Below are 72,089 nucleotides of genomic sequence, written 5' to 3' on the forward strand. Positions count from 1 at the left end.
AACTTGGACACATGAAAGCTGGCCTTTTCACACTGCACTTACTCTGTCTTGGCTATGAAATCTAGGTGTGAGCACTGCCCGGGATCCCTTGAGGTCCTTAGGAAACTTTAACACACCCGGATATGAGAAAGGCTATGAAACAATTTTGGCATTTGAGGTTCTTGAAATCTGGGCCTGTTTTTAGGCTCTCTATAGTGTAACTTCTTATTTTTATTTTCTACTTATGTAATTCATTTCAATGTTGGTCTGTAATAATCTGTTGTAAACAAATATTGGGGTTGGCTAGTGAAAAGGGGAGGGTAATTATATATGTTATCAACATCAATAGGTAGAAACCATGCCTTAGGTTTACATTTCCTATATGTGCATTAGAATCCATGTGTAAGACCAACACATTCAAAGCATGTCATGCATTAGATACCATGTTCTTAGGTTTACTATTTCAGCATCTCATTTGGCATCATTTTACCACTTAGAAATCGTGTTTTAGGCTAAATAACAGCATCAACATAAAATTGTTACTCCTGCACATCTTGAAATCATGTTGTAACTCTTTGGGCATTTAGAAATCATGCTTAAGGAATTCTGCATGTCCTGAAATCATTCTGCATTTTCACATGTGCATGTTAAGTACCTTGTTTTAGGATCTCGTTCACACTCGCTCAATCACACCTAGTCAAACTAGTGATGCATGAAAAAGGACATAAAACAACCTCATGTTCTATTATACTGTTTAAGTGAAACTGGTCGCAATCCCTGCATGTCTTTGCAATATTTAGAACAACATGCTTTAGGTAAAATAACTTCCAAATTATTTTTAATAATTCTGGTAACTGCTGCATATTATTTTACGCCTAGGCAAACCTTAGACAATCGACTTTAAAATAAAACCGGAACCGTCTTTGTGATTAGTGTTTAACTGTCAGCATGTTAAAATCAGCAGGAAAGCCTGATTAGGACTTCTTCTCTGTATAATGTAATAAATCTGACTTTGTTGTTATCACTTAGATATCATGCTTAGGATCTGAATATAGACCTTAATTATGTATGAGTCATGCTGTTTACGTGTACTGTGTGCGGAGGTATATCTGAGCCTTTCATTTGTCTTCCATGCTCCCCTTTAATTGAAGTCCTTCTTGTTTATTATATGTCGTCTTAGTATTTTACCTTTAAACTTGAGGGTCTGCCTAGAACCACCTTGTTTTAGGATAGGAGTCCTAAATTTCTCCGGGACTGATATGAATGGACGGGTAACAACATGCAATAAGGGGTCGAGACCAACCCTCACTTTAATTACCTTCACGGGGCGGGAAAGGGTTAGATATGGATATGATGACCGGTGTGTTAATACCACGTGTTGACCCTCTTTGAGGAGTGTCATACCGGGTATTGCATTGATGTGATCCATATTATAAACAAACCTAGGATACCCCTTTACAAACATGCTTAGATCGTAATTCTTTTCAAAATCTTGCTTTTCATTAATTGTTTTTTTTCAAACGCCCGTGTATTTAAACTTAAATCCCTACTATTTGAGCCATACTTTTTTATTTGCTAATTGTACAAATTCTCAAAAACTGTTTAACCGGGAACCACACTAGTGGATCCTGAGGGGTGCATAACACCTTCCCCTTAGGATAATTTCAAGCCCTTACCCTGTCTCTAGTTACCAAACGTAGTTATAAATGAACCCTATAGGTGACCTAACGCACCTTAAATCGTTAGGTGGCGACTCTTCAAAAAATGCAAACTCCCTTTCTAAAAGGAAAGAGTTGTCCCAACCAAAATGTCATAAACCCGGACTCCACGAGGAAAAAGGGGGCGCGACAGTCACACCAACCTGGGACCCCATTTCATTCAAAAAAATCATCACATCACCCTAGCATCAAATCTACAGGCATCATCCGACCCATTAAAACTCATCTCTCTCAAACAAAATGGAAGTATAGTCAACATCACGTCAACTCTACCAACATAAAAGACGCAACACAACGTGAAATTATCCCTAAGTAAATCACCCAGCCCCATCTCGCATCTGCCGCCAATGGGCCGCTTCTACAGTGCCATACCTGAGGCCCAATTATCATAGGTGTAATTGTACCAGACTCAGCAGGCATCAAAATCCTTCAAGTCTCCAGATGAGTCTGAACTCAATCTGAATCACACCCGAGGCCCCGGGGACCCTGTCCGAACATACCATCAAGTCCCAACACACAAAACGAATCTATTCGAGGTCTTAAATCATATGAAACAACATCAAATCTATGAATCGCACCCCAATTCAAGCCTATTGAACCAATGAACATTTAACTTCTAAAACTAACACCGAATCATATCAAACCAACTCCGAATGAACGCAAATTTTCCATGCAAGTCCTAAATGAGACAAGGGACCTATACTAACTCCCTGAAATACAATCCGAGCTCGATATCAATAAATTCAACCTCGGTCAAAACTATAAACCTTCCAAACCTTTAATTTTTCAACTTTCGCCAAAAAGCACCAAATCAACCTGCGGACCTCCAAATCAACATCTGGACATACGCCTAACTCTAAAATCACTATATGAATCTATTGGAACCCTAAAAACTTCATTCCAGATCCGTCTATCTGTAAGTCAAACTCCGGTCAATTCTTCCAACTTAAGCTTTCAACCTTGGAACTAAGTGTCTCAATTCACCCCGAAACCTCCCCCAAACCAATCCAACCACCCGACAAGTCACATAACTAAAAATGAACATAAAAGCAATGATAAATAAGGGAACGGGGCCACAATACTTTAAAGGACCGGGGGGGTTGTTACAGTTTGACAAACAATCAAATTTTGACACATTCGTATTCGGAGCAAGTTTAATTTTCATTGATGGAATTTGGTGGTTAAAAGTGGGTTAAAAGGGCTTCACTACTGATAAAAATATTGGGGGGGGGGGTAGTTTCCAATGTCTACTATGTGGTTTTTCAAGGTTTATAAAGTGTCATGACCCAAAATCCCAACAAGTCGTGATGGCACCAACACACTTGCTAGGCAAGCCAAACTTAACAATAAAGAACCATAATAGAAGAATTAACATAAATAACATAAGTTTGAAACCTCAATATAACATAATGATGCCAATATATTATAAATCCCCCAGAACCGGTAAATGCAAAGTCATGAGCTCTAATACGGAAATACAAGTCTAAAATAACCAAATATAATACCGTCTAAAATAAAGACAATAGTATACAAGAAAAGAGACGCCAAAACTGCGGACGAGAATGCATCTCTACCTCGTCTCTCGATGATCAACTCACCAAGCAACTCTGTTACTGATGATTGGGCCCGACACCTTGATATGCACAATTAAGTGCAGAGTGTAGCATGAGTACAACCAACTCCATGTACTAAGTAAGTATCATAACTAACATCGACGAGTTAAAAGAAGCAAGAATTATAAATGATACTTTCTATACCTATACAATTCATAAATTCAACAAGAATAGAACAATAACATGATCAAGTCATAAAGCACAAAAAGAACCATTTGTGTGTGTGCACGATTACTCAAGTATTCTGCTCAGTCAATGATCCTGCACATTACGATGATATGCAAGTAATTATGGTAAATATCCAAGGAAATTGCAAGTAAAGATAAAATACAAAATCCAAAACAAACACTGGCTAGATTTTCCTCAATATTTCAATATTTGTACCAAACCACTGATCAGTTTTTCTCAAATCCGTGTGTACACAATCAAGAGACAAACATGAGAGGGTTACCCTAGGGGGATGGATCCATGTCCACACGGTGCACGGACAACTCACGTGTTGCACGGATAAATCACATGCTAATCATATCAACCGCACATACAACTTATGTGCTGCACAGACAACTCATGTGCCATAATATAAATATCTGAATCTGCACGGACAACTCACGTTCTAATAATCAAAAGTTTCCTAGTGTGGTCACATGCTCAATAACATAATCCGCCCAGCATGGTCACGAGCTATCAGTCCAGATCATATCACACAGAGAACAGATATACAAGCTTAGATGTACATGATTAATGAATATCAAGTTTGATACTCCTGGACTGATATAAATGACATGCTAAGGTGTATGCAGGTGCAAAGTGTGCTATCATAGCTCAAGCCAGCAATTCCATTACGAAAGCAACAATAATCAAGTTAAATTAAGATATTAATCTCTAGGTAACCTCAAATATGGCTCAATTAACTCACAACGGTATACAAATATGAGAAATGTCACAACATAAAGCTTAACAATCAATTCAAGGCATTTCATAGTCTACGCACTACCCCAAGCATGGATAAATACCCTGGCGCATGCACATGGGCTCTGCCAGGCACATGTGCACCACCCATAGCACATAGCTATCACAAATAACTTAGGCAACTAGTGCCTCAACCAAGTTTAGATAAGATACTTACCTCAATCAAGATAAATCAGTACTCTAAGAAGCCCTTCCCTCGTGATGAACCTCCAGATGATCCAAATCTAGGCAAAATAAATTAATACCATCAATAAAACCATAGGAAACAATCCCAAAAGAGAAATCTAAGATCTTGAATCAAATATGCAAAGTCAACCCCGAACTCGCACCTCGGAACCCGACAAAATTTACAAATTCCGAATAGCCATTCAGTTACGAGTCCAATCATACCAATTTCATCCAATTCTAACCACAATCAACCCTCAAATCACCAAATCTCACTCTCCAATGTCATAGCCTAAAATTCCCAAATTCCACTTTAAATTCACATAAACTAGGTGTTATAATCAATGGGTAATCAATATCTATCATTAAAATTGAATAATCTTTGCTTACCTCTTCAATTGTAGCAAAAAGCCTCTCAAAAATCGCCCTTAGTCGATTTCTAAAACTCCCAATGAAACCCTTCGAATATAAACTCTGCCAATGATTTCGCATTTGCGGTCCAAATTCTGCGGAATAGTGGCCGCATCTGCGGCTTTCCTCTAAGTGTCGAACTTCCACTTTTGCGAACAATACCACGCATCTGTGAGTCTGCTTTTGCATCATATCGAGTTTCACCTTGGGGTGCTCCAATTCTATTTGCGAAGCAAAAAGACGGTTCCATGAGAATGTGCATAGACTATAGGCAACTGAACAAGGTTACTATCAAGAACAAGTACCCACTACCATGTATTGATAATTTATTCGATTAGATATAGGGTGCTAGGGTATTCTCGAAGATTTACTTAAGGTCAGGGTACCATCAGTTAAAGATCAGGGCTTCAGATATTCCCAAGACGACTTTCGAGACCCGTTATGGCCAGTATGAGTTCTTGGTGAGGTCCTTTAGGCTCAACAATGCCCCAACAACTTTCATGCACTTGATGAACAACGTATTTTAGTTGTATCTGGATATCTTCGTCATTGTGTTTATTGATGATATACTGGTGTATTCTCGCAGTCGTGAGGAGCATGGGCAGCACTTGAGGATCCTGCTCCATATTTTGAAGGAGAAGAAGCTATATGCTAAATTATCCAAGTGTGAGCTTTGGTTAGACTCGGTAACGTTCTTAATGTGCGACCCGCCCGGTCGTTTTGTGTATTTGAGCCCCATTTTCACCTTTAAAGCTTTCCATATATGTATTTTTTGTTATTTTACTTACGGGGATGGTTGATTTGGTTTCAGTGAGGTTTTAGATTGATTTATAACACTTAGTTCCTAGTTCCTAGTTAACATCAAAATCATAAAAACCGAAGAGAACTTTTGGGGATTTTTTTACTATGTTTTGAAAATTGAAAACCTGAGGTTTGAGAGTGGACTCAGATTTGAAAACTAATCATATATTTTGACTTGTGGTTTTATAGGTAGTCGAGATCAACCTCTCGACTCAGGTTTTGACCAGGCGGGCCCGGGGTTGAATTTTGTTAACTTTTTGAAAAATTGGTAAAGATTGCAATTCTCCCTCTTGCATTGTTTGATGTTATCGAGTAGTTTTGTGTTAAATGTGAGCCGAGTGGAGGTGATTTCTAAGGGAAAGGCTATTTTTGAGTGTTGAAATTGGGCTACTTGAGTTAAGTATCTTCTCTAACCATGTGTAGGAGAATGCCCCTTGTGATTTGGCTTTAATTGCTTATCGTGATATGTGTAAAGCGATGTGTACACGATGCGACGAGGGTGTAGAGGAGCGTATGTGTGAATTATGATTAGCTTAGACCGAGGTTGCCTTTATTACCTTGTTTTGATTGAGAGACCTCTAAGATATGTGTATTCACTTTGGATAATTACTTGAGTTGATTTTTTCATGCTAGAGATTATGTTTTAGAAATTTATTTCCTAAAATGGACAAGTTGGGCATTTGTGAGATTGTTGCTAAATTGAATTAACTGAATTCATGCTTAATTATTGAACACCCAGATGCTTTTCTTTATTGATATGTCCTTGTGCCCTGTGTTGGAAGATTGTGAATCTATGTCTTGATAAAAATTGTTGTCGTGTTATGTTGTTATGATTTTGGCATATGTGGACGTGTTGGGCGGATTGTTTAGGAGTTGGCACGAGGTCTTGCTGTGCTATTATTATTGTTATTGTTGATATTGCAAATGTGGCGAGACAAAGGGTCCTATATCGGGTTTGCACATATGACGAGACAAGGTGAGATGATTTGTTAATATGCGGGTGGTGAGACAAGGTGGGTATTTATTTTATTTTAGCAAACGCGGTGAGATAAGGATGGTATTGTAATGTTGTTGTGCATGATGGTTTTGGGAGTTATTCTTGCTAAGATTATGTGATTTTTTATGGCATCTCTGATATTGTTACTGTGATGGGATAAAAGTAATATATTGATCCTGTACTCATTTTCATTAAAGCTTTGGGCTGAATTTTTATAAATTGAGGAATTCCGTTCATCGGGCTATTTCATATGTTTTATCTTCTAATTGATGACTTGTTGATATTACTGTTCATCTCATGTTGTATTGCCAGTTATTAATTTATTGAATATGTTATTTGATTATTGAGTATCATGACTTGAACCTTGTCATTACTCTACCGAGGTTAGTCTTGATACTTACTAGGTACCGACTGTGGTGCACTCATACTATGCTTCTTCACATTGTTTGTGCAGATTCAGGTACTTCAGCTCGAGCTTATCGTTAGGAGACGTGCTAGGGTTGGTTGAAGATTTCAAAGTATCCCTGTTGTTCCGTTCCCAGGCCTCGAAGTCACCCCCTTACTTCACTTTCTACTGTTTATGAATCCCAAAAATGATGTACTCTTGAGACTTGTTATGTATTTTGTGCAGAGCTTATGACTCCGTATTACCGGATTTTGAAAAGTTATTTATTGTACTCATGTCTAGCAATATTATCATATTTCACAGTGTTTTGTTAATTTTGAAGTTATTTTATGTTGATTGAGATCATAGGTGATAGGCTTACCTAGTCTTGGAGACTATGTGTCATCACGACCCTTATGATGAAATTTTGGGTCGTGACACCAGCCTGCCAAGCTTACGCAAATGCGAGCCTTGCTCTGCGACTACGAAGGTAATTCCTCTGCCTGACACTACACTATCACGAAGGCAGCCCCTTTCACCCGAACGTAATGCTCCTACGTCTGAATCCTATATGAAAGCGACACCAACCATACGAATACGAAGAGGAAATCTCTCCTGCCAGCTCCCCTTCTTCGTAATCACGAGATAAGTTACGCGATAGCGAAGCACTGCTCAATGCTAGAAAACTAGCAATTCCAAACCAAAAGGAAATGATCTAAAACCACCACGAAACACACCGAGCCCCCAAGACCCTGTTCTATTATACCAACAAGTCCCTAAACCTTATCCAAACTTATTCAAAACCTCAAAACACCACAACCAACTTTAAAACCAAGAATCGACGCTCAAAATCCATTTCTTAGCTTCCAACTTTCTAACTTCACCAACTCGTCTGAATCATGCCTAAACATTTCAGATTCCAACCAAACTTAGCACACAAGTTCCAATCAACTAAATGAACCTATCCAATGTCCTATAACACCAAGCGGATCCTGATAATATCAAAGTCAACTCCCCGTCAAACTTATGACCTCTCCAAATCTTAACTTTCGGCAAATAGACCAAAAACCTTCTAGGAATCTCTTAATCCAAATCCGAACATACACCCAAATCCAAAAATACCATACGAACTTATTGAGACCATCAAATGACCAATCCGAGGGTGTTTACTCAAAAGTCAAACCTTGGTCAACTCTTACAACTTAAACTTCCAAAAAGAGACTAAGTGTTCCAAATCACTCTCTAACCTTCACGAAGCCAAACTAACCTTCCTTGCAAGTCACAAAACAACAAACAAACATATGGAAAGCATAAAATAGGGGAACAAGCAAATACACAAAACGACTAGTTGGGTCATCATCCAATCGATAAGACATGTTGATATCACCCGTCAATAAATTAAAATAAAAAATATTTATATTGTACATAATTATTATATCAAAATTAAGAGTGTGTATATATATATATATATATATATATATATATATATATATATATATATATATTGAGTGAACTAGAAAATTTGATTTATGTAGTAAGTATAAAGATAATTATCTTTACTTGGTCATGTTCTACACATTTAAAATTTTTTGAATATTTTGCAAGTATCTAAGAGCCCGTTTGGCCATGAATTTTTTTTACTTTATTCTGAAATCAGGGTTTGGCCATAAATTTTTTAATTTTCACTTGAAAATGAATTTTGAAAATTTCGAAAATTGAAAAACTCCAAAAAACTGTTTTCAAAATTTTCACTCAGATCACTCACAAAAATTCAAAAACAATCCCAAACTATATTCATGCCCAAACACATCTCTAATTTTCAAATACCATTTTCACTTGAATTTTTTTTTCACTTTTTTCCGGAATTTTACAATTATTATGTCCAAACAACAAACAAAAATAACAAATCCAGTGTGATCCCAACAAGTGGGGTTTGGGGAGAGTAGTCTGTAGACAGATCTTACCCCCTACCTAATGTAGGTAGAGAGGCCGTTTCCAATAGACCAATTATTATGTCCAAAGTATATGTAAATAAGAAACCAAACACCTGTGTCGTATGCACGTACTATAATACCGTATTCATCCAATCAAACGAGGCCCGACATTATTTGCTATAAAAATGTATTTTTAAATAATTTTAAGAAATTAGCTTAAGAAAAAAATGGGCTGAAATGCCAATTTTTGAAATTGACGGTACTGTTGTCAAGAAAATTATAACCAACACAAGTTTTTGTTGGAAATCTTGGTTTAGTTTCCAAAACCAAACACAAATCGTACAGGTCTGAGTAGTCTATTGAAATGAAGTGAAGTGGTTAATCACATTTAACGAGTAAAGAAAAAACAAACATAAGAAAAACCTCCAATTGAAAATAATAAACAAGTCAAAGTAGGTAGCTTAGTGAAAATGAAGTCTATTATCTTTATTGCTGCTTCTCCATTTGGATCCTTAAACAAACTATGGAATCTGCAACGAGTTGGATCCATTCTTTGTTGTTCTTCAGCTTCATTATTGCTTCTTTACATCTACTAGACAGACTGATTATCTCAAGTAAACTAACCACCGACCAAAATATCCAGCTGATAAAGAAGCAGCCCCAGCTGCCTCTGCGTTTCAACTCTAACGGAACCTTCAAAATTCTGCAGGTTATAATAGAAACTTACTAGGAAAGCTGAATTGATCAGCTGTTTGTTACTTTGTTGTAATTTTGTTTGAGTTTGATGGTTTTAGGTGGCGGATATGCACTACGGGAATGGGATGGTGACTCGGTGTAGAGATGTATTGGAGAGTGAGTTCAATTACTGTTCCGACCTCAACACTACTCAGTTCTTGAGGAAAATGATTGAGATTGAAAAGCCAGACTTGATTGTATTTACTGGTAATAAGTTTAACTTTTCCCTTCTCTTAATAATCAGAGTTCAGAACTAAATCAAGTATGACTTGACATAATCTGAAGTAAGAAAAACACTTTCCTTTTCCGGGTGACAGTTGGGACATCCTGCTTCAGCAGAAGTTCTAATTTAAGATCAATTTTCAGTAACTGCTTCCTGCCTTTCCCCAAATGGTATAATTAGAGAGTCAGAATATGCTAAATCTAGCGACCTAAGTATATTACTGTCCTCTCACGTTATTGTTTGTCGGCAGATTTTCTTTGTAAATCCAACTCAGCCAAAGTAAAATTTAATTTCAATTATCTTTTATTAGTGAATTTACTTGTGTAAACCTTTCAAAGCCACTCCAGCTTAAGATGAAAATTATTTATGAAGATTTTTTAAAATTGTTGTTGGACCCCTATTGAATTGTGAAACTCTTTACCTTCAATGAGCTGAACTGCTGAAGCAATATTTAGACTTAGGGGAGGACCATTAGAATTTATATATAGCCATCGCATTTAAGAGGTATGGGGTATTTTGTTAAGTACAATGTTGATAGATATAAAGTTCACTCAGAAAAATAAAATACTTTCAGGAAGACCAATAAAGTTTCATTATTACAGGATACGAGGGTTTGTAGTTACGGATCTGATTATTATTGTTTTTCCAAGAGCAAGTTCCTCCTATTGTCTTCCAGTTGGATCTAATAATCAATACTTTTGGTTGTTAACAAACTTGGAGCAATTGATTAAGATTTGGGAAGATTGTCAATCACATTCAAAAACTAACTCGTGACTGACATTGGGAACTAACTAAGCGACTACTTCAGCTAATATTGGATATTAAAAACATGATTACAGATAAAGAAAAGAAAGTGCCTAGTTCTTAGCTAAATTATCAGAAACCTTCTTTAGATCTTGTATCATAATATATTATCAAGCTCTCTTTGCTTAAAATATTAGCTCGGTGTTGTTTCAATCTCTCATCCTCTTTGCAGAACTTGATACAGTTTAATCTTGCTTTCATATGTGTGATTGTGTGTTGGTTCGTATACAGGTTGCAGGGTTAATTGTGTGGCTTTTAAGTCCTCAAGTCTTGTACTGCCTTTTCCGTAGCCACTATATGAAATAATTAAGAAACTAAATGAATAATAGGGTGTGCCTGCTAAATATCATTAGGTGAAAAAAGGAGTATTATATTGCAGATAGCAAGTAGTTGGTGGCAGCGAGACGGGGCTGAAGTTTCTAAATGAGAAAAAAAAAATCTTGTAGAAAGTGAAAATAGGAAGGTATAACTTATGAGAGTAAGAGGAGGCAATGGTAGAAGGGTATAATTTACATAAGGGTACAAGCAGGGAATTGTAGGTTTAACGAGAAAATTGACACTGTGAAGGGGTGCATGATTACATGCTGCCCATACAGTACCATAGACATAAAGGTTACTAATTTATTGTTAAAGCAACACCAAAGGTTCAAGCAAGGGATGTGGATTGAGTCCGTTCTAGACAAAGAGGGGGGCTTTGTGTTTTCATCTTTCCTAAATCGATCGATCAAGATCCCGGTGGCGATGTCGAAAGCGTGATAGAGCGGGTCAAATTGAGGAGCTTGCGGTGGAAATAGGTTCCTGGCTCGTCAACCGATTGTCTCACCTAGAGACTCGTTGAGTCCCGAAACCGTAGTTATTCAACGGGATTCGAGAAATGCCAAGGCTCAAAGACCGCTAGGACATGGAACAGTACTTTAAGGCAATCAAGGTGAATTGTAAAAAATATCTAAGCCAAGCTATTGAATCCAAGCCTAGTGAAATCAATCCTCCAAGCCTAATCATACAGTGACAAACTTTTAAGGAACAACCGTTGAAAGGAAGTTAAACAAAGCTTATTTACAGCACTCACTATCGGTGATATATAAATTTCTTCGTCGTTTACAGATTGAATTATGAGCATTCACCTTTCCTTTCTTTGGCTAGCCCAACCAAAACAAAATGTATTTTTATTTTTAATTAATAAAAAGAAATTTAAGGTGTATTATGCTCGAGAAAAAGTTACATAAAATCCACCCACACATGGTGTTTACACCAATCCAATGAATTCAAGACAAGTGTGTTTCATACACACATTTATCACTTAACCACGGATGTGTATTCTAATTTTAATTTTTAGCTTCTAAGATTAAATTTCTTGGTTTAATGGAAATATCCTTAGTAAAAGTATTTAGCAAAGAGTTATATAGGTCATTTTTACGATTAAATAATCCACAACTCAACATTTGCGTTGATACTTGTGCAATCTCAGGAGAAAACTTTTCGTTTACAACTAACAAATGATAATTGAAAAAACAAGAAAACAGATGTCCACAACCTATTGAAAACTTCTTATAATTTCACTGTCATAAGAAAACAGAAAACAGGTGATGAAGTTCACTTTCCTATCATTTTGCTTGTTAACACTTGAGTATGCATCCTGATGTGCACAGGCACTTCCAATCTTTTGGATCAAATTTGGGCCAGTTTAACTTGATTAGGTCATTGGTCTATGGTCTTTGCTATTTCGCTCTAGTCTCACTCAGTTATTTGAATGGAGAGCTTGTCAAAATCTGTTTTAGCTACATGGTGCTTCTTCTGTAAAGAATCCTTTGAATGATGTAGGGATGTACCCATGGCTTTGGGATTAAGTACCTCAATTTGATAACTAGGTCTCTCTAATATCCCTGTGTTATATTTCATGCTTTGTTTAGGTTATCCTTGTGCAGGACATGGATGTTTTGGTTTAAATTACACTGTGGATTTGTTGAATAGGTTATTTCATTTAACTTTGAAATATTCTAATTAGTCAATAATGTATGAAACTCTCATTTCTAATCTTATGGTGGCTGAGATTATAGAAACTCTCATTTCTAATCTTAACTTTGTAAAGCTCACTTCACTTTGTTATACAGGAGATAACATATTCGGAGCAAGTGCCACTGATGCTGCAGAATCTTTGTTTGAAGCTTTTGCTCCTGCTATAGAATCCGGAATTCCATGGGCAGCAGTTTTGGGGAACCATGATCAAGAATCTACCATGAATCGTGAGGAACTTATGTATTTAATCTCCCTGATGGATTATTCTGTGTCACAAACCTTCCCATCAACCAAAGTTACCTCGGATCCAGTAAAACAGCAACCAATAACAAATATTGATGGATTTGGCAACTACAATCTTGAAGTGTGGGGTGCACCTGGCTCATACTTTAGTAACAGCAGCATTCTTAACCTATATTTTCTAGACAGTGGAGATAGAGCTGTTGTCGATGGAGTTCGGACTTATAACTGGATCAGGGAATCTCAACTAAGTTGGCTTCGTGATATTTCTAAAAGATATCAGGTATTGTAATGGCAGACATTAGAAGGAAGCATATATGAATTCTCTCTCTCTCTCTCTCTCTCTCTCTCTCTCTCTCTCTCTCTCTTTCACACGTGCACATACACACACACATGTACCTGTGTCCAGCATTAGCCTTCCATGTGCATGACTTAGTGATTCACTGTTCAGCATTCTATCCCAATTTTGCCATTTCTTAGAACTTTCTGTTCTGTGTTTTCATTAATTGTTTCTGCTCTGACGAGGTAGGTTTAGCCTATTCAGTATTTATTATTAACATTTTGCAGGTCAATACAATCACAGGGACAACGGAAGTATGCTGATCAATCAGTCGAGAGTTCTCTGCCAATGATGCATCCTGCACTAGCATTTTTCCATATCCCGATTCCAGAAATTCGTCAAGGTCCCATAAAAGATATCGTTGGCACGTACCGGGAATATGTGGCATGTTCATCAGTAAACTCCGGAGTTTTGAAGACCTTTGTCTCAATGGGGGATGTTAAGGCTGTTTTTATAGGTCATGATCATACTAATGATTTCTGTGGGAATCTAGAAGGTATATGGTTTTGCTACGGTGGAGGCTATGGATATCATGGTTATGGTGTAGCTGGATGGCCTAGAAGAGCAAGGGTTATACAGGCAGAACTTGGAAAGGGAAAAGTGATGTGGATGGGTGTGGAGAAGATCAGAACATGGAAACGACTTGATGATGGTGTACTGACCAAGTTTGATGAGCAAGTCTTGTGGGACAGACAATCATTAAGATGAAAGTATCAGCCTATCAGGTATAGACTGTTCTTTCTGTTGGTTTTCTTAATTGCTTTCTCAGCCTTTTTGCTAACATCTTCTCCCTCCGTCCTATGTGATGTGGCGGTGTTTGACTCGACAAGGAGTTTAAGAAAGAAATCAGTACATTTGAAACTTGTGGTCTAGAACAAACCATAGATATTTGTGTGGTCGTAAATCAATTCATTGAGGGTAAAGTAGGAATTCTAAAGATAAACTGTTTTTAAATAAGAAAAGGCGACATTCTTTTTGGGACCGACTAAAAAGGAAAGAGTGCCACATAAATTCGGACGGCAGGAGTAGTGTATCTGATTTGTATTTTTTGTCTTTTTTCTTTTCATCTTGCTGTAGGTAGGATATATTTCCATCCAGAATTGCAGTTACCTTACGTAAACATGCATGGATGATATGTTATATCTTATGAATAATTGAGATTGAACTGCTTTAATTAAGCTTTCAGAAAGTAGCACTAGGATTTTAAGGCTTTTGTGGGTCGCACTTGAGCTGTTCTAAAAGAGAGAAAACTAAATGTGCTGTGAATCCCTGGTCAATAGATACTTCATAATTTGTGGTCTAGAGAGGCTCCACTTAATAGGGTACCTAAAAGCATGGGGCCAGAACAAAGAAGGAAAAAGAACAAATTGTTGCAGTTATGATCTTTGTTATATAGAGTCATTTATGGGTGTGTACCCGATCCTACACAGATGTCAGATGTGCAAGTATGTACACCTTTTATTCTAGTTTTTAGTGTAATTGAGAAATATCGCAGAGTCAATACCTGTATGACACCCGTTTGACGTCATTACATCAAGACCTATGAAGGATCTAATTAACAACGGTCGTGGTAGTTAAGACTTAAGACATCCCTTTATAGCATTTTTGTGCCTGTTGATTAGGAACTTGTACATCGTTATGGATGATTTACCTTATTAAAAGTTCAGCCAGTTTATTGTTCTTTTTTAACTGTGCCCATATCGTTTAATCAGAAAACAATTAATGTATGTATACTTGGAAACATTTACATTGTTGTTTTGCATAGTTTTGTGTTAATGTCCTTTCTCTTATTCGTTGTTGTTATTTTCTTTCTGGCATCTCTTGTTGTTACATGCATTTTCTTTTGTTTCTTTTCTGATATTATTGTCTCTCCTGTTGAGCCAAGAGTCTCCCGGAAATAGGCTCTCTAACCTTTTCGGGGTAGGGGTAAGGTCTCTACTCTCCCCAGACCCCATTAGTGGGATTTTACTGGGTATGTTGTTTTTTGTACTTGGAAACATTTAAAGGAGTAGAAGGAAAAGCAGGGCACAAGTTAATATAGACAACATAATTCTGACTCTTAAATCTTGTCCGATTTATTCATTTATTTGTTAATTAATTTATGGGAAGCAAGCTAGAATTTGATACATAGGCAGTATTTCTTAACAAATCTTCTTTGTATAACAACAACTACTACTTCTGGGCCTCAATGCAAAACTAGTTGGATTAGCTACATGAATCCTCTTCAGTGATTATGCTTCATTTGGATCCTTTCCATTCTGCTACTCAATAATGTCTTTTTGAACAAATTAGAATTCTCTAGTTCTTCTACTTAATAGTTTGTCTATTTTAGGACAGACTACAATTCTGTAAAAACCTTAATTCACTGCATCTCACGCCTATGTCTACAGTTCCTACACTCTCAAACCAAATAGAGAAAAGTCATGTCAAACACCAACCAAAAACTCCTATCACGCACTGGATGCTAGTGCGAGTGTGCCAATGACAACTAACCCTAATCCCAACTGGTTGGTATGCCTATAAAGGTACTTTGCTTCGTAAGTCCGTAGGGACAAGTATTCTTTGCATTTGAAAAATTAAAAGTGATTCAATCCCATGAGTTAGTTTTTAGAAAGTTTCAACACTAATTACCTCTAATCTAACTTGATTACATCATAGCCTTTAGTATTCTTTTTTATTTTTTTCATTTTGGTATAAATTCACATCTTCAGTTTAAATTAGTAACACTGTATAAGCATGCAACTTTACATATTGTTTGGTACAGAAAGTCTTCCCATTCGGAACACTCGGTAAGAGTACTTTTCAACTAAGCATATCAGAATAGATCTCAAGGGTCTAAAGAACTATTAATCTCCTTCATCCTGCCAAACATTCCGTCTTGAGTCTGACTGACCTAACTATTAAGTTATCAGCCTCTTTGAATCTTCATTAACAGAATTTTTTGTGAATACCTCAAGTTAAAGTCACGAGAGAGCTCTTCTTTATCTTCGATCCACTTTATCAGATCTCACGTTTGATGGATACTCTCCAGGTACAGATTGGTACCATGGGTGATTGATTATTAAACTGATGCTTTCATCACTTGGAGGGGGTTAATTAGTGGCTGATTTTATATGATAGGGGTGGTACGGAAAGCGGGTGAGTGGATAGGGAGAAGCTGCTCAAGGGAGAATTGAAGATGATTGATAATCAGTATGAATGTATATGGACAAAGTAATCTAGGAGAAGCATTGGAGGGTGAAGTTGGAAAACAGAACAAGAGGAGATCACTCTTGGTAGAGGCGGATGGAGCTTATATACTATGAACCCATTAATTTTAAATCCTATATCTGCCTCTACTCTTGGTAATAGGAAAAGTTTGTCTATGAAAAGCCAAGAGTTGATCCACATTTGAAATATTAATATTAATTAAAAGAAAGAAAGAACCTTGACAAAGTTTGGTTCAAAAGCCGCCTGAGCCAGCTTATCCGTCTATGAACCTTGACGAAGTCATTTAAAGCTCGTGAATGTCTGCTACACTGTGATGAACAAGTGACATTGAGATGTTAAAGAAGTTGGGATCTATGGTCAGCGGAAAATTTCATTTCTCTGTCTCATATATAATTTGGCTTGCTAAACTATGGCTTCAGTCAAATTAAGATCTTTTCATGAGAAATAAATGTGAATTGAAGTCTAAGGCACCATATGTTCATCATTCTTGATGGAAACTGATTAATGATTATATTACAATTGTTTCTTTTCATGGCTATATCTCGAATAAAAAAGCAATTGAATTAGATTATTTCGCAATAATTCCCCTTTTTCTCCATTGCTTTTCTTCTTCTTTGGGGACTGGAAGTGGAAGGGTGTTCTCCTTTTTTCTTTTTCCTGAAGAGGATTTACAAGCACGTACCTCCCACTATTGTTTTCATTTGCAGGATTGGCTCGATATGGTGGACCTATATGGTCGATGTACGTTTTTGCAATTTTTTAGCTAGCTCTTGATTTTGTTGATATTTCCACGTAAAACCCTTTGCAGTTTGAGGGGAATATATTTCAATTATGTAACATAGTTTGAGTTGTAATGTCCAAGCCTTGCAATCTGCAAGAGTAGGCTAGAGAGTTGTAACTGTGTAGTTGTGAACAAAAGAATTAGTATAAAGTCTTCCACTTTTTACGGTGATTTGACAGCGCCAACTTCTTTCAACTAACTTGAGGTTTATGGCAGGTTGCTCTTTTACTATAAGTAATGTGTAAAACATTTGCCTACGTTTACAGCTTGTTTGGATAGTTGTTACCTATTGTATTGTATCTTATTATTACTTATGAAACGACATGTAACAACAATCCAAACAAGTTGTTAGTGTTTACACTAAATCAACAAATTTATGGGGTGTTTATGTTACATGAGTTTTATAACTTAACTGTATTGGTGGAAGAAAAAAATATGACACGTGGAGTAATGATATGTTGATAGGTGATATTTGAATAAAGCAATAAACAAGAATGATGAGGCGTGGTTAAAACACTTGCGGGATTGTTTGCAAAGATACCATATCTGACAATCTGGTAAGAAAAGATATGCACGAAATATATGAAGACTACAAAAAAGGAAGATTCATCGACGGTTACAAATATTGGAAAAGAATCAGCATAATCCCTAATCATATGCGATTGTCTATTATTACCATAACCTCTATGAATAATTTGAGTAATGGTCAATTAATGTAGTTAATGTTAGTAATGGGCAGGAATTAAGTGAGGAAAACCGTTACATATTGTATCTTTATATAAACTTCCCTTTCCATATTTTGTATAAGGATCAAGGAATATACAAATATATGCAATCAATCTTTTACTCTTATTTCCTTGCTTGATTGAAAATTCTTACTCTCAATTCTGGAAGAAAGCTGCGATAATCAATAAGATTTCCTTTCCTTTACTCATGGAATATATAGTTTCTATTATTTCTAATTCTCTTATATATAGAAAAGTGAAGTAAAATTGGTCATTAGAAACCCAATTTATTTCTATATTTGCTTTGACCACTAAAATTATTTTTTGGTTAAACAAATTGGTTCCGTTACAGGGAATCTAATAATCTTTTCACTTTTCGTATTTTATCTTTAGTAACAAAATATGTCTACGGCTAATGAAATTGTTCAGGTGGATGAAGAAGAACAAGTAAGACAACAAGGTGGAAATCCACCACACCATACACCCACAACTACTCCACAACGTTCACGGAAACAATCAACTGAAAGATCTGCTAATCGTAATGATGGCCAGCAAATATACGAACCAACAAATGAGCAAGATGATTTGAAACAGTTTATTGCTCAACAGATTGGTGAAGGCTTGCGTGCATTTGCAAGTGGATTACCAGGTATTGTACAGGCTCATCACCAGTGAATACAACTTTTGAAAACCCTCATTCGGGGTTGGAAAACTCTGGAAGTGGTGAAATGCAAAATAATTTTGGAGCCGGAGAGTCAGGTACACCAAATGATTCTAATTTACTAAATTTGGTACTAACTTTGCAGAAGCAGCTCAATGAACAAACAGAGCGGATAGAACAGATACCAGGAGTACCACCCATGATCAAAGGAGTGGATATTGATAAGTATTCACAACAGCCTTAGAAACCAATTACAATACCATTGCCAATTCCCAAGAAGTTCAATATGCCTGATATCCCTAAATACGATGGGACTCTTGACTCGCGAGATCATGTTACCGCATTTACTACAGGAGTCAAGGGAAATGATTTAACCAAGAAGAAAATCGAATATGTGTTGGTGAAACAATTTGGTGAAACCCTCACAAAAGGAGTATTAACTTGGTATTCACTCTTACCTGAAAATTCTATTGATTCTTTTGTTGAGCTTGCAGATTCATTTATAAAAGCACATTCAGGAGCTCAAAAAGTAGAAATTGGAGTTTAGTTCACACTCGATTATCTAGGTAACTTTTGTTCCTTGTGGATGTGTGATCCGCACTTTTGAAGTGAAGCCACAACTGTGCAGGCCTCGAATCTTATCATTCTCTGAAGTTGACATCTATAGCCGCAAAACGCTCCTCACTAATGACAAAAAAGTTCAGAGACTTTGCATTTGGGCACCTGATCTTCCCTCTATTTGTGTGCTCCACAATCTAAATCTATGGACGCAACTCCAATTTGCCGTCTGCAACCAAGGATTTGCGGGTGTACCAATTAAAGTGCGGCCCGCAATTTTCAGCCTTCTTCTTGCCATCTCACAGTACATAACACTTGTCAATGCTGCACACATAAAATCTTATCAAAACAAGAAAATAAACTTCTACACTAAGAAATATAGAAAAATAAAAAGGTAAAGAGCTTGGGTTGCCTCCTAAGAAGTGCCTTATTTAATGCCATGGTATGATGCAATGTCAAATCACTAGTTTTGAAGTAAAGAACCGCCACCATGTGGTTCTCACCAATTTTTTCCAAGTAATGCTTCACCCGATGACCATTGGCTCGAAAGATTTCATCCTTTTTATTCGTCAAGTCCAATGCACCATATGGAGTCACACTCACAACTTCCAAAGGGACTATTCTACTTTGATATAAGCTTACCAAGAAACATCCTCAATCTTGAATTGAATAACAACACTAGATCACCGGCTTTGAACTCCTTGTTCCAAATATACTTGTCATGAAAATATTTCATCTTTTTTGTACAATGACAAACTTTCAAACGCATGATACCAGAATTCATCCAAATCATTCAAATGTGCAACTCGTAAGTTAGCTGTCACGACCCAAACCTATGGGCCGCAACGAGCACCCGGTACCTTACTTAACCGAGTACTAACATAACATATCTTTCTTATTATACTTTCATTGGCAAATGGGCCAAACGGTCCGTCATGGGCTAACCAGAATAAACATAGGGGAATACTCAATATATGACGACCCAACCTGATATAAAAACTTATACACGTGATATACCAGCCTATAAGGCCAACATGATCATTTGTAAACTCAAAGCATAGGCCGGTAAGGCCATACAAGCATTCGTATACATAACATATATCTACAAGCCTCTAAGAGTACACACTTAACATAAAGGTCGGGGACAGGGCCCTGCCATACCAACTACGCGTCTAAATCATATTGACCAAACAAGCAACTCCAGAGCAAATGGAGCGCACCAACATCTTCTATTGAGCTGATAGCCTACTTGGAGGACTCTCGACCTTTCTATCGGGACCTGCGGGCATGAAACGCAGCATCCCCAGGCAAAAAGGATGTCAGTACGAATAATGTACCGAGTATGTAAGGCACATAAATAAGTATATAAAAGACATGGAAGAAATATAGAGTAAATGACTCAACCTGTAAGTCTGGATAACTCTGTAAATCATGAAATACTTATAGTGTCATGCATATACATATGAATGTCATGTCCTGCATAGGTACATGTATTCATAACATCATCAAGCCTCTGAGGGCATCCCATCATATCATCTCGGCCATTGTGGGCAAAATCATCAACGTATATCAGCTGATCAGGTGGTGGTGTGCATATAACGACGTAACTTTTTTCCATATCCCATATACATATATATACATATATATGTGTATATAACTCCATCTGGTCATGGGCCAATGTACATGTATAAATGAATACAATGCATGAGAAGTACGTCAATAAAATCTCTCGGAACTTCAAAAGACCATTATATCTCTGATTAATATCATGAAACAAACTTTATCAACTTACGTATTTTTTGAGACCCATGAATAGACGATAGAATAATAAGACATGGGAATTCAAGAACATAGACATCTCTAATACTTCTATGAATAGAGTCATTTATGGAATTTGTGCATTTTCTCATTTCGTTCGTGTCGTATAGATTATGCCAAAAAGAAAGAAGGGATAGCCTTAACATACCGGAATCGATTCTCTTGACAATCCCTTTAACACCGTTGATTGACACAATACGTAACAGTGGATCGAAGTATGAAACAATTCATATGATATTCTTGAGAAATATTATACCGTGCTCCCATAGAATCGCAAAATCCCGTTGCTACTACGCTAAGAAGTCTCACATGAATTATTGGAGTGATTCACGTTACCAGTGAAATGTATGATCTTTGTTGAAGCATTTCATAAAAGATTGGCATGAGACTTCCTAAAAAATGAATGAATGGCATTAGAAATGTCACTTTTTATAGTGGTGTGGGCCCCCCTTAATAATGCTTACCTTAGCTACCCATATCTCTTAAAATTCCATCTAATAATGTAAGTAAGAGTCACCAAATATTGATTGAGTTGCTGCCATGTTGGGTTTACCAAGTTTGTCCAATAATTTCTCTAACTTTGATCATTAACTTATTAAATCCCTCACTAATTCAATAATTAACCAATTACCCACATAATTAAGAGTTATATTGATTTACTTAAAATACTACTCACTTTTAACATACTTTACACATCTTGCTCTCTCAAATCCTCTCAAAAACTCTCTGAAACCCTAGCCTCCTCCTACCCCCTTTTCAACCTCCGGTCACCGGAATCCATGGCTTCTCAGGCCATGGATAGTTGGTACTCACCTATCTTCACCAGTAAGCCAGGGTTGTTCGAAGCTTCGAGGCCTGACCTCGACGATTCCCTCTCCGATCTTCTCAGACCTTTGATTTCATGGCTCCTCCGGCCATGCTCCGGCATATTCAAGACTCAGGAGCTTGATTCTTGACCTCTCCGACTCAAGATCGGACCTGTTTCCAAGTCTTTCTTATTTCTAGGGTTTCTCCGAAACCCTAATCTATTCAAGGTCCTTTCACCGTTATTTGCTTAGATCTATACTGTATCTATGCTTTTATTGCCATCTAAAGTGTTTTCCCCAAAAGTTTCTTTTCAAAATCGTTTCTCTTCGATTTTAGGGTTTCTGAAAGGATTTTTTGGGAAAACTCTTTCTGATTTTTCTTCTTCTTTACTTTATGTGTGTTTGTCCCTACCCTGCCGGTGTGATTACTCTTTATTACACATGTATTGTCTTCTACCTTTTCTTTTCTGCTATGCATGTTAATCCCTGCTTAGTTTTCTTTACTCTTTTACTATGTGTGTTTATCGTTAAGTTATTTGATCTTGTTTACTAGACTCTGTTCATGTTCTTACATGTTTCATCTACTTGTGTTCACGTTTGTATTATCTCCTTCTTCTGAACTTGTTTAGCCTTCGAGTTTTCTCAAATATGTTCTTCATGATTTTTCTTCCTTTGTCATTAAAACATGCTATCATATCTGTTTTGTTGAGACTCTAAAACAAATGACTTGCTTTCTCACTTCCATGTCTGATTCAATTTTGAAACCCTAGGATTTGGGGGTTTCCTTTGACGATTTTGATTTTTGTGTTCGAGTTAAGGCTCCACTTTGGGACCGTGAACTCTCAGACTCACTATGAGTCTGCAAATTGAACCTGTATCTTTTTGCTTATGATTCTGAACTTCTCTTCGATTAAACTCTCTTCTAAATAATTTGGCAGCCTCTTCTTGGTTCACATATTTGTGTGCTTTATATATGAGAACTCTTCTTTCAAAAGGTTTTGCCAACTACTAATTGATTCCGAATTCCTTTAATGGTGTTTACTTGATGGTTACTGATTTTCCCTAATTGAACCTTTCTTTACCTTTTTTCTGACTTGGTTCATTCGAACAAAGCTTGCAGCTTTGATTTTACTGGTTGTTTGATTGATTCCCTTTCCTTATTTTTCACAAACCATGTACCATTGGACTTTTGCCTTAAATAAACCTTGTGTATTTACCCTTATTATGTTACTTTGGAAAAGGTTTTAATCAAATTTTTTCCTTAATTGTCTTATGCCCGTTCGAAATCAGAATCCCTTAACCAAAGGGAGACTTTATGTGATTGATTGTAAAATATTTCCTTACCTTTTCTTACTTGTTTTCTGCACTATAAAAGGGGACTACCCTTCTGCACTTGAACACACTTTTTTTTGCATACCCTTACACACACACTCTCAATTACAATACTCTTTCAATTCTCTACTCTCTTCTGAGATCTTTTGTACTACTTGCTTGCAATTTGGCTTACAAGACTTCTGCTTTCACTTATTTGTTTCCCTGAAATTAGTATGTCCTAATTTTGATTCCATCATCATCACTATGTGTTTACTTTACAGTTGCTACACTCTTGGCTACTTTCCTGTTCATGTTCTGTATTGAATATGCTACTCTCTCTTTGCATCTGCTGTTTGTTGTGAATTCCCCATATCCCTGCTCCCTTCTATGTGTTTGAGTTAAGGTTTATGGCCTGGCAGTATCCAAATTGCTGCTCAGGTCTGAACTTGATCCTCAATGGATCTTAACTCCCAAAATGTGGCCTAGTAGACTGGTTAGGGTGTGCCAGCACTCCTTATTGTTGGGTCTGACCACCAGTTTACGCTAGACTTCCCCTAATTCCCCTCTATTGCACTTATTCCTAGCCTCTAAGTTCTGCCCCCCCCTCCTATGAGCCTTGCCTTGGGACTTTGAGTTCCCTCTGAGCTTGGACATTTGAGGGCTAGCCCTTCCACACTGCACTATAATCTGATTCTGCAATGATATTTGGGGGTGTAAGAATTGCCTGGAGTTCTTGAAACTCCTTGGAACTTTGACACATCCCAAATAAGAGAAAGACTTTGGAAATCTAATCTTTGGAAGTTGGTTTATTTCATATTTCAGACCTGGGGTCTGAATTAGGCTCTCCTTGGTTGGAATCTTTTATTTCTGATATATTTTTTCTCTTTTTCTTATTCATTCTGGTCGGTAATAATCTTGTAATAAACTGCTGGGGTGTTAGTGAAAAGGGGAGGGTCAGTCCTGCATGCAAAGGGGTAGATACCATGTTCATAGGGAATTACTATACTTCTGAAATTCTGTATCTCATGTAGATACCATGTTCATAGGGAATTCCTATACTTCTGAAATTCTGTATTTCATGTAGATACCATGTTCATAGGTTTTTCTGCACTTTATATAGATACCATGTCTATAAGTCATTTTTGAAATTCTACATATCATATAGATAATATGCCTATAGGACTTCCTTCATTTTGCATATGCATCTGTTACTAGGCAAACCTGTTTATAAGATTTAAATAACTAACTGCATATAGATGACATGCCTATAGGATTTCTACATGACAATAACAGCGCTTAAAATCAGTAACGCCTAGAAAGCATGCCTATAGGAGTTGTCAACCAAACCTGAATCGTCAACTCGCTTATAAGCCTAAAATCAGTAGCAATAATGTTTAACGCCTGCAGATCTTATGTCCCTATAATTGACAATTCTTTTTTCTGCAATCAGTTTACTTCTTTATTTCTGAAACCAATAGATATCATGCCTATAGGTTCCGTTTAACACCTAGGCAAGCTTTAGGGTAAAAACTATAATTGCATCAGTCTTTGATAATTACAACCAACAGGCAGGCCTAATTCGGACTTCTTATCTGAAAATATGTGATAAATCAGCCTACCTTAATGTTTAAGTTTAATTCAGACCTAATCAGTACGCGTAAGACATGCTAAACTATATGATTTTCTCTAATTTAAGGAGGTTTATTTGAGCCATATCTGCTTACTTGCTTTCCCAATACTTGTTGTATATGTTTTGAATGTCGCCTTAGAATTTTATCCTTTTAAAAAACTGCAAAAGCCCCAACTCCCTCCCCTTTAGGATTAGTAGTCCCATATGCCTCCGGGACTGATAGGATTGGGATGGGTAATAGCATGCAATAAGTAACGATACTATTCCGCGCTTTAATACCTTAACGAGGTGGGAAGGGTAGATATGGAGATGATGACCGATGCGCTAATATCACGTACGACCCCTCTTTTTTAGGTGTGATTGCCGGGTATTGCATTGCAGTGATCCATATTAATCGTAAACCTAGGACCCCCTCCCCATATTTGCTTTCATCTCTTCTCGTGAAACCATTCAAATCTTTTTTTTCATAAATTTCTGTCCTCTCTACTTACCTTCAAAGGTTTTCAACCTAATTGCAATGTTGTATGCAATTCCTTATTTGAGCCTTGATTGTTTACTTGTAAAGTCACAATTGTAACATGGTCGGGACCACACTAGTGGATCTTGAGGGGTGCCTAACACCTTCCACTCGAGATAATTTCTAGCCCTTACCCGAACTCTGGTTTTTTCCAACTCAAACCTTTCTTAAAGTGTCCTAATGCACTATAATCATTAGGTGGCGACTCTTCAAAATTCCAAAACCCAATTCTCGAAAGGGAATAGAGTTGTCCTCCCAATGTCGTATACCCAATTTCGACCCGTAGAAAAAGGGGGCGTCAACAGGGGTATCATCAGTTGAAGATCCGGGATTCAGATATTCAGAAGAAAGCTTTCAGGATTCGCTGTGGTCACTATGAGTTCTTGGTGATGTCTTTCGGCTGACCAATGCCCCAACATCATTTATGCACTTGATGAACAGTGTATACCAGCCTTATCTTAATTCATTCATCATATTCATTGATGACGTATTGGTATATTCTCGTAGCCGGGAGGATCATGAGCAGCACTTGAGGATTGTGTTATCTTTCCCTTTTTGATCTCCCTTTGGCCTGGATAATATGGTGGTACCATCTTTTCTTTCTAATTGGAACATTCATCCCCATTCTATTTTGCTCATAGTGCATAATTGATAGCCTTATTGTGCCCCGCACTTGTCTACCTCCCGTGAACTTGTAATATCATTGTGGATGGTTTAGTGAGTTTATCATACCACAATTTCACCTCCAGTAGCCTCACTTTCAATTGTATGTAGACATGAACTGTCTTTAGCTTCTTTAGTTACCATTCAGTGTCACCCAAGTCGGTAGCATTACGGTTAGTCCTTTATACCTTCTATTAACACATGTGCTCCAGGCGAGTCCACCACTCTGATATGAACTATTTTGCGATAACCATGGACATCTCAATTTATAGATTTTCTTCACATTTCTTCTCGCCTCATAATTCCTAGCCAGTGAATAGCCATGCACTCTTCCACATGTTACATGGTCTTTTCCCTTAGTTATTTCATCCCTGCTCACCTCTTAACTCTTGTTAGGATATCCGTGGGAAAGTGTGCTCATCTGCATATCACTTAACACTTCTTTGCTTGTAAGATTCCTTAGAGGCTCTCCATCAAGCCCAAATACCCTCTTGGGTTATTATAGCATCACATTTGTTTCTCCCACTAGTTCCACCTTTCATAACACCTTGGTACTTTGGTTAAATCACAGATCTATGATTAACCCATTCTAAACTCCCACAACCTTCCACATTTTACCTATAGTACTTCGTTAGGTTCCATTGTTCCTGACCCTCTAACAAGTATAAGATCCCGTTACAAACGTACTCTTAGTTTCTAGGATCGTTGACCTTATCACTCACATTTCCCTGTATGAAGAATTTACCTTTCTTAACCTTCCACCTTCTTGGGGGTACTAGCGGTCTAGTATTAGCATATCCTTTCAGATAATCACGTCATCCATTATCACTTTTCTAGACTATGCATGTCTTCAACAAAATATTCAAACATCATATCTACATGATCTTACTCTTGTTTCATTGTATTTAATTGGCCTTACTATGGCCTTTCCTCCCCCACTTTGGGCGAATGTCCCGGATTTTGACACAAGTCTTGAATTTAGCAACTTTAGAGACATATGTCTCATATCTCTATCCCTCATATATATGTTCGACTATTAGGGAAATTTAAGTCACCATGGTATTAACCTCATAAGTTTTCTACTCTTATTCGGCCACACGGGCTTGGGATTCCAATTCCCCATATCAATATCCTTTAGGAGTGTAACATCACTTTGTACACTTCTGGAGTTTTATGAAGTTCGTAGTATAGGGGTCTTCTCATCGTAGGTTTAATTGACTCTCATTTCATAACTTCTTGTCTCCTAGGAGAGACTTGCACTCTCATCATTAATCTCCTGGTCATGTCTCCCATATATCACGTGCTTATATAACCAATTTTCTTTCACACCTTAGGATTATTTACATACTTCTCACACTACCCACATGTGCTATTCAAGCTTACATATCACTTATCAATTCAATGTTTCTTTAGAGGTCACAATCATTTTTAACATTTTCTCCAATAAAGTATGTTTCTGGTACTATGTACGTACCTCATATATTCGTACAATTTGTTCAACATGATACATGTGCCATCTCCTTAATATTCAGGCCTTTGCCCATTGGTCATTCCATATGACAACATTACTTGAAATAGACGAAAGAGCGTTTAAACTTACCTTGAATCTCAACGCACGAGTTAGAAGACAATCTCATAGTCAAGCTTTATTGCACGATCTGGAGTGTTGAAGAAGGGTAACATTCCTAAATGCCCATGTAGCCTCCAACTTATAGATGAGGTCGACAACACACCGATAAGAAGGACTCTACAAGACACGGCTCCGAGACATCCTAGGATACTTTAAAACCTTAGGCTCTGATACCGAGTTTGTCACGCCCCAAAAAACCGAGGGGCGCGACCGGCGCTCGACCGGGTAGCCCCCAGCCAAGCGGACATGGGTGCCTTTCCTATAACAAGTCATACCCTACATTTCTATTACCCATTAACCAAGTGAAATAGCCATTTATAAATTTAAACACATTCCTACGAGATTTACATAACATACATAGTTACTTAGCATGGTTTACAAGTTATACTACCGAAAATACATAAGTACATAACCCACATTTCATGTCTACGGAGCCTCTAGAGATACAAAAGAGTGTTACAATACTTGCCGGTAACAAGGCTCCGGCTATACCTTACACAAATACCAAAATAAGACTCCGGGAAGAAAAGCGGCATGAGTCACACAGGGCCCCGAGAGGAAAGGGGCTCACCAATATAGCTGACAGAAAGTGGATAAGGTGCTACTATCGGTGGACTGGAGTACCTGCTATAGAACCACCTACAATCATAACACGAATGTAGCGCCCCCGGCAAAAGGGACGTCAGTACATTTGAATTGTACTGGTATGTATGAACAAACTTCACCCCAAGTAAAATCAAATAACACACAAGTAACAGACATCAATAGAATCAACGATCAAATGCACGTGAAAGAAACAATCAAAGCCAAACAAGTTTCACAATCTCTCCTTTTCCCCTTCAATATTATCACATCAATGATTTCACAATTTTCTCATATTTTCATTTCAATAGTGATTTCAATCACTTTCCACCCTTATTACCTCGGCCACCCTTATCACTACAACCCACACCTTATAACTTCGTGTTGCGGCGCGCAACCCGATCCCACCGGACAATTACATTTCATACAACAACAGTAGTTCACAGTTCAATCACATGGCTTCAGTCCATCCAGAATATCATTTCACAACAACAACAATTCACAAGAATTTTCATAAACATCAATACCAATTCCATCATATACAATAACCTGTATACAATTCAAGTCACAACGATAATTGCCCACAACAAGTCACAGATGATATGACCACCATTGTTTCAATTGCATCAATTACGATTTTTTTTCTATCATTTGTTACACAGCTCTTACCACAAAACCATATTCACACACACACACTTGGTTTGTTGCCATTTATTTACGCCACTATACGCATTCCCACGTTTGGACACATTAAGATTCTTTCATCCGTTAACACATACTTCCATGTCGACATCCTCAAGCATTTACAAACTTTGCACATAATAAGATAGGCACATCAAATCACTTCTCACAATCACATATAACTTGGTGATATGGAAATCAACTAAGTCAATCAATTCACATATTTTCATAAAAGGTACGCATACCGTATGCTCGTCATAACAAGGGGATTCTACAAGAGTTAAAGTTAGCCATCCATACCTCGTTTAATCTTTCCTTAAGTTACTACAACGTTCCGGAAATTCTAGCAATTCCAATCTAGTTTGAGACATAAAAAGATTGAACACAAATTAGAAAGGTATTCATGGTTTCAGCTCATTTGAGCATTTTATCAAATACTAATTGAGCATCTTAATCTCAAATCTCTTTTTCAAGGTTTTCCTTCATTCCCTAACCAAATCTTTACTTATTTATGTTAAACAATATTCCAATAAACCTAAGTTGTACATGCATGTATACACAATAGTAATACACCCAAGAATCATACCTCAATAACCCATCTTATACTCCAAACTCGAAATTAAAGTCTAGGGTATAGAACCTTACCTCTTAGATGAAGAACTTATGATTGGGTTCTTTGATTCTTGAGGATTGATGCAAGATTTGGATGATTTAAATGTTGGGTTCCTTCTTCTCTCTCTAAAATGCTCTCACCTCTCTCTAAAATCAGTAGAGAATGACCCCAAATGAATCCCCAAAGGCTATATATTAAAATGGGGTCGGGTTATAAAAATTAGAAAAGTAACCCTCTAATGTCAAGTAGGCAATCACAGAATCCACTGCAGAATGGGTATGCGGGCCGCAGATTCGTCGCAGAACTCGTTGCCCAAAACTGGGCTGTTCTGCTTCATTCTGTGACCATTCTGTGATCGCAAAATGGTTTTGCGGGCCGCAGAGTTAAATCTGCGATCGCAGATTTCACCGTTGAATCGCATTTTTCCAGCCTTTGGTAATTATATCATAACTTTGTGTAGGATTGTCCAAATGACAAACGGTTTGAAGCATTGGAAACTAGACTCGAAGAGCTTTCATATGATAGGTTGTTCATAACATAAAATCTTATATATACTTAGATAGGCTCGTTCAAGGTGGTGGCTTGTGCGAACTCATTTGAAATCTTAGCCTATTATGAACCTTTCCAATTTTCCTTAGACTTAGGCCTTTCCTTGGACCCCAAATTACTTACCATAAGACTTGTACATATATTTACCAAATCCAATTGATTCCCACCATATTAATAACACATAAAATAGTTTAATAAGCCTACATGGCACCACGAAATCCTAGGTTGCTTAGCGAAATTTTTCCGGGGCCTTACACCGTAGCTTTAGATGATCAGGCTTTGGACAACAGATTTGTGAGCTCAGATATTTTGGAGCGTAGCCAGGTTCTTTCTTGCGTGATTTCTTGGCATTCTTTATTTGAGTACATCAAGGTGCATCAGTATGATGATCCCATTTGTTTGTCCTTAAGGACACGGTGCAACGCAGTGATGTCAAGGATGTGACTATTTGTGATGATGGGGTGTTGAGGATGCATGGCCGGATCTGTGTTCCGAATGTGGATGGATTGCATGAGCTGACACTTGATGAGGACCATAGTTCGTGGTATTCCATTCATCCGGGTTCCATGAAGATGTACCAGGACTTGAGGCAACACTATTGGTGGAGAAGAATGAAGAAAAATATTCTAGAGTATGTCGCTCAGTGTTTGAACTGTCAGCAAGTGAAGTACGAGTATTAGGGAACGAGTGGTTTGCTTCAGAGACTTGATATTCTAGAGTGGAAGTGGGAACGTATCACCATGGATTTTGAATTTGGACTTCCAAGGACCTTGAAGAGGTTTGATGCTATGTGGTTATTATGGATAGACTGACCAAATCTTCACACTTTATTCCAGTCATGACTACATACTCTCCAGAGTAGCTGGCATGGATTTATATTCGGGAGATTGATCGCCTTCATGGTGTGCCGGTGTCTATTATCTTGGATCAACGTATACAGTTCATATTGTATTTTTGGAGATCCATGCAGTAAGATTTGGGCACACAGGTCGAGCTGAGTACGACATTTGATCCCCAGAAGGACGGATAGTCCGAGTGCACTATTCAGATATTAGAGTACCTGTTACGTGCATGTGTTATTGATTTCAGGGGTTCATGGGATTTGTTTCCATTACTAACAGAGTTCTCCTACAATAATAACTATCAGTCAAGCATCTAGATGGCTCCCTATGAGGCCTTATATGGGAGGCCATGTCGTGCTTCGATTGGATGGTATGAGCCTAGGGAGACTAGGCTGTTGGGAACTGATTTGGTTCGAGATGCTTCAGAGAAGGTGAAGTTGATTCAGGATCGGCTTCGTACAGTGCATTCCAGGCAGAATAGTTATGCTAATTGGAGGGCTCGTGATGTGGCATTCATGGTGGGTGAGAGGGTTCTGCTTAGAGTTTCACCCATAAAGGGTGTGATGAGGTTTGGGAAGAAGGGAAAGTTGAGTCATGGGTATATTGGTCCTTTTGAGATCCTTGAGAGAGTGGGTGGTGTGGCCTGCAGACTTGCATTGCCACCCAGCTTATCAGGAGTCCACCCGGTATTTCATATTTCCATTCTCCAGAAGTACTATGGTGATCCGTCTCATGTATTAGATTTCAACTCAATCCAGTTGGACAAGGATTTGACCTATGTTGAGGAGCTGGTGACTATATTAGACAGGTGGGTCTGGAAGTTGAGGTCGAAGAACATTTCTTCACTGAAGGTTCAATGGAGAGGTCAACCAGTCATCGAGGAGGTGACTTAGGAGACCGAGAATGATATGCGTAGCCATTATCCTTATCTTTTTTGCACTTCAGGTATGTCTATACTCATTCGAGGATGAATATTTGTTTAAGAGGGGGAGAATGTAATGACCCGACTAATCATTTTGCGTATTTGGGACTCGTTTACCCATTTGAATTTTCCCGAATATGTATTTATGGTTATATGACTTGCGTGGATGGTTGGTTTCATTTCGGGGAAGTTTAAGGATGATTTGAATCCTTTGGTTCTTGGTTTAGAAGTTTAAGTTGGAAATATTAGCCGAGGTTTGACTTTTATGAAAACGACCCTGGAATGGTGTTTTGATGGTTCCAATAGGTTTGTATAGTGATTTTGGACTTAGGTGTATACCCGTAATTGCATTCGGAGGTTCCTAGATTGATTTGGCTTATTTTGTCAAAAGTTGGCAATTTGAAGATTTAGAAATATCCTAGGTTTGTCTGTAGGTTGACATTATGGCTATTGGATTCGGATTTTGGTGTCAGGATTTGGAATAGGTCTGTTTTTGTCATTTGGAACTTGTCTGCAAATTTGGTGTCATTCCAAGTTGATTTGATAGGAATCAGATGCTTGGTTGTGTTTCTAGCGATTCTTGAGTTCGTTATAATTTTTCTCAATGTTTTGGTGTCCAATTTATGGTTTTCGGATGTTATTTTGGTATTTTGATCGCTCGAGCGAGTTTTTATGATATTTTTAGACTTGTGTAGCTGTTTGGTATGGAGTCTCGAGGGCTCGAATGAGCTTCAGATGTTTTTCAGATTGGTTTTTGGCTTGTTTCTCAGCAGTTGGTGTGTTGGTGCTGCAGTTATCCCAAATGAGGTCACTAGTTCTCATCTAGGTCACCACTTTCGCAAAAAATTTATTGCATTTGAGAAGGTGTTAGTGGGCTGGTCAGCCTCGCAAATGCGATGGGGACCTGGGCTAGGGCGTCTCGCATTTGCGATCATTTAGCTGCTTTTGCGAAGGGGTTGACTTTGCAAATGCGAAGTCAGTGTTTGCATTTGTGACTTCGGTGGGATCTGCATGTGTTTTCTATGGGTTTTCCATATTTGTGAACCCCAGATCATATTTGCGAGATCTGCAGCTAAACAAAATAATGGGATTTCGGGACATAGCTTCATTTATAACACATTAGAAACCCTAGACTTTGTGGGAGACGATTTGGAGGAGAGATTTGCATATACAAATATTGGATAAGTGATTTTGATCCAATTTCAATTCTATTACATGGTTATTTAAGAGATTTAACATCTAATCCATGGAATTTGAAGAGAATTTTTGGGAAATATTGAATATGTTTTGAAAAAAAAAAGAAATTGAGATTTGAGAGTTGAATTGGACTCGGATTTGAAAACAAAACACATATAAGGACTCGTGGGGTTATGGGTAGTCGAAATCTACCCTTGGACTTGGGTTTTTACCGAGCGGGCCTAGGTTGACTTTTGCGGACTTATGTAAACATCTTAACTTTAATTATCAGAAATGGTTTCTCTTGCATTGTTTGATGATATTTTTGGTTAGATCTGAACCGTGCGGAGGCAAATTTTATAGGAAAAGCTATTTTTTGGTGTTGATTTTTTCTTAATTGAAGTAAGTTTTTGCCTAATTTTGTGGGGGGGGGGAACTTCCCTGTAGGATTTGGTCTAATTGCATTATTTGAATTATGTGAAAGACATGCACATGAGGTGATGTCATGACCCAAAATCCACCTAGTTGTGATGGCACCTAAACCAACTCGCTAGGTAAGCCAAACAACAGTCAATACAATTCTAATTAATAAAATAAAAGGGGTCAATAAATGATATAACTGAATTTTCGTACAATATCTCAAAGACTGGTAGTATAGTTCATGAGCCACTAAGACTTAGATTTACAAAATTGATATGAAATAAATACAATATCTGTTTGGAATTTACATAAATAGAATTCAAATCTAAAGCCACCAGGGGCAAGTGGTAGTTATATCCAAAACGTAGTTCCGTCTCCAATGCCATCTCCCATCATTCACAATTTCTCAGCTCCCAAGATCTACACACAAGGTGCAAAAATATAGTATGAGTAGAACCGAGCTCATGTACTCAGCAAGTATCATAACTAACCTCGGCAATGTATTAGAAGCAAGAATTATAAATGATACGCTCTATCACATCAAACAAGTACAAAATAGTATATGACCAAATCATGAAATCACAGATAAGACCACCTTGGTGCACACAATTACTCAAATACTCTGATCAGTCAACAATCTAGCATATAAGGAAGATATGCAAATAAATCAGATAATCAACCAAGGGAATTGCAAGTAAAGATTAAATGCAATAACCAAATATCAATACCTTGGGGCGTGCACCTATCCAAATAGAAATAACATCACGGCTCTATGGCCCACATCAGAATCTCAGTAACCGAACCAAACTAATAACCAGCACTTTTAGAGCTCACATCAACCAGAAACCTGTTGGTCTCTCACAATCCGCATGTACACCATCTAGAGAGAAACATGAGAGGGTGGCCCTAGGGGGTGGATCTATATCCAAAAAGTCAACCCGGGCCCTCACCTCGGAACCCAACAAAACTCACAAATTTTAACAATCCATTCGAACACAAGTTCAACCATACTAATTTCACTCATATCCGACTCCGAATTGATGTTCAAAACCCAAGTATTCATTTTAAAAAAGTTTAGATAAAAACCCACAATTTCTCTTTTAGAATCATCAACCAAATGCCAAAATCGAAGATGGGATCATGGAATATAATCAAAGTCGAGTCAAAAACACTTATCCCAATCCATGTGGAGAAAATCCCCTCAAAATCGCCCAAATGCGAGCTCTATAACTCAAAATGTGATAAAATAAACTCAAGGTCGAAAATAGAGTACTTATATACACTGCCCAGCCAAACCCTTTGCGATCGCGAAGAACAAAGATAAACTCAGCCAAATATACGCTTCGCATTAGTGACACTACCCTCGTGAACGCAATGAACACAGGTACCACAACTACGCAAATGTGCCCACGACCTCACGAATGCAAAGGTAGAAGTCCCCGGCTCCCCGCTGAAATACGACCGTGAACCATCTCCTGCGAACACAACGAACAAAACTCTTAAACCTTTGTGAATGCGCTCTTAATCTCGCGAACGCGATAAATAAACAGCAAGCAACTCCCAAAACACTACGTGATCGCAACCTCCTCTGCACGATCGCGAAGAAGACCTGAAGCACTAGAACCAGCAGAAAACCAGCACGGCCAAAAAGAGACGAAGTTGTACGGAACCACCCCGAAACTCACCCGAGCCCCTGGGGACCCCGTCCGAACATACCAAAAAGTTCCAACACATAGAATGGACCTACTTGAGGCCTCAAATCATGCATAATAACATCAAAATGATGAATCGCCTTTTGAATTTTCAACTTCAAAAACTCGTGCTGAACCACATCAAATCAACTCGGAATAACCTCAACTATTTCACACAAGTTCCAAATGATATAACGAACCTATTCTAATTCATAGAACAACAATCTAAACCCAATAGCATCAAAGTCAACGTCTGGTCAAGCTTATGAACTTTCCAAACCTTAAAATTGCCAACTTTTGCTAATTGGTGCCAAACCCTTCTAGAAACATCCAAATGCAAATTCGGCCATAATCCCAAGTCCAAAATCACCATTCGAACCTAACAGAACCATCAAAACTCAGATCCGAGGACATATACACAAAAGTCTAACTCGGTCAACTTTTCAAGTTTAAAACCTTCTATTTAAGATTCATTCTTACAAATCAATCCCGAAACACCCGAAAACCAAAATCAACGATATATGCAAGTCATAATTTACCATATAGAGCTACTAATGATCTCAAACCACCAAAATGAATGCAAAAGCTCAAAATGACCACTCAGGTCGTTACAGGTGAAGAGTGTGTGTAGGGGCTTATTTGTAGTAATTGACCGGTTTAGACTCTTAGGTTAGTGATATGCATTGAATTGAAGTTGTCGTTTCATTTATATCATTAATTGTTAAGTTATTATTCCATTTAATTGTGTTATTATTGGAAATTCTTGTACATATTATTGTTAAGCCGTGGGCTATGTATCGTTGTTGTCACGACCCAAACTGATGGGCTGCGACGGGTGCCCGAGTCCTACCTGTCAAACACCCCTAAGCATGTGTCTTAGATATAAACCTGAATAACATCTACTGAATTATGATAATAATGTACATGAAGGAAATCTACCTAAAAAGGCATACATACATATACGTGCAACATACGTAAGGCGAGCCGACAAGACTGTTATAGACAACTATATAACTCAAAACTGGAAGTCGGCAAGTCCAGGTACTATCTAACTATACATACTGACTAAAGACCACTAATAGAAATATAACTGTACAAAGACGGTACTGAGCCAACATCATACCCATATATATATATATATACACACACAAATGTATCGTACCAAAATCAAAAGCAGCTCTGGATCAAGTGGAGCACACCAACTCTCGCTAATCAAGGATCCTAAGAAAGGGGATCGTCAACTTGCCTACCTGCACCTGCGGGCATGAAACGCAGGCCCCGTGAAATAGGGCGTCAGTCCAAAAAATGTACTGAGTATGTAAGGCATGAAAATCTGTACGTAAAAGGCATAGATGAAACATAGAATCAAGAAACACATCTTTAAATTTGAATAACTTTGTAAATTTTAAAACGTTTATAATGTCGTGCACGTGCGTATAAATGTCGTGTCATGCATAGGTATGGGTGTACTTAATATCATCAAGCCACTGAGAGCATCCCATTATATCGTCTCAGCCACTTTGAGCAACATCATCAACATATACTAACTAATCAGGTGATGGTGTGTATATAATGTCGTAACGTTTTCTCATATCTCATATACATATATTTACATATATACGCGTATATAATGTCATCTGGTCATGTGTCAATGCACATGTATAAATCGGTGATGCATGAAAAATACGTAATAATCTCAATATTCCTTCCAGATAAACTTTTTCAACTACATATTATTCTGAGACCCATGAACAGAAGATAATAATAATTCTCATGGGAAATTAAGAATATAGACGCCCCTAATATTTCTATGAATAGAGTAATTTGTGAAAACTGTGCGTTTGGTCGTTTCTTCTGTATAATTAGGACCATGCCAAAAGAAAGAAGGGATGTCCTTAACATACCTGGAGTAGGGAAAACTCCGTATAATATTCTTGGCGAAGATTGCACCGTACTCTTTTGTAATCGCAAAACTTTGATGGAATGACGCTGAAGTATTTTTAAAGAAAATAAGCTTCTGCTTCTTTGAATTTTTCAAGAACGAAGTAAGCTTCCGCTCCTTTGAATTTTGAAGAACGAAATGAGCTATCAACAATGACCCTTAAAATGTACTAGCTTTGGAGCCCATACTTCTGAACCATGAAACTTCAACAAATTTATTATGCTTTCACAGAATTTCAACCCTTTACTAGTGGAGAACTGAAAATATTGGTGGAAATGTTGGGGCTGGTGTAAAATGGATAGTTAATATTATACTCATCCAAATAATTAGTGATCCCCCCCCCCTCAAAATTCAATGACCCTTAAAACGTACTAATCCTAATGAGATAAGACTTATAATCAAGTCTTATTTTGGTTAAATTTTAATTTAACCTTAGGTAGCCACATGGCTTAAATGATTAAGAGTCATTCTTAGTCATAATGGCTTGTGCCACGTTTTTGGGGGATGTATTTTATATTTTCTTTTATCCACATATTAGTTAACTGGGTAATGTCCTGTTATCCGATAATTAATCAATTAACCACATAATTTAAAAATTTACCACAAATTACTTAAAATTCTACTTATTTTTAATATACTTTATACATTATACTAACGTGGTCATATGGTACCTTGCATGGTACTAGTCCATAATTATCGGGTATTATCGTTCGACCCGTATTTTATCCCAAATTGGCTACCTTCAACGAAATTTGTTTTCTTTAATTCATGTACCCTTTATCCTTCATGAAACTTTTTTATCGCTTGTTATAAATAGCATAAATACGTTAACGTCAAGATGGTCTCATCCCGGAGTCTATCAATTAATTGAAGACAAAACTTTTAACGTACAAAAACGCGAGATGTAACATCATTCCCCCCTTAGAAACATTCGTCCTCAAATGTTTAACTCTCCGGGATCTATATAACCTTGGCAGAGTCGCCCTTGGTAACAATACTACAACCAACTCTTCATGTAGAAACTTAATAATTCAACGCCACATAGGACCATGACCATCAATAACGACAATGGCCTCACATGCCCAATGACAATAACTAACACCAGAATCCATACATGTACCTTAAGGTTATGACGTCTCAGTTGGATCCTTTTCTTGAGGAGGAAATAAGTAGGGATATCTAGACTTCATGTCTTCCTCGGCCTCCCAAGTCACTTTTTCCACATTGTTGTTTCTCCAAAGTACTTTCACCGAAGCTGCGTCTTTAGTTCTCGATCTCCGAATTTGTTTGTCTAATATAACAATGGGAGTTTCTTCATATGATAGCTGCTCTGTGACTTGAATGTCATCAACTAACACAATTCTGGAAGGATCTTTGATACATTTACGGAGCATAGACACATGAAAGACTGGTTGTACAGACTCCAAGTCTGAAGGCAAGTCTAACTCATATACTACCTGGCTTACTTTGCGTATGATCCTCTATGGTCCCATGTACCGAGGGCTAAGTTTTCCTTTCTTTCCGAACCTTACGACACCTTTCATCGGTGATACCTTTTTAAATACCTAGTCGTCCACCTGAAATTCCAAGTCTCGCCGTCGATTATCTGTATAAGATTTGCTGCAAATAGCCTTTCCTATATAAGCTTAATTTTCTCGATTGTCTGTTGTACCAGTTCTGGTCCTATTAACGTAGTTTCCCTAACATCGAACCACCCTATAGGTGACCTAGACTTCCATCCATAAAGAGAGCCATCTGAATACCAAAATGGTAGTTATTATTATATGCGAATTCAATAAGCGGCAGATGATCATCCCAACTACCTTTGAAGTCTATCCCACAAGCTCGTAACATATCCTCAAGTGTCTAAATAGTATGCTAAGTCTGTCCGTCTGTCTGGGGATGAAATGTTGTACTAAGACTTACCTGAGTCCCAAATCCTTTTTGGAAGGACCTCCAGAAATTAGATGTAAATTGAGCTTCTCTATCTGAGATAATAGATATAGGGACACCATGCAGTCGTACTATCTCCTTGATATAAAGACTGGCATAATCCTCTGCTGAATAGGTAGTCATAATAAGCAAAAAATGGGCTAACTTTGTAAGCCTATCAACAATCACCAATATAGAATCGAACTTTCGTTGGGCACGCGGTAAGCCCACGATGAAATCCATATTAACTACTTTCCATTTCCAAGTCGGAATCTCCATAGCCTGCAATAATCCATCGAACTTTTGATGCTCAATCTTAACCTACTGACAGTTAGGGCACTGAGCAAAAAACTTCGCTATATCCTTTTTCATTCCGTCCCACCAGTATACCTCTTTGATATCATGATACATCTTTGTTGCTCTTGAATGGATAGAATAACGAGAATAGTGGGTTTCTCTCATAACCTGCCGACGCAGCCCTACAACATTAGGTACACATAATCGTCCTCGATATATGAGTACCCCATCTTCTATAATTTCAAACGGTGTCTTCTCCTTCTTAGGGGTGGTATCCCTATAATGAACTAATATAGGATCCTTCTACTAGCGTTCCTTTACTTAAGTTACTAACGAGGATGTTGTCGTATCCTGAATAGAAATTCCAATATGACTTGAGTCTAGTAATCGAACTCCAAGACTAGCTAGCTGGTGAACCTCATGGGCTATTCTCCTTTTTTCTGGCTGTAAATATGACAGGCTACCAATAGATCTACGGCTGAGGGCATTGGCTACTACGTTCGCTTTCCCCGGATGGCATGAAATATCAACGTCATAATATTTAAGTAGCTCCAACCATCTTCTTTGATGTAAATTCAATTCCTTTTTCTTGAAGATATATTGGAGGCTCTTATGATCCGCATAGATATCAACATGAATGACATACAAGTAGTGCCTCCACATCTTTAGTGCATGAATAACCAAGGCTAACTCTAAATCGAGGGTCGGATAGTTCTTCTCGTGCTTTCTTAGTTTTCTAAAAGCATAAGCTACAACCTTACCATGATGCATCATCACATGACCCAATCCAACGCTTGAAGCGTCACAATAGATAACATAACCATCGGTCCCTTCCAGGAGCGGTAGAACCGGTGTTGAAGTTAATCTCTCCTTCAATGCCTGGAAACTCCGTTCGCAAGCATTGGTCCATTGAAACTTAGTTCCCTTCTAAGTTAACTTACATGGGTATCCTAATCTTTTAAAATTCAGGAAATTCCCCTCTTCGAAGGCCTAACTTCATCCTTTATCCATCATAATTATGCTCGTATCCCACTATTAGGGCAGCATTTCATCTATTCTAAGTGTTACTAGTTATTAGACTCCTTTGAGTTCATTCGGGCTATACTAAGCCTTCTATAACTTATAGAAACTATCAGCTCTCTTATGATCTTATCCCCAAGGACTTATCCATTTTCGTTTCCTTTTCACTCATCTTTTCTTATCCTTCCTCCTGTCTTCTTAAAACCTTGTCGCTCTACCATACTTTAGCTTGCGACCTACACATATCTATTTATACTTATTTGCAACCTTTCTTCAACTTACTTGCATCATAGATTTCCTTATGTTATTCTGGAACATTAAGCGAGACACCACATACCACTTTGGTCGAAGGTGCTTAGAAGAGAAGAACCTGCCAAACGGAGAAGCTACGAACCTCTGTCGATGTTGTGGGTCTAGGCCAAGTCTTTACTGCCTCAATCTTTTGTGTATCCACTCGGATGCCTTCACCCGAAATGATATGCCCAAGGAAAGCTACAGAGTTCAACCAGAATTCACATTTAGAGAATTTTGCACGCAACTTCCGTTTTTTAGAACTCTGAGCAAATTACGAAAGTGATCTGCATGCTCAGTCTCTGAACGAGAATATACCAATATATATTGTTGATAAATACGATTAGGAATAGATCTAAAAAGGTCCTGAACACACAGTTCATCGAATCCATGTATACTGCTAGGGCATTGGTCAAATCGAACGACATAACATGAAACTCAAATTGCCCGTATATGGTCCTGAATGCTGTCTTCGGAATATCTTCCTCCTTAACCCTTACCTGATGGTACCCATACCTCAAGTATATCTTTGAAAAATACTTGGCACCTTGTAACTGATCAAATAAATCATGCGGGTATTTATTCTTGATCGTTACCTTATTCAATTGCCTATAATCAATACACATTCGTAAGGAACCATCTTTCTTTCTCACAAACAACACAGGTGCTCCCTACAGTGACGTACTAGGTCTGATAAAACTTTTTTCAAGCAAGTCCCTTAGTTGTTATTTTAACTCTTTCATCTCTGCGAGGTCCATTCTATAGGGGGAATAGATATTGGATGAGTATATGGTAGTAGGTCAATGGAAAACTCAATTTCTCGCTCTGGCAGAAGACCTAGAAGCTCATTGGAAAATATATCGGGAAACTTATTAACTACTGGAAAGGACTGAATGGTTGGTAACTCTACTTCCACATCCCAAACACGAACTCAGTGATAAATATAGTCCTTTCTGATTATCTTGCTTGCCTTGAGATAGGAGATAAATTTACCTCCTGGCGATGTCGTATTACCTTTCCATTCTAAAACAGGCTCTCCTCGAAACTGAAATCAAACTATATTTGATCTACATTTGATGTTAGCATAACAAAAGGCCAACCAATCCATACCTATTATAATATCAAGTTCTACCTAACCGAACACCACGTATCTTATCCTTGTTTATTATCAAATCTATCATGGGCTATTTCAGGCCACATCCATATATATAGGTAACAATATTAAAACATAACTTGCATAACTAATTTACAAAAAGGTTTATATACATAGGGGTCGACTAGGCCGTAGACATGTCATACCCAAACTATATACAGGATAATGTCTGCAAAACCTCTAAGTAGGCATAACCATAATATATACAAGTTGGAACGGGGCTCCCTAGGTCCTCATAAAAAAAACCTAACACATTCATAACCCTGACTTGGTAATATTCCAAGAAGAAGTGGAACTCACAACCCAAAAACTGACACTTGGAGGAAGTTTACAGTAGAGGGTCCTTGCCTCGTCCTATATAAGAACCTCGATCAGACACACTTCGAAGCGGAACCTTCATATCCCTATCGGTTACCTTCCTCCTCTTGGCCCAACTACTATCCTCTTCCTCTGCATATGCCATAACATACTCTGGCGAACCTTGATTGACGGACTCCTAATATTGTGGACTATCTGGAACCATAGAAGAGCTAGTGTCCCCAAATGCCTTGACATAGTTTTGAGCCTGGGGGAAACCCGGATGTGCCAATCCATGCACTACTCCCCTTATACCCTGATCAACGGGTTGTGATAATGAAACTAAGGTCCTTGGTAAGGTCGAAACTTCTATCACCCCACCTACTACCGAAGTGGTCGAAACAGCTCGAATGGATGACTCATATGGATCCTCGGATGGATCCTCCTCAATAGAACCCATTATCTCCGATGGATCTGACTCCATAGTGTAACTTATATCTTTTTCTAACACTTTCGTAGCCTTTTGAAGCGTGCTAGTAGCTTACGCCTGTCGTCTAGTAGTAACAGGCATCCCTAAAAACATAAATAAAGTAAATATTTGGAGGGGATACTTATGACTCAGTTCTATCGCACAATCTGGATTAGAAAGAAAAGTAACCATCCTAAATATCCAGTAGCCTCATGTGTTTAAGTGTGGTGCACAACACACCCATAAACAAGACTCTACTAGATGCGGTTTATAGAAAATCCTAGGACAGAATTGCTTTGATACCACTTTGTCACGACCCAAACCGATGGGCCGCGATGGGTGCCCGAGTCCTACCTGTCAAATACCCCTAAGAATGTGTCTTAGATATAAACCCGAATAATATTTGCTGAATTACAAGAATAATGTACATGAAGGAAATCTTCCCAAAAAGGCATACATACATATACGTGCAACATGCGTAGGGCGAGCCGACAAGGCTGTTATAGACAACTATATAACTCAAAACTGAAAGTCGACAAGGCCACATACTATCCAACTGAACATATTGTCTACAAACTACTAATAGAAATATAATTGTACAAAGATGGGACTGAGCCAAGTTATACCCAATATATATATACACACACAAATATATCGTACCAAAATCAAAAGTAGCTCCGGATCAAGTGGAGCACGCCAACTCTCGCTGATCAAGGATCCTAAGAAGGGGGACCGTCAGCTTGCCTACCTGCACCTGCGAGCATGAAACGCAGGCCCCGTGAAATAGGGTATCAGTACAAAAAAAGTACTGAGTATGTAAGGCATGAAAATCTGTATGTAAAAGGCATAGATGAAACATGGAATAAAGAAACACAACTTTAAATCTGAATAACTTTTTAAATTCTGAAACATTTACAATGTCGTGCACGTGCGTGTAAATGTCGTGTCATGCATAGGTATGGGTGTACATAATATCATCAAGCCACTGAGGTCATCCCACCATATCGTCTCGGCCACTGTGGGCAACATCATCAACATATACCAACTGATCAGGTGGTGGTGCGTATATAACGCCGTAACCTTTTCCCATATCCTATATACATATATTTACATATATACGCGTATATAACGTCATCTGGTCATGGGTCAATGTACATGTATAAATCGGTGAAATGCATGAAAAAAACGTAATAATCTCAATATTCCTTCCGGATAAACTTTTTCAATTACGTATTATTCTGAGACCCATGAATAGAAGATAGTCATAATTCTCATGGGGAATCAAGAATATAGACACCCCTAATATTTTTATGAATAGAGTAATTTATGAAAATTGTGTATTTGCTCGTTTCTTCTGTATAATTTGGACCATGCCAAAAGAAAGAAGGGATGACCTTAACATACCTAGAGTAGGGAAAACTCCGTATAATATTCTTGGCGAAGATTGCACCTTACTCTTTTGTAATCACAAAACTTTGATGGAATGACGCTGAAGTATTTTTAACAAAAATAAGCTTCTACTTCTTTGAATTTTTCAAGAACGAAGTGAGCTTCCGCTCCTTCGAATTTTGAAGAACGAAATGAACTATCAACAATGATCCTTAAAACGCACTAGCTTAGGAGCCCATACTTCTGAACTATGAAACTTTAACAAATTTATTAGTCTTTCATAGATTTTCAACCCTTTATCCAGTGGAGAACTGAAAATATTGGTGGAAATACACTTTAAGAAAATTGAAGGATTTGTGGGTTGGGGCTGGTGCAAAATGGATAGTTAATATTATACTCGTACAAATAATTAGTGATTCCCCCCTCAAAATTCAATGACCCTTAAAACGTACTAATCCTAATGAGATAAAACTTATAATCAAGTCTTATTTTGGTTAAATTTTAATTTAACCTTAGGTAGCCACATGATGACATAAATGACTAAGAGTCATTCCTAGTCTTTGTGGCTTTGTGCCACGTTTTTGGGGATGTGTTTTTATATTTATTTTTTATCCACATATTAGTTAACTGGGTAATGTCCCGTTATCTGGTAATTAATCAATTACTCGCATAATTTAAAAAATTACCATAAATTACTTAAAATTCTACTTATTTTTAATACACTTTATGCATTATACTACCGTGGTCATATAGTACCTTGCATGGTACTAGTCCATAATTATTGGGTATTATCGCTCGACCCGTATTTTATCCCAAATTGGCCACTTTCAACGAAACTCATTTTCTTTAATTCGTGTACCCTTTATCCTTCATGACACTTCTTTATCGCTAGTCATAAATAGCGTAAATACGTTAACGTCAAGATGGTCTCATCCCCGAGTCTACGTCAATTAACTGAAGACGAAACTTTTAACGTACGAAAACGCGAGATGTAACAGTTGTGATATTGGTATTATTATTTTGAAAATATTGTGACATATGGGCACGTGTGGTGAGAGATGATTATTGCGTTGTTATGAGATGCGTATGCAGCGGCATAAGGGTGGTGTTATTGACGCGCATGTGGCGAGAGAAGAGAGATTTATGTGCATGTTTCTAGTAAGGGAAGTTACGTCATTTGTGGCACACACGGCAAGATAAGGGGGCTAAAGCGTGTGAAACTCTTTTGGTAAACATATTTTAAAATAAATATAAGGCTCATGCGACATCATAACGAAGATTGATATATGAATTGTGATGATGAGGTGTGGTACCTCGGGGTGATTCTTGTTGTAAATTCTGTTTGGAATGGCTTGATGATTTGAACTGTTATTGTTTTCCTTAATTTATTTTGCTTGTATTTTAACTGTATTTTTATTATTTTGTTGCTTTATCACATGTTTTACTCTTTTTTCCATTTATTTCTTTTTACTCTCCATTGTTAGCTTCATATTAATATTCTTTCCATTATTAGCTTGTTATTATCATTCTTTCCATTATTAGCTTTATATTAATATTATGCACAGGTTTTCATGTCTGATGAGTGTCTTGACTTGTACCTCGTTACTACTCTACCGAGGTTAGTCCTGATACTTACTGGGTACCGATTACGGTATACTCACACTACGCTTCTGCATATTATTGTGCAGATCCAGGTACATAGGATCGTGTCGGACGGTAGAGAGTTGAGTCGAGGTTGAGTTGTAGAGACTTCAAGGTATACCTGTTATTCCGCTCGCAGGCCTCGGAGTCACCTTCTGTTATCTTTCCTTACTATTGCTTATTTTCATTCCAGAACAGTGTTGTATTTAGAGATTTCTAGTATACTCAGTAGAGCTTATAGCTTCGTACTACTGATTTGGAGGGTGTATGACCATTGTTTTGATTTAGTCATGTTATATCCTTTATCAGTTTAATTTAATAGCAAAATTTTTTATTTCTGTTAAATCTCAGCATGTGTTAGGTTTACCTAGTCTTAGAGACTAGGTGTCATCACGATCCTAAAGGTGGGATTTTAGGGTCGTGTTAGCATTGGTTCATGGTATTGATTCCATGATAGAATGTTTGTTGGATCATGTTCTCGTTCATATCATTTTTGGAGCACTCATTCACCATAGTACGATATTGCTGCCAAATCTCATATAATGGTTCATTGGGTTCTTGCATGAAGACCAATATCATCCTGTAAGGTTTCCATATGCCAGAGGAAAAGAATTTAGAAATGAACTTTGCCGCCAACTCATCCCATGTATGAATAGAATGATTGGGCAAGCGTTCTAACTAATCAAAAGCCCCCCCCCCCTCCGTAGTTAGAAGGGAAATAGTCTTAACCTCAATGCATCTTCAGAAATATTTATTTGTTTGCTACCCCAACATGTATCCATAAAACCTTTCAAATGTTTATAAGAATTTTAATGCAGCGTTCCAGTAAAATAACCTCGTTGCTCGAGCAAAGTGAGTATCACATTGGTGATTTGGAAGTTGCCCGCCTTAATGCGGGAAAGACTATAGACCTAGCATATCCTTCATTTGGCAAATTTCGGTGTTGCGCCTCTTGGGCTTGTGGTGGTGGTAGAAGTGGAGCACATTGTCATTTTGTGCACATCCTTGGCGGTTTGCTTGTTGTGCCAGTTGCATTTTATGAAGTTGCTCCTCCTCGCTATTCACCTCTCCCAATGATAAATTATCAAGCTCGATGTTCGCCATTGGTAACCTACAATCACACAAACGACTAAGTAACACGAAAGTAAAAGAAGATAGTCAAGAAACACACTCAAGTATATAGCTAACACCGTAAATTCCTCGGCAACAGCTCCAAAGTTGATATTGCCCAACACACACCAAAGATAGGATATGTAACGGTCATTTGTAAAATAATATATTCAACAAGAAATGGGGTCGAACCATAAAGAGTTTGAATGGGTGCTAAGATAAATACTTAAGTAAGGATTTAATGTATCTTAAATCAACTTCCATTAAAACTTGGTTTATAACACTATTAATTATCTAAGAGGTAATTTATCGAACACTTAATATACGAGAGTTTAACAAAGTTGCAACAAATAGAGAAAGGCCTAGTATTATAGTCCTAAACTAGGTGTAAACCTGATGGATGAAATCTAATTTGCTTGCTTTATTGATTAGGGTTTTTATGACTCTCAAATCTAAAAGCTCACTCAATATCTCTCGATTAAAGAGTGATTATACCGAAAGTATTTCCGCCTGTGATGTGGGTGACCCAGGTTCTATCCTCGGCAATGGTGCCAAAATTGATAATTCCTAAGGCACACCCTAAGATGGGATATATAACAGTAGTTTGCAATATAATATACCCAACTAGAGTCCGGGTAGAACCACAAGGAGTTTGAATGGGCGTTATGGTAAATACTTAAGTAAGCAAATTAATATATCTTAGATTAAATTCCAACAAAACTTGATTTAGTAACACTATTGATTATACTAAGAATTATCTAAGAGAGAATTTATCAAATACTTAATATGCAAGATTTAACAAAGTTACAACAAATAGAGAAAGGCCTAGAAGTAGTCTTAAACTAGGTGTAAACCTAATGGGTAAAATCTAATATGATTGATTGATTTATTAGGGTTGTTATGACTCTCAAATCTAAAGTGTTCACTCAATATCTCTCGATTAAAGAGTGATTATGCTTAAATTTGCTTTCTCAAGTCTTAATAGGTAGCTATAAGAACAATTGATTATGAGCCCAAGTTGGATTATCGCTATCTCTAGTCCAAATCCATTAATTGAACCAATAAATCCCTCAACTAGTCCAATTTCTTGTTAGTCAAGTATTCCTAAACTTAGTTCCTCTTTCTCAGGCAAGAACAAAGTCAAAAAGACATGAATAAATATTTGCAACAACTAATTCAAATTTAACACATGAAAATGGCTAAATAACACATAACCCAATCATAAACAAGCATAATATTAACAATCCATAGATTCACACATTAGAGTTGGATTACAACCCTAGATAAAAATCTAGCTACTTGATGTGTCGTAGAATTGCGGCACTTTTGATACTAATTACATAGGTTGTAGCTCGTCTTTTAAAACATATTAAGTTAATTCTTATGTAGTTTTGGTGTTTTGCAGCAAACTAGAATTCAAGAACCAAGAACAAGGAAAAGAAGATAAAAATCAATATAAGGGCAGAAATGCGGCAGGTTTGCGACTGCAGAAGTGATATGCTGGGCCGCAAACCATATCTATGTTGAAGCACTAATTTCTCTTGCATATTAACCATGAAGAATCCAGACTCTTTCAAAATATAAAGAAATTTTAATATAGTTTCTTGATTTGGTTCCAAGATGGTGGTACAGTCGGTTCTGGTACTACTCTTATTGGCTTTGCCTTAGTGGCTACGTCTAGCCAGCTGTGACATTAAAGCCCGCTGAAGTTGTCAAAAGGGCTATCTCTTTCACAGTTAGAACTGCTAGACACATGGGCTCAGTAAGAGTATGTATCGGGCTTAGACAGGCCCCTTGCTTGGGTAAAAGGATATAGATCCTTCCATACAGTCATTAAACTATAATAGAATTTCCGTATATTTCGAATCCTTATTGGTCGTGCGGACTACCGCCAACCTTTAAAAGTGTACTAAAGCAGCTAGATCTGGATGGCCGTGCGGACTACCGCCCGCCTACCTAGATCCTGGTGTAAAATGGTATCAGAGCCTAGGAATTTTCATGGTAATTGTGTAATAGATATGAAAGATTCAACATAGATATGAAGCTTTTGGAATGGATCTGGGAGAAACAAGTACTAAAAGTACTAGACTTGAAGAGGTAGATATACCTCAAAACCTTGATTTATTAAATAAATGGACAATTCCTAAAGTTTCTATAAAAACCATTTATGATTATGGTTGGTTTGATAAACTTTCTTCTAAACAATTGATAAAAACGACTGAACAGTCTTTAGCATTAAATTCGTCTGAACAGACTATTCGTTTGTTAAACAAACATGATATAGATTTATATAAACATCATTACCATTATGTGCATATTGGTATGGTTCAAATTGCATTTAAACCTTTAACCCTTAAAGGATTACCAGAGACCTTTTTAGCAGCTCTTAGAGATGCTAGAAATCTGAATTTCAGACAGTCTCTAATGGGTTCGATAGAATCTACAGTGGCCTATGGTCCAGTATATTTTAATACTCAACCCAATCTGCAACTATCTCTTTCTGATGTCAATATTCTCGATGCTTTGACTTTAAATGTGAAAACGCATGGTTATAATTATGCGCCTGGTTCTGAACTTATATGTCTGTCCTATAGGATTTATTTCAAATTGTTATCTACTTTGAATCATAGATGTAAGTTATACGATACATCGGATCAGACCATATTGGTCGAAACCAATTTTGCAAAGTCCAAGGTCACCACTAGGAGACCTATCAGGTGGGAGGAAATTAATTTTCCAACTACATGGACTTTAAATTCTGTTATATCCCCAAGTCAGATTACTAACGACTTGTCAAATACTGAATTTTCGCATGTCACTCAAAATCCGGATGGTAGGATTTGTATTCAATTTGATGATAAGTCTACTATTTATAATAGACATTCATTTTCTAATCATAGACTTCTACCTGCTATTCAACATATTTCCCCTGTTGAACCAGTTTACGGTCCAGCCCGCAATCGTGCGGCTTCTTTACACACTATTGCTAGTGATAAGCCTGATCAAAAGGTTAAGAGGGTTGAAAGGGTTAAGATTAACCCTCAAATAAATATTGTTCAAGACAATGACTATATTTCAGATAAGGATATTCCTTCTATATCCGAGATGGATTTCGACCCCAATAATATTTAATGATTCCACACCAAATTGATTTTAGCCCCGGTTCTCGGGCCCGTATTTATATTCAAAAAGAATTTTTTAGTGAAAAATGGAACCAGTTTAAAACATGGTTTTTTGATACTTATAGTAAAGAGGATTTGAATAATATATCTCAAGAATTTTATGAAACTTGTGCCTTGCATAATCAAATTATGTATTTTGTTCCTTGGTTTATAACAACTTATTTACCTCTTTATATAAAGGTATTAGAAAGATCTTATAAAGACGGGAGTGGTAATATTACTAAAGCAATTTATCCTCCTCAGGCTCCCTTTATTTTACCTAATAATACTGGTATTACTTTCACTGCCTTTCAAAAATTTATTGATGATAATGTGGCAGCTATTAGTATTGCAGAAATTAATAAATTGATTTCTCAAAACAATTATTTGGGTTTATATGTTAAAATTTTAGGAGAACATATTGGTTCTCTTGATAAAAAACTTGATGATTTGACTATTTTAATAAAAGAAATGGGTACTAAGAAAGGACCAACTGATATTGCCTCCACTTCAGGAAGTAAAACAGTTGATCAAAACATTCTTACTCATATTCAAAGACCTCCTGAGATTCAGGATTTTAAATTTAAATCTCTTGATGACTTAGCTCAGCTTTTAGATAAAAAGCTTTCTGGTTTAAATATTAGACCTATTGATTTATCAAAAAAATTTGCTGATAAAATGGAGACCGTTTCTGATTATAAAACTGAGACTTGGTCAGAGTTTAATAAACTCAAAGGGATTGTTAAACAAAATCATAGGTATGCTGATAAACCAAGAATGCAGACCTATTATTATCCTCGTCCTACTCCTCAAGATGTGTTGATTGAGGAACGAGATTGGAATCAGACTAATACGTCTTATAACGGTTCCGAAATTTATGAATGGAATCTTGATGGTCTAACTGATAGACAATTAACCATTCTCGTACACTTAGATGTAAGACCCTTAGTGAGTTTAGATGGTATAAAGATACTTTTATGAGTAGAGTTATGGAACTACCCGAGAATAGATATGAGCACTGGAAAGCCAAGTTTATAGACGGCCTCCCTTCCTTATTTGCTGAAAGAGTAAGGAATGTGTTAAAGGGTAGTTGCGGAGAGATTCTGTATAATAATTATACCTATGGTAAGCTTATAGGTGTTTGTACAGAAGAAGGTCTTAAATTATGTAATGAGCTAAGACTTTCTAGACAGCTTAAGATAGATAAGCTTAAAGAAAGGTCCCAAGTAGGTGACTTTTGTACCCAGTTTGGTTTACCCGGAACTTCCACTCAAAATAGGAAGAAGAAAACCAAATATCATAGGTACCCTAACTCGGATAGCCCGTATAAGAAAAAGAGGTCTAGATATAGGCCTAAGGAAGAACGTGATACTAGAAAAGCGAACAGGAAATCTACTCGATTTGCGAAGAATAGATCCAAACGTGATCTCGCTGATATTAAGTGTTATAAGTGTGGAAAGTTTGGTCATATTTCTCCAAACTGCAAGCTTCAAAAGCTAAAAACCTTAGAACTCGATGATGAGTTACACGATAAGGTTTATGGCTTGTTATACACTTCGGGATCAGAATCTGACTATTACTCAGAGACTGAATCTGAAGCTGAAGTTGAGTTAATTGATTTTTCTGATAATAATAAAAATGTTGATACTGCTTGCACTGCTTGCAAAGGTGATATTTGTGCTTGTGATAGTGACGAATTTTATAAATTGAAATCACAATTTGATGATCTTAATATAAAAACTATTACATCTGACAATGTAATAGAACTTTTAAAAGAAGTTACTGATGAAAAACTTCGTGAAAAAATTATTACTTTAGCTGCAAGTTCAAGTTCTAGTAGTTCAAAATCTGTTGAAAAATACAAGAACGAATTTGAAAATTTTGCACCATATTCTTTATCTGAAATTAATAGAAGACTTCAAAAGTCCAGTACCCCTAGTCGAGATACTTCTTTTGATGACTTAAAAGAAGAAATTGAGAATTTGAAAAGAGATATTAAGTCTCTTAAGCAAAATCAAATGATTTGCGATCACCGTATTACTCAAATTGAGAAAAATAGTTCTCTACCTGAATCCTCGACTAAAGGAATTTCTGATTTTTCCAATGATAAAGGAAAAGAAATTTCTGATGAAAAATCTGATTTATTTTTAGGTATGATGCAAATTATTACTGCACACAAATGGTATATTAAATGTACTATTTTAATAGATAATAATTTTTCTATAACTGATATAGCTATGATTGATAGTGGTGCAGATGTAAGCTGCATTCAGGAAGGATTAATTCCTACTAAGTATTTCAAAAGACCACTCATTTGGTGAAATCCGCTTCTGGTCATGCTCTAGATATAGAATACAAACTGCCTAATACTCATATTTGCCAAAATAAAGTCTGTATTCCACATTTCTTCTTTTTGGTAAAAAACCAGTTATACCCTCCAATTATACTTGGAACACCTTTTATTAATGCTATTTATCCGTTTAATAATATAGATGAACATGGTTTTTCTGCTACTTATCAAGATAAAAAGATAAGTTATTCTTTTGTTACAGATCTCGTAACTAGAGATATCAATGCCTTGATTAATATGAAACAGAGGCATATTGATTCAATACAATTAGAACTTCTTAGCATGAACATATTCGATGCTTTACAATCTGTTAAAGTTCAGCAAAAGATTAAATTGATTGCTGAAAAAATGGCCGTTGATATTTGCGCCGATCACCCTAGTGCCTTTTGGAATAGGAAAAGGCATATTGTAACTCTTCCATACGAAGAAAATTTTTGTGAAGATGATATTCCTACTAAATCTCGACCTTGCCAGATGAATGCTGAGTTAGTTGAATTCTGCAAAAACGAGATTAATAGTCTGTTACAAAAGGGTTTGATAAAACCCTCAAAATCTCTTTGGTCATGTTCTGCCTTTTATGTTAATAATGCGGCAGAAAAGGAATGAGGTATTCCTCGCTTAGTTATAAACTATAAACCATTAAATAAACATCTAAAATGGATTAGGTATCCTATCCCTAATAAAAGGGACTTGCTATCCAGATTATATGACGCCAATATATTTTCAAAATTTGATTTAAAATCTGGTTATTGGCAAATTCAAATATTTAAAGAGCATACTTATAGGACTGCTTTTAATGTTCCATTTGGGCAATATGAATGGAATGTTATGCCATTTGGTTTGAAAAATGCCCCTTCTGAATTTCAAAAAATTATGAATGATATTTTTAACCCATATTTGGATTTTATCATCGTTTATATTGACGACATATTGGTATTTTCTAAAACTCTGGAGATGCATATTAAGCATCTTGATATTTTCAAGAAAATTGTTATACAAAACGGTTTAGTAATCTCTAAGCCCAAGATGAGTCTATTCCAAACAAGTGTTCGTTTTCTAGGTCATAATATTTGCCAGGGAAAAATTACCCCAATACAAAGATCTATTGATTTTGCCTCAAAATTTCCTGATGTTATCACTGACAGGACTCAATTACAAAGATTTTTGGGTAGTCTGAATTATATATCCCCTTTTTATAAAAGTTTGTCACGAGATCTAGCCCCTCTATACGATCGGCTGAAGAAAGATCATAAACACCCTTGGACTAACCAACATACTGAGTTAGTCAAAAGTATTAAAGGGCGGGTTAAATCTCTACCTTGTTTAACCCTTGCCAATCCTACTTGGCAAAAGATTATCGAGACAGATGCGTCTAATGTTGGATATGGAGGGATTTTGAAACAAGTAAATCCCAATAATAAGAGTGAATACTTAATAAGATTTCACTCTGGTAAATGGACCGAAGCCCAGAAGAAATACGCTACTGTGGCGCATGAAATGTTAACAATTGTTAAGTGTGTATTAAAATTTCAAGACGACTTATACAACCAAAAGTTTTTGATAAAAACTGATGCTCAATCTGTTAAATACATGTTTGACAAAGATTTTAAGCACGATGCTTCAAAATTAATATTTGCTAGATGGCAGGCTCAGCTAGCACCTTTCGATTTTGAAATACAATACAAAAAAGGAATTGATAATTCCCTTCCGGATTTTCTATCCCGGGAATATTTAGAATAGATTATGAATTATTATACCATGTTTTTGGATGATAAGGTACTAATCACTATTCTTAAAGTGATTAAATTAAATAGAGACTTACAAGAAGTTATACTTGATATTATTATGGCTGACATTATTCAAACAAGGGATGAAGAACACTCTAATTTTCAAGAAGTTATTGATATTGTTCAGTTAATTGAAAATGTGTGTCCCTTCGGTCAAGATAATATCAGCACTGGAATTATGCTATCCTTTTTACTTAATAATGATTTACAATTTCTGCAGAATGGACCCTTCGTGGGTCACCAGGGGCAGAGGTAGGGGAAGATCGTCCCCTAGTAGGACTTATTCTCAGGGATCGTCATACGGATCCTCGTCAAATTCACCAGTGATACAAAGAGGAAAAAAGAGTTTGATAAACTCAAAGGTACTGCATACAGGTGAATCCTTAGGACATTCTATACATTTGGAAGATATTCCAGAAGATAGTCCGTTATATGGACATCTACAGGCTTATTTAGCATCCAAAAAGCAAAGTGATACTTTTTCTTCAATTGCTAAAGAAGAAGACAATGACGATATCAAGTCATATGAAAAGTTACCAAAGAGAGAAATGATATTTCTCCTTGAAAACTCTGAGATTCAGAGAAAAGAAGAACCGTGGAAAATATTTCAGAGATATCTGATTAATGGATTATACTATCCGGGTGAATCATATAAAACCCGCACCTATTATGAAACTATCCTGATCAGTACAGGTAGTGCAGAATTCCAGCACTTTTCGGGTTATAACACGAATGAAAATGTTTATAACTTTTCAAAAGTCATTATCAAACAGATTATATCTGTTGAAGAATGGGGTATTTCAACAATGAAAGAAAGGCAGATAAGCCTTAATAAATCACCTATGAATTTCACTTATTGGGATTATATTCAAGCATTTGATAGGGTGCTTTATTATAACAATGAGAGACATAAGCATACTTGGTTTATCAAAGTATGCGCAAAGGTATTTACAGGACCTATCCCTAACTGGTTTTTAAACTGGTGGTCATACCACGGTCCTACTACCAAGATTTTGCCCGAACCATTTCTAAAGTTATACAAAGAATGGACAAAAGCTTCGCCGTTCTTAACAGATTTATATCACGCAGATCATATCTGCTATCTAGAAAAAATTGATCAGATTTACTTCTTTATTGAATTTTCTATCCCCTGGATCCATAAATGGACCCCGGAAATGGGTTATACGGAAGAACAAATCCCTTGTTTATATAGGGTATTCTACAACAATTTTTGGGACAAATTGATGAAAACTGATCCCAAAACAAAGACGTTATACGGCCAAGAATTATTAGATTCTATAAAAACACAAATTCATTTATATGTGACAGCCCCTCAAAAAAGGATAGTAGAAGAAAGCACTGTTAAACATATTGCTCGGAGAATATCAATCCAAGATGGAGATAAAATGGATTTGATAAATCAATACTTAGAAGGGTTGAAAAGAAATCTGCTCCAATCACTAGATCAGTGTGAAAAATCAGACACTTCAATGAGAAGTGAGACGAGTGGTGATGACCTCGTAGAAGATACTCAACCTATACAGCCAGAAATGATATTATCTGACAGAGAAATTGACAAGGTGGAAGAATTCCTCCAACAGATGCAAAATATGGACAAAAAGAAGACTTGACAGCTTATCAGCCGCCAGGACCCACTTAAACAGTAGATACACTGTTCATCAACAGTAGAAACACTGTTTATCTACAGTAAAAACACTGTGTAGGGACCCAGATGTGGGACCCATTTTACTATTCAAGATTCTTTTTTTTTGTTATTTAAGAATGCTTCTTCATTTGAAGGAAGGAGGCCGGAAACCCCCCTCTCTCTCTACTTTCTCTCTCTCTCTCTCTCTCTCTCTCTCAACCAACCCCCTTTGTAAACACTTAGTTCATAGCTTAGTTTATAGTTTGTAAATCAAGTTCAAGAATTAATAAAAGTTTTGAAGTTCATCTTCAGGGCCTTGCTTCTCGGCCTACAAGGTACATATTTTTATTCTTCTTTTTAGTATTTTTAGTCTCTCTCCCTAGCCGTGACTATGTCCGGCTAAACAGATTCATATCTATGTTGAAGAACTAATTTCTCTTGCATATTAACCATGAAGAATCCAGACTCTTTCAAAATATAAAGAAATTTTAATATAGTTTCTTGATTTGGTTCCAAGATGGTGGTACAGTCGGTTCTGGTACTACTCTTATTGGCTTTGCCTTAGTGGCTACGTCTAGCCAGCTGTGACATTAAAGCCCGCTGAAGTTGTCAAAAGGGCTACCTCTTTCACAGTTAGAACTGCTAGACACATGGGCTCAGTAAGAGTATGTATCGGGCTTAGACAGGCCCCTTGCTTGGGTAAAAGGATATAGATCCTTCCATACAGTCATTAAACTATAATAGAATTTCCGTATATTTCGAATCCTTATTGGTCGTGCGGACTACCGCCAACCTTTAAAGTGTACTAAAGCAGCTAGATCTGGATGGCCGTGCGGACTACTGCCCGCCTACCTAGATCCTGGTGTAAATGATTTTGGGTATTTTTCCCAAATATTTGATTTTGTCAATCTGTTCTACTTCGAATGACCAATTAATTATAAAAGAGATTCGTTTCGCAAAATAATATTTGCATAGTTTTATATGGTCAGGAAGGGTAGAGATTTCTTGTTCTAGTAGGAATCTCACATAGTACTTGTGGAAGCTACGAGGCATTGTTTGCTCTGTTCCTCCAAAGATTTTCCACCAGTCGTAGAACCACCTGGGTAATATAGATTTCTGGGCTTGCTCACTGTATTTAACGAACCAAGTATGGGTCTTTGGTCGTAGGTAGAGAAAGTTAAACCAGGCATCTACGTAATCTTTGTAATTATAGGTTTGGGGCCTATACTGGACTGATAAAGCTATAGGTGTGTGCAAATGATCCATATTCCATTCAAATGGGCTTAAAATTTTGTTGATGGTCATTTTCGAAATCCTAATACTAGTAGGATCTCTTTCATCATAGAGAGTGTGTTCAAAGTAACAGACTTAGTATCTGTAAGAATTAATTCATAGTATCTCCTTGTTTTTAGGGGATCACATGTATCAACATAGTTTCTGTCTGTGTAACAGGGACGAATTAGGTCTGCTAGGTCAAGGTTTTCATAGCCTTTATCTAGGGCTAAAACTTTAACTGGTTCTTTTGCAATTAACTCAAACGTTTCCTTCTCTGAGGAAACCGGTCTTTTATCTTCCGCTTTTGAGGGGGTGTGAGGATTAACTGCTTGGGCGAAGGTTTCAGGAACCTTCATTTCGTAATCAGCACTTATCAAGGTTTTTACCGCTTGGCTGGTGGAGGCTTTTGAGGAAGCCTGTTGAAATGGACCTGTTCTTTGTGGGATAGATCCAAGAACTGTCATGGCAGAGGTTTTATCAGTAGTGGGTACTCTCGGAGGGGTAACCATTATATCTAGCAGTGATCTCACGGGTGGTCTCACCGGTGGTAGTAACATTGGTCTTACTGGTAATTGTGGGAATTCTGCAAGAGCAGAATACTTATTCTCCCTTTTCGGAGAGGCCCTGAAGGGACCCTTTTGTGGTCTCATTTTTTCCCTGTAAGAATTCTCTGGTTTAGAAAATCAGGCAAAGAGTTTTGTTCCCCTTTTATAAATTCAATTTCAAAATCAAAACTAGACAGTAAAGCTTGCCATCTGGCAAAAAATTGTTTTGAAATAAGGTTTTTAACATCCTTTTGTAAAATCTCTTTAGCTGACTTACAATCAACTCTTAATAAAAATTCTTTGTTTATTAAATCGTCTTGAAACTTTGTAATACATAGTACTATAGACAAAATTTCTTTTTTGACTGTACTATAATTCTTTTGAGCCGGATTCCATATACCAGAAGTGAAACGAACTAACTGTTCGGGAGATTCTGAAGAAATTCGTTGTTTTAGAATACCACTGTACCCTTCATCAGAAGCGTCGGTTTCGACTATCATAAATTCTTCAGGATTTGGAATCCCTAGACACGGGAGTTTTTGAACAATGGACTTGACTCTTTTGACTGTGTTTGTTTGTTCTAGACTCCAGGGGACTGGGTTTTTTCTAAGGCGCTTGTAGAGGGGTTCACAGATTTTTCTAATGTTAGGAATAAAATCTGCTACGTAGTTAAGGCTTCCTAAGAACCTCTGTAATTGTGTTTTATCTGTGATTTCGTCGGGAAACTTAGAGGAGAACTCAATGGCTCTACAAATTGGTTTATAAGTACCTTGATATAAGTCGTGCCCTAAGAATCTAATGGTTGTTTGGAATAACTTAATCTTCTTAGCACTGACTACTAAACCATTGTGTTTTATTATTTTGAAAAAAATATTAAGGTGTTTAAAGTGAGAATCTATGTCCTCTGAGAATACTAATACATCATCAATATAAACTATTGACATGTTACTATAAGGGTTAAATATATTATTCATCACATTTTGGAATTCTGATGGGGCATTTTTTAACCCTAAAGGCATTACGTTCCATTCATATTGTCCAAATGGGACATTAAAGGTCGTTTTATATTTATCTTCTTCAGCAATTTGAATTTGCCAAAATCCTGATTTCATATCGAATTTGCTATAAATATTAGCTTTATAAGTTCTTTTTAATAAATCTCTTTTATTAGGTATCGGGTACCTAATCCATTGTAATACCTTATTTAAAGGTTTATAGTTAATTACTAACCTAGGAGCTCCTCTTTCCTTTTCTGCGTTGTTGTTAACGTAGAAAGCTGCACAGCTCCAAGGGGATTTAGAAGGCCTAATAATCTTCTTTTGGAGAAGATCACCTATTTCTGTTTTACAGACTTCCATTAAGTCATGATTCATCTGAATAGGTCTTGCCTTAGTAGGTATATTTTGTTCATTAAATTCTTTTATGTAAGGTAGGTGGATTATGTGCCTTTTTCTTTCCCAAAAGGCTGTAGGTAAATCGGAACAAACTTCTAGCTCGAGTTTTTGCTGAAACAGTTTAATCTTATCTTTTACTTCGGGGGTTTTTAAAGTTTGTTCAATTTTGTGAACTTTAATATCATTTTTTAAATAATTCACTTGTTGAGATAATAGGTTTATTTTAAAAATTGTTTGTGATTTAATGTAATCACTTTCTTCTTTAGAGATTGGATTTAGGTTGTTTGTGATTTGACCCCGATTTTTAGCCCATTATAAATAGAATAACTAGGTTTTTTGCGGGGCATCTTATCTAAAAAAGAGACATTGAATACATTGTTTTGGAAGCTTTTGAAGAAGAGAATCTTGTCATCTTTGTAAGCTTTATGACTTTATTTATTACTTTGTTCTTGGATTCTAGTATGAGTAGCTAACCTTAAATACTAAGGTTGTGGGCCCTAAATGGGTGTATTGTTAATGGGTTTTTGCTATTGAATATATATATATATATATATAATGGTTGGTTGGTATTTATTCATTTCTCATGATTCATTTAATATTGATGGTTGCAAACATTGACTAATGCTATTTCACTCTATCTTTACTTGTAAAACTGGGTTAGGGTTTGGTAGAATTAAATAACAAAAACTCAAGGCCCTAACCCTTGTTTAATAGAATCAATTAGGAATAAGTGAGTTTTATTTGTCATAAATTGGTTGTCTTCAATTGCAACTCTTTTATATTTACGAAAATTATAAAGAGGAGATACTACCTAACTATTGGGAAATATTGGGTAGTCATTTAGGAACCATTTGCATATCAAAGGACCTTCCATTAGAAATATATCATATTAACACCGATAGCATTACATTCCATAAATGGGGACACAACCTTAGTTTTCTTAACTAAATTAATTACACTCTCATAACAAAATAGTTATCTTATTAATTCACAATTACTACATTCTCTTTATAAGCTAAAGGAGTAGAATTACGACTTAAGTCAAGTTTTACACTATTCAAGTAACCTTTTCACACCTATTCCCTTTGGGATTCGACCACATTCTTGTTGCATTATTATATTTGACACCGACCGCCTTACACTATTTATTTAAGTGTAATTTGAGCGTATCAAATTGTGGCGCCGTTGCCGGAGAATACGATTTTAAAATTACTAATTAGTGTGTGTTTTACTTTACGCCTTCTTCTATTCCATCACACCTTACTTGCTTTGCTTGGTGTCACTAGGTAAACATGGGCGAGCTGGAAGAAGAGAATATCCTTGCAGATGTAGATGAGTATATTGAGGATACGAATGCCATTGTCCCTCCAAGAGTTGATGATGCTACCTTCAAGGTGGAACACAGTCTAATCCTAATGCTCAAGGTAGAGGGGTTTTTTCGAAATTCCACAGATGATGATCTGACACAACATCTCAGAAATTTCTTGGGTGTGTGTGTGATGCACAAGCAGAATCACATTTCAGATAATGCCCTAAGGTTGAGGGTGTTCAAGTACTCTCTAACTGGAGAGGCAAGACAATGGATCAAAAATCTACCACCTAATTCCATTCATACTTGGCCCGAGCTTGTCCGAGCTTTCCTATCAAAATGGTTTCCACAGAACAAGAGGTCTAAGCTCTGGAATAAAATTTTCATTTTCAAGAAATTACCAGGAGAACATCTACATGAGGCATGGGATCGGTTCAAGCTATATTTAGTGAGGTTTCCGAATCATGGTTTTCCGGATACTATCTTGTTGGAGAAATTGTACATGGGCTTGGATCCTATGAATCAATCCATACCCAGAAATGCAGCTGATGGATCTTTTATGGATAAAACATTTGCAAGGATCACACAAATCCTTGACAAAATGGCAAAACATAACCAAGCTTGGCACTCAGAGGACTCCACGAGTGGAATTGCATATGGTACTCCATCTTTGACCAACATGATTAAGGAGAACCAAGAAAGAGATCAAGTAATTGTTGAGCTTGCCACCAACGTCAATGTGTTGACGAATATGTTCACTGAAAGCCAAACAAAAAGGACGAACGTGGTGGAAGATGTTCAACCCATGTCAAATGAGGATTACGAGGAAGCAAATTATGCCAACAACTCTGAATGAGGTTATCAAAGGCACCCTGCCAAGGTTCAGGACAACAAAACCAATTGAGGCCTAACCCGCAAGGGCAAGGCAACTAATAGTGGCAAAATGACCAAGGTAGTTCAAATCAAGGAAATTAGAGTAACAACAATAATAATTTTTCAAATCGGAGTTCCAACCCCTGTGTTCCTCCAAAGGGGCAATATTCAAACTCTCCACATTGGAAAGAAAGTTCTTCGAGTGAGTCCAAGTTGGAAAACATGCTTGAACGAGTATTGTAAAATCAAGATAGATCTGACACTTCAATGAAGAACATGACTGGGTTTGTGGGATCTCATACCACATCTATTCAAAAGTTGGAGATGTAAATGAGAGAGCTCTCAAGAGATCAAAATCTGAAGCAAAAGGGCACACTCCCAAGTGACACAATTGCAAACCCAAAAGGTAATGAGAGTTGCCCAACCTCACATTGTATGGCAATCACAATTCGAAGTGGGAAACTACTTCAAGGAGAGAATAAACAAGTGGTTAAAGTGGAAGATTCCGAACAAGAAGTCGAGGCACAAGTTGAGGTGCCAATTTCTGTTGAAGTTGAAAGGCTCCTGAAGAAGGTGAGAACTCAAGAAGTGAACTATGAGGAGGTTAAGAAAAAGGTAATAGAGGCACCAAAATCTCTAGCACCAATTCCTAGGCTTCCACCTCCTTTCCCTTAAAGACTTGCTAGGGGGTTGATGATAGAAAACTTGAAAAGTTCTATGACATTCTCAAGCAATTATCGGTAAACATTCCATTTGTGGAAGCATTTCAAGAGATGTCGGGTTTTGCTAAGTATTTGAAGGACTTAATCACTAAAAGAGAACCACAAGAATGAGTTAGTTCAATCATTGTAATAACCACGGTCCAAAAGAAAGAGGACCCGAAGCTTTCACCATCCCATGCACTATTGGGTTGCGCGATTTTGCACGACCCTTTATGATAATAGGGCTAGCATCAACTTAATGCCTCTTTCTATTTACAAGCAAGCGGGGTTAGGTATGCCAAGGCCAACAAGTATGAGGTTACAAATGGCCGACCGTTCAATAAAGAGACAGGTAGGAATTGTAGATGATGTCCTTGTCAAAGTGGGAAAGTTCCTCATCCCTGCCGACTTTGTTATCCTCGATTGTTCTGTTGATAAAGAAATCTCTATCATCTTGGGGAGACCATTCCTTGCTACCGGAAGATCACTCATGGATTTGGAATGAAATGAGATCAAGTTCCGAGTTAATGACGAAGAGGTTACCTTTCAAGGAAGTAAGGGTATAAAATTGCCGCATACATACTAGAGTATCTCAAATATTGATGTTGTTGATGAGGTAGAGCATGGAGTCGAGGTGAAGACGGAAGAGGAATGCCTTGGTAAGGCATTGGCGACTATTTTGGTAAACTTTGATGGTGAAGATATGGAAGGATACATGGAATCAGTGAATGCATTGGAATGTCTTGGGTCTTACACTTATGCACCAAAGAAACTTTCACTTGACTTAGAGAATAGAGTCACTCCTCCTACTAGCCTTCAATTATCAAGCTTCCACAACTTGAGCTCAAGCCACTTCCATCGCACTTAAGGTATAAATTTTTTGGCTCTAATGACGCTCTACCTGTAATTGTTTCTTCTTTGTTAAATGATGTGCAGGTTGAACAACTATTGAATATCTTGAGGGAATACAGACAGGCCATTGGGTGGACAATAGTGGACATCCGAGGGATTCCTGCTGGAATTTGTGAGCACAAGATACAATTGGAGCAAGAAAGCAAACCTAGCGGGGAGCGTCAAAGAAGGTTAAACCCTTCCATAAAAGAGGTGGTGAAGAAAGAATATCATTAAATGGTTGGATGTCGGGGTTGTTTACCCCATTGCTGATAGTCCATGGGTGAGCCCGGTGCAATGTGTGCCAAATAAATGAGGCATGACCGTCATTCAAAATGACATAAATGAGCTCATCCTAACAAGGACAGTGACCAGGTGGAGAGTTTGCATGGACTACCGGAAGCTCAATAGTGATACTTGCAAGGACCATTTCCCTATGCCTTTTATTGATAAAATTCTTGATCGGCTAGAGGGAAGGTCAATTTATTGCTTCTTGGATGGTTATTCTGGCTATAACAAAATCAACATCGCCTTACAAGATCAAGAGAAGACAACATCACATGCCCATATGGAACTTTTGCTTTTAGCCGGATGCCATTTGGGCTATGCAATGCTCCGACTACTTTTCAACGATGCATGATGTCAATCTTCTCTGACATGGTGGAATATTTCTTAGAGGTGTTCATGGATAACTTTACTGTGGTTGGTGATTCCTTTGAGCATTGATTTGACAACCTTAGGCAGGTTCTCAAAAGATATAAGGAAACAAACCTTATGCTAAATTGGGAAAAATGCCACTTCATGGTAGACATGGGTATTGTTCTGGGCCACAAGATCTCCAAGCAAGATATAGAGGTTGATCGGGCAAAGATCGAGATCATTTCCAAACTTCCTCCTCCCATTTCGATAAAAGGTGTTCGGAGCTTTCTGGGGCATGCCGGTTTTTATAGGCGATTCATCAAAGGCTTCTCAAATATTGCAAATCCCATTTGAAAGCTCCTTGAAAAAGATGCAAAGTTTTATTTCAATGAGAAGTGTCTCAAAGCTTTTGAGGAATTGAAAGCGAGGCTCACCGCGGAATCTATTATTGTCACACCCAATTGGTCTCTTCCATATGAACTCATGTGTGATGCTAGTGGTGTAGCTATTAGGGCAATACTTGGTCAAAGACATAATAAGATTCTTCATCCTGTCTACTGTGCAAGCAAGACACTCAATGGTACATGAATGAATTACACTGTGACGGAGCAAGAACTGCTTGCTATTGTCTATGCTTTTGAAAAATTTGGCCTATTTGTTGGGTTCCAAAGTGATTGTCTACACTGATCATGTTGCTCTCTACTACCTTATGGCGAAGAAGGATGCTAAACCAAGATTGATTAGGTGGGTTCTTTTATTACAAGAGTTTGACTTTGAAGTCAAAGATCGGAAAGGAACAGAGAATCAAGTTGCGGATCACTTATCTAGGCTTGAAGAGACAGGGAGACCAAAAGAAGATCTTAAAATTAATGATGCCTTCCCAAATGAGCACATATTGGCATTTTCTAGCACTTTCACTCCTTGGTATACCGACATTGCTAACTTCTTGGTTAATGACCTTATCCCCAACGAATTGGAAGCTTATCAGAAGAAGAAGTTCCTGCGAGAGTGTAGGCAATATTATTAGGAGGAACCTTTTCTGTTCTGGATTTGCGCTGACAACATCATTCGGCGTTGTGTTCCAGAAGATGAGGTAATTCAAATTCTCAAAGCATGTCATGACTCCCCAGTTGGGGAACATCATGGTGGAAATTGTACTGCGGCAAAAGTGCTTGAATGTGGCTATTAGTGGTCATCGATCTACCAAGATGCAAACCAAATGGTTAAGGCATGTGATCAATGTCAAAGACAAGGGTTAATTTCTAGAAGACATGAGATGCATATGATATTTGTGATGGAGGTCCAGATCTTTGATGTGTGGGGGATAGATTTTATGGGTCCCTTCATAAGCTCTTATGGCATGACATATATCCTGGTGGCAGTAGATTATGTCTCCATATGGGTCGAGGCAATTGCCTTGCCTAACAATGAGGCAAGAAGTGTAACCACCTTCTTTAAGAAGAACATATTTACGTGGTTTGGAACCCCAAGAGCAATCCTTAGTGATGGTGGTTCTCATTTTTGCAACAAAGCTTTTGTCGGGCTGCTCGAGAAATATGGAGTTAAGCACAAGGTGGCCACTCTTATCATCCTCAATCAAGCGGTCAAGTTGAAGTTTCCAACAGGGAGATCAAGAGCATCCTAGTAAAAACTGTCAATACAAACAGGACCAACTGGTCAAGGAAGCTAGATGATGCATTATGGGCATATCGAATAGCATTCAAGACTCCCATTGGCACCTCACCGTACCGGTTGGTTTTGGGTAAGGCATGTCACTTGCTAGTGGAGCTTGAACACAAAGCTTTGTGGGCATTGAAAAAGTTAAATCTTGAATGGGCTGAAGCTTCTAATCTAAGGTTGACACAACTCAACGAGATGGAAGAATTTCGTTTGCATGCCTATGAGAATGTAGCCATGTACAAGGAAAGAATGAAGTTTGTCATGATACGAAGATTATGAAACGGGAATTTAAATCAGGTGACTTAGTCTTGCACTTCAACTCAAGACTAAAACTCTTTCCGGGCAAACTCAAAAAAATGGTCTGGCCCATTCAAAGTTGTGAATGTGTCGTCCTATGGTGCCATTGAATTGGAATCCGAGGACAGGACTCGAACCTTCAAAGTAAATGGCCAAAGGGTCAAGCATTTTCTCGGAACCAGTGGAGAAAGGCATTTGATAGAACAATTCACACTCAAATATGGTCCTACACCAACCACCACCAATGCTTAACAAAAAGAGGGGTCACATCATCTTGGCGCGACGTTAAATCAAGCACTTCTTGGGAGGCAACCCATGTGTGGTAACACATTTTGGCTAGATTTTAATTTCAACAAGTTTAATTCTAGGTGTTGAGCAGTTTGTCATGTGTGTTAGAATGCAGGTGACCCAAAATACAATAAAACAGGATGCAAGGGCAGAGGAAAGTGAAGGAAAGAAAAACCTTTGATTCCGCAACAACATATGCGACCGCATAGTGGATTTGCGGACCGCATAATGGTTGCAGACATAGGCAGAAAAATATGCTATCTGAGCCTTCAAAAATGCAGTGAAAATGTAATTTCTGCGGCCCGCATAAAAATTATGTGACTGCAGAACCTATCGCATAATTGGTTTACCAAACTCAGTCACTAACCCATCGTATAACACATATGCAATCGCATAATGTGATATGTGATGGGTTGCCTAACCACAAACCTCTCAGGTATTTAACCCTAACTCCCTAAATCATTTTCATCACTCTCTCGTCAACCGCACACACAACACACTGCTCAACACATAAGAAAAGATAAAACGATCAAAAATATTGAAACAACAAAACAAGAAGATTCAATAAGGAATTGAAAAGGAAGGGGTTGACCTTACTCGTGTTTCAAACCAACATTGTCCCTCTTGATTTTGGTATGCTCGCTTTTCCCCTTTGTTTTCCTGCTTCATCAATTGAAAATTGCCATGTGAAAATTTCTGTGTGCTCTCATTGTTTTCTCCCCCAACTCTGTACTGTGGGTAATTCATCTAAAGTGATTCCACTAAAAACCTAGGTTAGAGGAATTCTACTGAAAACCTAGGTTAGGGGCTCTCTACCGATAACCTAGGTTAGGGGCTCTCTACCGATAACCTAGGTTAAGGGCTATTGTGGGTAAATTGCTATATGGGGGTTTGAATTGGAGAATAGGAGAAATAAAAAGGGGTGGGAAAGTTGTAGCATTTGGCTTAAATTTCATCCTGCTGGGTGTACACTAACTGAGGGCGAAAACTTTATTTTTAGCTGTTGACTAAGAACGATAATCTTTGCGGTCCGCATAACTGTTTCGCGGAAAGTAGAGTCATCGCATTTTATACCATATATAGTTGTCTCAAAACCCTTGTGCGATTGGATTTGCGACCACAAAAACATTATGTGGGCTGCATAATGGTCACAGACAGCGGTAGATAAACTGCTCTATTTGAGGAGCAAAATGCTACCAATCTGCGGTCGCATAAGTTAGTCTGCGACCACTTCTGTTGACCGTAGAATTTGTTTGGCTTTTGAGTGTTGAATTACGCGATGGGTTCTGCAGCTCGCAGAAGTGTTATACGATTGTATAACTGATTAAAAAACCAACTTCTTTCTTCAGTGTTCTTTCCTTCTTAACATGTTGTACATGCCATATCACATACTCACTCGTTGATTAATCTAAAAGAATGGAACCAAAGAAATCTTTGTCATCGTGACAACCTCCCCCTCGAGGAAAGAAACAGGTTGCTGCTCTGAGCTAACAAGCACAACAATCCAAACGCACCAGGCCTGCCACAGCCAGAAGTATAACTGAGCATTCCTCCCAGTCTGAAGAGGAGGAGGCATAAACTGATCTTGTGCCACCTATTGACCTCCATGCTAAAGCACGCCGAAAAATGGTGAAGATCTCAGGTTTGGGGTTTCTGGCTCTCGGACCTTGTATAGGGAAGGCTTAGGAAAGAGAAAAATCCTCGAAGAGAAACATCTAAGCTTGAACGATTTAAAAGAACACTATCCCCATGTACTAGAAAACATCAAAAAGAGGGGGTGAGAGTCCTTAAGTCAGGTCCTAGGAGAGTACAAGGAGACACTCACAAGGGAATTCTATACTGCCTATGCTGCATCCAGCAATGTAGTACAAAAGAGAAACTATAGGTTCTTCGACTCTATTTTAGTCTGCGGAGTTGAAGTCCTCTGTGATGCAGGATCAATCAATGATGTATATTTTGAGGATTGGGAGCCAGGCACCACAAAATATGATGAAAATCTTAAAAACAAGGAATCCGAGCGTGCTTGGGTAGCCTCTGTCATAGCCAAGGGAACTCCACCTTGGATTGCACCGTGCCAAATGATCTACAACAGGGATCTTACTCAAGAAGGTCAGTACTGGCTAAGTTTTGTCTGCTCCCGTCTAACGCCCTCAAGGAATGAAACATATATAAGCATCGAGAAGGCAATCCTCATTGCTTGCATCATGATGGTCATCAAGGTTGATGTGGGAGAGATTATATACTGTGAGATTGGGATCCGGGCGAACCAGACAACAACTTTTCTCCCTTTTCCATGCCTAATACATGCCTTATGTAAAGTTGTGATGGTTTCTCATGTCCCTAAACATGATCTCATAGCAAAAACTGTTTAGGATATCGATATCACCTGGATCAATGATGTTGCCGATAAAGTGGTCGACAATCCACCAGAGCCTTCACTCACTCCTCCTCTAGCCTCAGCTGCACCTGCTACCTCATCAGACACTCCTTCTATACCAGCCACTTCCACATCCACTCCTAGACCATCCACTGCACCACTACCTACCTCATTTCCTGCACTTTCAAAGCTTGGTCTACTGGCACAACATGCAAATGCCAAAGTAGACAAATTACTGAAAGAACTTCCATCTCTCATTCGGCAAGCACTGGCCCTAAACCAAACCTCAGTAACTGATCTTCAAAAACAGCATACAACTTATAAGGATCGACTCAAGCACTTTGAAGTGCGCCTTGAGAGGGTTGAGTGAGGCGAAGTTGGGTACATGCCTCAACTTAAGAAGTAGGTAGCTTAGCTAAATTCAGAGCTGCTCAAAATGCAAAACCTGGAGTTTGATTTTACCTCTCTTCTTCCGGAGGTAGGGGAGGAGGGCACTGATACCTCCCACATTCCTAACTTTGGCCTTAACTTCAAAAACCTCATGTCAGCTGAGGTAGCCCCTGAGGTGAGCCATGATACTAAGGCTTCATAGGCTTCAAGCCCTGTTGTGCATATAGATGATCATTCAAAAGAGGAATCCAAAGGGTCTAAGGAGGAAACTGATAAAGAGGAAACTGATGAGGAAGGGTTACTTGAGGAGGATGAGGGTCAGCGGGACAACAGAGGTAAGTAGATTGTTGTTTCTACAGAGACACCGGATGAGGAGGAAGCAGATGTGTAGACAGCTATTGCGCATTCCGTTGTAGATATGGTCACAAAAGACACTCTTTCGACCACACAGTCATCATTGGGTGAGGGTAGCAGCTTCCAGGTCCAAGACCCAGCTTTGCAACTGGCAGAGCTTCCTATGTTGGTCCCAGGCACTACTGCACAGTCTGAGGTTCCACCCGTTGATTTCATAGTGTCAGCCTCCAGCTCCACGCCCACTTCGGATGCTCCATCTACTGTCCAGTTAGAAAATCCACCCACTGCCTCCACAGTGTCAACTCCCAACTCCACAAGCACTTAGTGCACCCAGGAAGCCGCTAAACTTTTCTCTTACTTGCTCAATGTATTGGGGAAAATGCATGCTCTTTGGTTGGGGGTGAGGTAGTCAATTTTTTGTGAACCATGTATATAACTCTTTAAACTTTTTACCTTATTAGTGTAGATGTGTATATAGCAATGAATTCCCCTTGGTTTTTCTTCGCCGGGTTCTTTTCTAAGGGTGTAATAGTAGGACCATGGTAGTAGCACAAAATGTCTTGACTTGTTTGGTGTTTTTTGTTCTAGTTTCAAGCATGTGACAAGTTTTTGTTAAATAAAATTGCACCCTTCAAATGTTGTAAATAAACCGTTAGTCATTATTGTGAAATCGAGGCTCGCTCTTTGACTTTGTGATTACCTGGAATCTCAAATACCATGTGATGAAACTTTGAGTTGCCTTGTATTCACTTGAGGGATGAAATTATGCCGAATCAAATAGTTCATGCATTGTGAGTGAGTGGGAATTGGTGTAAATAATGTATGTGCTTAACTTGTAATGTCTAGGACTTGCCCGTTGGTTTCTTAATGCAATTTTTAGGTTGATGATTGGGTGTTGAAATGATCTCAGGCTCTCTTTGTGATTGCTAACTAGGTTTTGACCAAATGAACCTCCCTGGTAAATAAATTATCCTAGTTACCTCCATTGAGCCTTCAATCATTTCATTTGGCTACTACATTACAAATCTTTACCTCTTTGTGAAACAATCCCCTCTTTTGAACTCGTCCCTCCTTGAACGATTAAGAATGAGGCTAAAAATCTAAGTTGGGGTGTCGGCGTTAATTGGAAATTGGTAAGGTTGTACATTGTGTGTAGAAATAAATATCTCAAAGTTGTGTATATGAAGATATTTAAGCTCCAAAAGAAAAACAAAAAAAAACTTCTATATAAAGAAGAAAAAAAGAAGCAAATATGTTACATCTCGCGTTTCGTACATTAAAAGTTTCGTCTTCAGTTAATTGACGTAGACTCGGGGATGAGATCATCTTGACGTTAACGTATTTACGCTATTTATAACAAGTGATAAATAAGTATTATGAAGGATAAAGAGGTACACGAATTAAAGAAAACGAGTTTCGTTGAAAGTGGCCAATTTGGGATAAAATACGAGTCGAGCAATAATATCCGATAATTAGGAACTAGTACCATGCAAGGTACCACATGACCACGGTAGTGTAATATATAAAGTATATTAAAAAAATGAGTAGTATTTTTAGGTAATTTGAGATAATTTTTAAATTATGCGGGTAATTGGTTAATTACCGGATAACGGAACATTACCTAGTTAATTATTACATTGTGGAAATGAGACGTGGCAGCATTAGCTAACCACATGAAATGAATAAGTAAATAAATATCCTAGGTGGCTATCTATGATGTAATTGAATTAAACAACTAAAGAAGTGTTTGTCCTAATTCATTTTGGATAAGGAGCCAAGTAACGTTAGTAATTCCTAAAGCAAAAACTTTTCCTTTCTTTGTTTGAACACTTCAAATTCAAGAACAGAAGCTCCAACGTTCAAATACTTCAACGCCAAGAACAGAAGCTGATTTAGTTCATCAATTTCAAAACGCAGATGCTTAATCCGATTTTTGGGTTCTATGTTCAATCCACGAAGGTTTCCAACAGAATATTATACGGAGTTTTCCCTATTCTAGGTATGATAAGGTCATCCCTTCTTTCTTTTGGCATGGTCCAAATTATACTGAAGAAACGAGAAAATGCACAGTTTCCATAAATTACTCTATTCATAGAAATACTAGGGGTGTCCATATTCTTGATTTCCCCATGTGAATTATTATTATCTTCTGTTCATGGGTCTCAGAATTATACGCAGTTGAAAAAGTTTATCTGGAAGGAATATTGAGATTTTTACGTATTTTTCATGCATTTCACCCATTTATACATGTGCATTGACCCATGATCAGATGGCGTTATATACGCGTATATATGTAAATATTATGCGAAAAGGTTACGGCGTTATATACGCACCACAACCTGATCAGCTATATATGTTGATGATGTTACCCACAGTGGCCGAGACGATATGATGGGATGCCCTCAGTGGCTTGATGATATTATGTACACCCTTACCTATGCAAGACACGACATTTATACGCACGTGCATGACATTATAAATGTTTCAGAATTTACAAAGTTATTCAGATTTAAGGATGTGTTTCTTTATTCCATGTTTCATCTATGTCTTTTACATACTAATTTTCATGTCTTACATACTCAGTACATTTTTTGTACTGACGCCCTATTTCACGGGGCATGCATTTCATGCCCGCAGGTGCAGGTAGGCAAGCTGACGGTCCCCCTTCTTAGGATCCCTAACCAACGAGAGTTGGCGTACTGCACTTGATCCAGAGCTGCTTTTGATTTTGGTACGATATATATATATATATATATATATATATATGGGTATGACGTGGTTCAGTCCCGTCTTTGTATAGTTATATTTCTATTAGAGGTCTGTAGACAGTATGTCTAGTTGGGTTGTATGTGTCCTTGTCGACTTTCAGTTTTGGATGTATAGTTGTCTATAGCAGCCTTGCCGGCTCGCCCATTGAATTCTGCATGTATACATACATATGCCTTGTTGGCAGGTTTCCTTCATGTATGTTATTTTTGTAATTCAGCAGATGTTATTCAGGTTCATATCTTAGAGGCATGCTTAGGGGTGTTTGACAGGTAGTACTCAGGCACCCATCGCGACCCGTCAGTTTGGGTCGTGACAAAATATGTGTGAATGGAGTCTTGTGAAAACTGAGGAATTATGTTAAGGTGGTTCTATGTCGGTAACTAGAGGTCAATAAGGGCTATGTTGTAAAGAAGCAAAGTATATGTAGAGTTTAAGGAGGGTACAGCCACTATATTCCCAAATATTCATCCAACCTGTTCCGAAGCCTACACTACAACCTGTGAAAAGTCCTTTGTGATCTACAACCAATCATTTCTGGGATAGCAATGAGTTAAAATAAGGGCAAGTATATGGATTGATACTTGTAGCATTTAGCTTTCTTTCTGAGTGCAAGAGTGTTTGATTGTGTCCCTTTTATATATTTGCTAAGTGGGGAATTTTATTTGGTGTGAGCATACATGAATTGCAAGATTTCGCATAAGCTA

The 72,089-nt window shown here is 37.6% G+C and overlaps 3 protein-coding genes and 1 non-coding gene across 7 annotated transcripts; 3 read left to right on the plus strand and 1 right to left on the minus strand.

Annotated features, from left to right (window-relative positions):
• The first annotated feature begins 9,408 nt into the window (after positions 1 to 9,408).
• LOC104233593 (probable inactive purple acid phosphatase 28) lies at positions 9,409 to 17,492 on the plus strand. 4 transcript variants are annotated; one of them, XR_712673.2, is made up of 6 exons: positions 9,409 to 9,681; positions 9,767 to 9,914; positions 12,846 to 13,273; positions 13,574 to 14,055; positions 16,288 to 16,361; positions 16,451 to 16,543. XR_712673.2 is itself a non-coding variant. In XM_009787009.2 (5 exons), the coding sequence occupies exons 1-4, from the start codon at positions 9,496 to 9,498 to the stop codon at positions 14,036 to 14,038; spliced, it is 1,227 nt and encodes a 408-aa protein (XP_009785311.1). In that variant the 5' UTR covers positions 9,409 to 9,495; the 3' UTR covers positions 14,039 to 14,055; positions 17,248 to 17,492. The 4 variants fall into 4 exon arrangements, 3 of the variants coding, with proteins under 3 accessions (XP_009785311.1, XP_009785315.1, XP_009785314.1); XM_009787009.2 differs by lacking the exons at positions 16,288 to 16,361; positions 16,451 to 16,543 and adding an exon at positions 17,248 to 17,492; XM_009787013.2 differs by lacking the exon at positions 16,288 to 16,361 and having other exon boundaries at positions 16,362 to 16,543.
• Positions 17,493 to 30,272: 12,780 nt separating this feature from the next.
• Positions 30,273 to 30,748, plus strand: LOC138881014 (uncharacterized). The gene is made up of 2 exons (XM_070161204.1): positions 30,273 to 30,392; positions 30,479 to 30,748. Exons 1-2 carry the CDS (start codon positions 30,273 to 30,275, stop codon positions 30,746 to 30,748), a joined length of 390 nt encoding a protein of 129 aa, XP_070017305.1.
• Positions 30,749 to 31,227: 479 nt separating this feature from the next.
• Positions 31,228 to 31,803, plus strand: LOC104233595 (uncharacterized). The gene has a single exon (XM_070161205.1). It carries the CDS (start codon positions 31,228 to 31,230, stop codon positions 31,801 to 31,803), a length of 576 nt encoding a protein of 191 aa, XP_070017306.1.
• Positions 31,804 to 60,490: 28,687 nt separating this feature from the next.
• On the minus strand, positions 60,491 to 60,597 carry LOC138882468 (small nucleolar RNA R71). Its single transcript, XR_011404071.1, has one exon. It is a non-coding gene; the product is annotated as a small nucleolar RNA R71 (small nucleolar RNA).
• Positions 60,598 to 72,089: the final 11,492 nt, after the last annotated feature.

The sequence above is a fragment of the Nicotiana sylvestris genome, chromosome 11, assembly GCF_000393655.2.
Source record: "Nicotiana sylvestris chromosome 11, ASM39365v2, whole genome shotgun sequence".
Lineage (NCBI taxonomy): Eukaryota > Viridiplantae > Streptophyta > Magnoliopsida > Solanales > Solanaceae > Nicotiana > Nicotiana sylvestris.

What these genes read in the sequence shown, in the direction of transcription:
- LOC138881014 (XM_070161204.1), top strand. Translation starts at nt 30,273, where the DNA reads ATGGCACCACGAAATCCTAGGTTGCTTAGCGAAATTTTTCCGGGGCCT. An exon ending in ATATTTTGGAGCGTAGCCAG is followed by an intron (nt 30,393 to 30,478) that starts GTTCTTTCTTGC and finishes TTTGTCCTTAAG; the next exon opens with GACACGGTGCAACGCAGTGA.
- LOC104233595 (XM_070161205.1), top strand. Translation starts at nt 31,228, where the DNA reads ATGGCTCCCTATGAGGCCTTATATGGGAGGCCATGTCGTGCTTCGATT.
- LOC104233593 (XM_009787009.2), top strand. Translation starts at nt 9,496, where the DNA reads ATGGAATCTGCAACGAGTTGGATCCATTCTTTGTTGTTCTTCAGCTTC. An exon ending in GAACCTTCAAAATTCTGCAG is followed by an intron (nt 9,682 to 9,766) that starts GTTATAATAGAA and finishes TGATGGTTTTAG; the next exon opens with GTGGCGGATATGCACTACGG. An exon ending in ATATTTCTAAAAGATATCAG is followed by an intron (nt 13,274 to 13,573) that starts GTATTGTAATGG and finishes ATACAATCACAG; the next exon opens with GGACAACGGAAGTATGCTGA.